This window comes from Pinus tabuliformis, chromosome 5_1 (genome assembly GCF_031772625.1).
Source record: "Pinus tabuliformis cultivar Carrire ecotype Pingquan chromosome 5_1, CPIR1, whole genome shotgun sequence".
NCBI lineage: Eukaryota > Viridiplantae > Streptophyta > Pinopsida > Pinales > Pinaceae > Pinus > Pinus tabuliformis.
In genome coordinates this window covers 573,003,915-573,076,003 of record NC_142305.1, presented here as the reverse complement: position 1 = coordinate 573,076,003, position 72,089 = coordinate 573,003,915, and the positions used below count along the sequence as shown (strand labels likewise).

General features: G+C 37.6%; 1 protein-coding gene and 1 long non-coding RNA gene across 6 annotated transcripts; both read right to left on the bottom strand.

Annotated features, from left to right (window-relative positions):
* Positions 1 to 15,746: 15,746 nt before the first annotated feature.
* Positions 15,747 to 69,774, bottom strand: LOC149166129 (putative anthocyanidin reductase). 3 transcript variants are annotated; one of them, XM_089431289.1, is made up of 7 exons: positions 69,472 to 69,774; positions 69,081 to 69,247; positions 58,077 to 58,289; positions 57,834 to 57,996; positions 57,538 to 57,733; positions 57,307 to 57,447; positions 15,747 to 15,998 (listed from the first exon to the last, which is right to left on the bottom strand). In XM_089431289.1, exons 1-7 carry the CDS (start codon positions 69,599 to 69,601, stop codon positions 15,929 to 15,931), a joined length of 1,080 nt encoding a protein of 359 aa, XP_089287415.1. In that variant the 5' UTR covers positions 69,602 to 69,774; the 3' UTR covers positions 15,747 to 15,928. The 3 variants fall into 3 exon arrangements, with proteins under 3 accessions (XP_089287415.1, XP_089287418.1, XP_089287417.1); XM_089431292.1 differs by having other exon boundaries at positions 15,750 to 15,946; positions 69,472 to 69,772; XM_089431291.1 differs by lacking the exon at positions 15,747 to 15,998 and adding an exon at positions 35,782 to 35,953 and having other exon boundaries at positions 69,472 to 69,773.
* LOC149166130 (uncharacterized) lies at positions 60,014 to 60,728 on the bottom strand. Of its 3 annotated transcripts, none has more exons than XR_016260399.1 (3): positions 60,578 to 60,728; positions 60,409 to 60,477; positions 60,014 to 60,148 (listed from the first exon to the last, which is right to left on the bottom strand). It is a non-coding gene; the product is annotated as an uncharacterized LOC149166130 (long non-coding RNA). The 3 variants fall into 3 exon arrangements; XR_016260397.1 differs by having other exon boundaries at positions 60,022 to 60,325; positions 60,409 to 60,486; XR_016260398.1 differs by having other exon boundaries at positions 60,022 to 60,325.
* Positions 69,775 to 72,089: the final 2,315 nt, after the last annotated feature.

The following is a 72,089-nucleotide window of genomic DNA, read 5'->3' as shown; positions in this document are numbered from 1 at the left end:
TCCTTAGCAAGGATAGTGATATTCCCTTTGATGTGTTCTAGAAGTTCATTCACCTTGAGAAGTAAATAAGTCCTCTTCTTCCATGCAAGGAAGTTAGTGGTCCCAACCAATTTATTGCTTTCCTTGCAAAAAGACATTGATGTATAATCAGAAGGGGACATATACTTGCTTGATAGAGTTTGAGATGTAGTGGACTTGATTTCTTCTTGAAGACTTGATGGTTTTCCTTAATTGGATCTTGATGTTCTTCAAGTTGCTTTCTTCAAATGGACTTGTTTGATTGCTTGATGACTTGGCTTGTAGTGATTTTCCTTTTGAAGATGGTGTGGCTTGATGCTGGTCCCTTCTTGATTTTCTCTTCTTTTAGGTGCCTTTATACAAAATGCTTCTCCTTTTTCTTTGTAGTCTTCTTGTTGTCCTTTCTTGTCCTTGATGAGATTGAGACTTCTTGGCTTGATGCTTCAACTTTTGTAGATGTTCTTCCTTGATGAGTGTTCTTGAGATGCCCTTTTCTTGATGTGTCACATAAGCTCTGAAACCATGTTGAAGAATCAAGGGCAGTTATATATAATAGGATTCTTCTAAACTTGATAACAATTTGTGAATCACTTTACAATTTATTTTAGCTTGATATTCTTCTTATTATTATTGTGTGTGTTTACTTCATCAAACTGCTACCAAAACATAAGAAACAAGAACACATGATAATGGCTCTCTGTCAGGGCAAAAACCTCTCTCTCTTAGAGAGGAAAACCCTTTCGTAAATTTATCTTATTGAAGATTCTTATTGATCAATTCTAAACCCTAGACCCTTGAATAGAATATCCTCCAAACACAAGTCAAGTCCTTCCTCCTTCCTGTACTTTGTTCCCCAACACTTAGTCCTCCTTCTAGCACTTTGTTCTCCTTCTTCCGACACTTTTCTCTTCTTACAATTGTTGGTAGTCCTTGTTGTACTTGCCCTAGAAGAGACACTTATCCTTGGTCTCTAGTGAAGCCCTTCACTAATGATGATTTATTCCTTCTTCTTGACCAACCAAGCTCCTTCTTCAATGTGTAGGTACAAACTTGATATGACAGTGTTGCAACCCTAAAATCAAGCATGCGTGGGAGGTTTAGTAGTGTATTTGGTTCCTTTCTCCTTCGTATGAGAGAGTCTCTTCTTCACTCTAGTGGGAGGCTTGTAGGCCTAAGTTTCAAGCCCAAAAAAAGATGAATATATGACTGTGATTTTGCTACTGATATAACCGCAGACTGCCCTCCTTTTTCTCACATGTGTGATTGTACTTCGCCCTAGAAACAATCCCAAAACTTCACTTTTCTTCCTTCTTTCTTCACTGCACTTGGAGATCCCTTAAACTTCGTCCTTCTTCACTTTTCCTTGACTTATCTTGCTTGTTGATTTTAGAGGTGAGTATTGGTCACTATGAGGGAGTGGACAACCTCTATATATAGAGGATTATTCCTCCTTTAGGCCAAATTGAGGCCAACTTGTTGGCTATAGGACGACTTGGTGTTTCTTCATCATTTTTGCTGCTAGGAGGATGTCATTGCATGGAGAGGATTTGACTTTGCTTGGAGATATCTCCTTTGACTCTTATACAATTTTATACATAGTGTAACATGCCCTTAAGAGTCTTCAATAAATACATTGACTCTTTGACTTCCTAGAAACACTTAAATATGTGCTTGACCTACTTTAATGAACAAAAACCTCATTGATAAATATAACAAAAATTATATTTATTTTCTTGAATAAATACAAATACCAAAAGTACATTTACGAAGACCTAACCTAGTTACACTTTCTTCAATAGTTTGTGGTGTGTCTGCCTTCTGTGACTCCTCTTGATGTCGCCTAAAAACCCAATGCAATAATTATTTCAGTATTCAATGATGTCATGTCCCTTCTCAAACACATTAGTAACAGGGTGCTGCTACACAATTTTGCACATTTTTGGCTAAGGAAGAGGGCCCACATTTTCGACTTAGGGACTTAGGGGCCAAATCGACTTTATTTCGCTGCTAGTGGAATGTGGGGGCCACCCACATGGGAGTTCGAATTAGCCATTCGATATGCTTGGAGAGAAAATCGAATGGGTGGATGGAGGGGCCCGCATGAGGCTAAGGGGGCCCAAAGAGTTATAAAGAGAGACCATCTCTCATTTTGTTTTCATTCTAAATATTTGACAAACAAACTCACTCTTGTATGCTCTGCTGCTTAGCAAGTCTACTGACTGTTTAGCCACGAGTCTTCCGCAGGGAAGATTCAGCCTCTACTTTGGGGGACCATCCGTGCCCACCCTAGGGAGGCTATTCCACAGAGATTGTAGGAGTGTTCAGCAACGATTCATAGCTCAGTTAGCCATGCAGAGGAAGGGACTGCGTGTTTTCTGGGGAGAGAGAAATACGCAAAGGTTGATTTAGCCACCTAAGAGGCCGAAAATCCAAAGTCAAAATCAGAGTAAGGAGTCTAAGGCTAAAATGACAGAAAATTCTAGCCAGTTTTTGGGGACTTTCCAGCAGGCCGAAAGTTAGCAGATGTAGTGGGAGAACAACTCCAAAAAGGCCGAAAATCCAAAGTCAAAATCAGATAAATTCCCTTCTGGGTTTTGTTGGGTTTTGTCCAAGGAGTCTAAGGCTAAGAGGGCATAATTTTCTAAGCAGTTTTTGGGCACTTTCTAGCAGGCCAAAAGTCAGCAGATGTAGCCGGAGAGCAGCTCCCAAGAGCCCGAAAATCCAAAGTCAAAATCAGAGAAATTCCCTTCTGGGTTTTTTCCAAGGAGTCTAAGGCTAAAAGGGAAGAATTTGTTGAGCAGTTTTTGGGCACTTTCCAGCAGGCCGAAGTCAACAAATCAATAGTTTACTAGGACAACGCAGAGCATAGTAGAGCATTAGCTGAACAACCATCTTTCCAACTATTCTACCACCTGGGTTTGGTCCAACTTGTCCTTGGGACAAGCCCATGTGCACTACTCCATTTATATATTGTACTCATGCTCTTATATTTCATAATATATGGTTCAACAGTTATAGTATTACAGTGTTCATGGGTGTTTGCTAAATGTTTTTAATTTTCTATTGTTACATTGTTTCTTTAATTGGTTTATCACTTAAATTCTTGTTTAGGAACATTACAAATGATTCAAAGAAAAGAAAAACAAGCATCACCAACCCAAAAATCTAAATCGAAAGACCCACCTGTCTCAACTCCAAGTGGTGCAAGGTCTCGATGAAATTTAATGATTTATGCTTCCAATAATAAGACTTTTCCAATATGAGCACAAATCGTAATATGCCTAAGAGTTTCATTAACAAATGGATACATTACCAAATACATAACACAATTATTATTCCCATTAAAATATAAATAAAATAAGCATAACACTCATTTCTTTCCCTCCATTGATTATCTTTTCCACTTATTATCTCTCATATTCATGCCATTTATACTCCACGTTGAATTCAAGGCAATATGTATGAAAACTCTTCCACCCATATCCATGTTGTAATTCAATTCCTCAATTCCCACTTGGTCTTTGTATCATATGGTGATGTCTCTACCATTCTCAGCGCAATCTCCTTCAAGAATTAAATTCATCCTCCAATTGATAGCAACGAGACTAACCTTAACTTTTCACGTCAGCTTGGTCTTGTAATTTTGTGGTCTACAATTTTTTTGGCTTAGCTGGAATCCCTGCAACCAATGTTACTCGGATAGATTAAATCTCCACTGATATAATCTCAACTCGGCGACTCGCTAATAAGAGAGTTTTTGGCCTTCAAACCCCATGGATTGTGACACCAATAAAATGTATTCGACCCTCACATAATTACCCTATAGTAGATCTCGATCACTTGGATGCACTCAACTTTCTCTTGTAAATGGTAGATCAATACCCCAAAGCCATTGACCCTCGAATAACATGGATTGTGACACCAAAAAGATGTATTCAACCCTCACATAATTACCCTATAGTAGATCTCGATCACTTGGATGCACTCAACTTTCTCTTGTAAATGGTAGATCAATACCGCAAAGCCATTGACCCTCGAACAACATACGTGTAGCCACAAATCTGAGCTAAACAAGCTCAATCTTGAGAAGATCAATTGATCTTAGAGTTTGGAATTGCAGAACAAACTCAATGTAAGAAAAAAATGATAGATCTTCAACTGCTTGAGTTAGGAATGGATTTGAACTCTGAGAAAAACATAAATCTCAATCTTTTTGAACTAAAATACACCTAATCCTTGAGAATATAAAATCTCGACCTTCTGGACAGAGTTAGACTCGACCTCTAATAAAAGAATAGATCTCAACTTCTGGAAAAATATTATGGATCTGTATGGAAAAATATTATGGGAGCAGATCCAGGCCTCCTTATTTGATAATGATTGAATTTGAAGTGATCTGGATCTTAGGGCTAAGATCCAAGAACCAAGAATGCCAAGAGAGGATGAGAGAACCCAGTAAGAGAATATTGATGAAATAATGCATGGACTGAATACATCTAACACAAAATATGAAAAGAGAAAGCAAGATATACTATAAAAGCCAATTATTTATTAAATGATAGGAAGAAAACTGCTACATCTACATTGTGTGGATCCATATGTACTCATACAAAAGAAGACTTGTTATTTATAGCCTTTTTTTTAGTTACATTACCATGGGTGAATTCCCATTCAGATTATTCCCCCCCCTTAGGAAGTAATGATCCCCATTGTGTGAGGTTCTCTCCAAAGAAACCTTTGTCGAATATGAGTTGTGGATGATCAAGTGTTGTTGAAGACAAAAGTTTTGTGTGGTTGACCATAACCGAGTGTTAGAGGATGACCCGTAAGATCTCAGGATAGAGATACCCTGTAATGCTTGTGAGCCAACTGTGATAGTGACAATGTGCGACCTAGCAAATGGACTTCGGTGGCAAACGTTTTATGGATTTGACCCACAATTATGGATTTGTGGATGACCAAGAACCCATGATAAAAAGAATCCAAAGATAAAAATACCATGTAATAATGGTGGCTAACTGTGATGTTGATAGTGTGTGACCTAGCAAATGGACTTCAATAACAAAAGTTGTGTGTGTTTGACCCTTCGCTTATATCAATGTCCATGGTGAAGCATGTCGATAGCTAATATATTTTTGTATCGTATCAATATATGCGTCATGATATATAGGTTTATATATCAAAAGATGAATGTTGATTATCGATTATGTGACTCTAACTGGAAGACACTTTTCAAACTTCACAAAGGGGAAAACAAGCGAGAGATCTGGTTCTGCCAATTCCCATCTATAGCTTACTATAGCTTAGTATGAGGCGATGGAGGAACACAAAAATCTCTAGTTTTGCAAGTTCTACTCCTGTGCACAACCTTGGCCCTCCTCCAAAAGGTGTTAAATATGTACTCACCACTTTTCGGCCATTTACAAGGGTTAAACATAAGAGGATTGTCATATACATCTGGATCTAAGAGAACAAAATAAATTACAGGAAGAAACTTCCATCCAACAGGAATGTCGTATCCTTTGAATTGGACATTTAGCGGGTCTTTCCTATGCACAAAACGCATCACGTTCACCATCTCCAGTTGCACAAACTCGTATCGTAGATAGGAGCGACAATCCTTGATTCTGTTGGGAAAGAAGGTGGTGCTGGACATCCTCATTCGCTTTGTAGATTTGGTGAACACGATGTTTGAGACACTGAAATTATCATCCCCCTGAGTATTGAACTAGGCTCAAGGAGAGAGTTTGCAGTGCTTGATGGCGATCTTGTTGGCATCACGGACTTCGGAGTCACATTTCATATAGAGAGTAGCTTCCTTTGCGCAACAAAACATAGATTACTCCATGCTCTGGCACGCGTCGCATTGAACTTTCATCTTTTTTCTAAATCCATAGAAAATTCAGGATCACTGAATCAACTTCCCCACAACAATATATTTCAGTATTATCTTTCTGGGGGTGTCGAATCTCCTTTGTACTTGTAGACCTCGATAACCCCAAAGTTGCGTAGTAACCACCTGCCATAAAAACAAACTGGTGTGCCCTTTTGTGTCTGTGATTGCAATTGAAATCATATGAAAGCTTTGCATTCCTCCATAAACGCTGACTGCCATTAAAGTGTTGAAATATTATTTTCAATTGCAGCGTTTTGTTTGGAAAACCGTCTGAGGATTCCCCGCACCGCTTTTATGGAACAGTGGTATTTTTCCGAGGGCAGCGAGCACACTAATCAGCTGACACGTGCCTGAGTGATTTTGCAAATACAACTTTCCCTGGCGGGTAAAATTTAGTAAGAAAGGGCCGTGCGATATTGCTGACAGCCGTACGATTAACGTGGAGTAAAATCTACGGCTAATAATAAAAAAAAAATATCGCCATGTGAAGTAATTAAGGTAATTCACTGCGGTTGTTGAATGATAAATGGGTTGTGTGCAGATTTTTGAGAAGAGTACAGAATGGGTCGCTGTGCGCTTCAGAATGTTCCCCATACCTGTAGTAATTTTGAGAATTAAAGATTATTGTACACATGCAACACCGACCTCTTAGCTTCACCTGAGGATAACTCGTTTTAGGGTTTGCTCGTTTTTTTTTAATGTTTAGATATACGCTCCGTTCATTGAAAAAGCCTAAGGCTCTTGATGTTAATATGCGACAACTCTGCGGCTTCAAGGATTAATGTTATATGTCAACTCGACTGTTCTACCTCGATGTATTCAATATCATCTTCTACTCTGTATTTGATAACTTGATCGTTTAAGCACATAGAATTTTTTTTAGAAAATGAAAAAAATGTAATACGTAGCAGCGCGTATGTAGGAAGTGAAAAAGATTTTTTTTTTACACACAACAGTGTCAATTTGCAAGTAGAGACAGAGTGAAATTTCTTTTGGAAATGCATCTGAAGCGTTCTTGTGGTAATCCCTCTATGAGAGGAAGAATTTTGTAACAGTGGTCTTGTTAATGAATACAAGTTTCCTTTTGTGTGTGTGAAAAACTCTGTTTCCCGTGTTAAAAATAGAGCATTTTTTCTCTGTTTATTTGTTTTGAAATTATCATAAATTCCCAACATGGTATCAGAGCTTGTCCAGGCTCTTTGAAGGTGTCAAAGAAGCTGAAGGAAGGATTTCTTATTGTAGCAGCTTCTCCAACAGAGTGAAGACTTAGTCAAGAAAGAATCCAAGGTATTTCTCAAGTTAGTTTTTTGTGTTACTATTGAGGACAGTCAGATATTTTAAATACACAGTCAAGTATTTTGAAGCATAGTTAAGAGTGCAAGAATCGTTGGAGCCAGCACTAGCATGGGTATCTGTAATACTCAACTCCCACAATTTAATGGGAAAAACTATGACTATTGGGCAATAACTATGAGAGCTTTGCTTGCTTCCCAAGACTTATGGGAATTTGTTGAGGATGGTTTTGAAGAACCAGCAGATGAAAATGAGTTTAATAATTTAACTTAGGCAGAGAAAGATCTGTTGAAGAGCAATAAGAAGAAGGATTCTAAAGCCCTCTACTTTTTGTATCAAGCAGTGCATGAGAGTGTGTTTCCAAGGATAGCAGCAGCCAAGAGATCCAAAGAAGCATGGCAAACTCTCAAGATAGCCTATCAAGGCATGGAGAAAGTGAAGACAACAAAACTACAGTTGCTGAGGAGAGATTTTGAGACTCTCTGCATGAAGGAGTCAGATAATATTGACTCATTCTTCACACATGTGATTGGTCTGGTCACACAGATAAGGTCTCATGGAGAGATTCTTGAAGAAAGGAGGATTGTGGAGAAACTATTGAGGATCCTACCCTCAAGGTTCGATGTGATTGTCACCACCATAGAAGAGACAAAGGATCTCACAAACTTCTTAGTTGATGAACTACATGCATCACTGATAACACATGAGCAGAGATTGAGTAGAAATGAAAACTCATCTCTAGAACATGCCTTCAAGACCTAGATGTTCTTTGTAAGAGGAAGAGGTCAAGGCAGAGGAAACAAGAGAGGAAGAGGCAGAAGCCAAAACAGAGGTGGAAGAAACAGTCCAGCAAATGCTCAAGGAAGAGGCAGCAATCCAAATCAGAACCAAGGCCAAGGCAGCAGCCAACAAAGTGGACAACATCATGCTCAAGGACAAAGGTATGATAAATCCAATGTCCAATGTCACTATTGTAAAAAATATGGGCATTATGCAAATGAATGTAGGAAGAAGTAGCATGATATGAGTAATAGAACTAGTGAAAATTTCACTAGAGAAAATATTAGCCAAGATAATTTGTTTTTAGCCTATAATATGGCTGAAGCAAAGAGTGAAGATGTATGGTTTCTAGACTCCGGTTGCAGTAACCATATGACAAGAAACATAGCCCTGTTTTCTATGTTAGATTAGAGTGTGAAGTCACAAGTCACACTAGGGACTGATAGTAAAGTTTCTGTTATGGGAAAAGGAGAAGTAAATGTCTTAACAAAGAAAGGTGAAAAGAAAACCATAGCAGATGTTTATTATGTTCCTGGAATGAAATGTAACCTCATAAGTATTGGACAACTTATTCAAAAGGGGTACAATGTTTTCTTTGTGAATGATGTATGCACCATCATGGATAAAACACCTAGCAAACAATGTATTGCTGAAGTGAAGATGACAAGGAACAGGATGTTCCCTCTCAGAATGAAAGCAGATTTAAAAAATGGAGAAGAAATAGTAGCAGTGACACAAGAGGCTTTCCAAAGCGAACCAAAAGATGAAAATTGGTTGTGGCACTTGAGATTTGGACATCTCAACTTTGGAGGTCTTAACTTGTTGAATAGAAAAGGAATGGTAAGAGGATTACCATTGATAGAGAAACCAGACAGCCTTTGTGAAGGTTGTATCTTGGGGAAACAACACAGAGAAAGTTTTCCATCTGGGAAAAGCATAAGGGCAAAAGCACCCTTAAAGATTGTCCACTCAGATTTATGTGGACCGATGCAAACTCCATCACTTGCAAGCAGCCACTATATTCTAACATTTATTGATGATTTTACTAGAAAAATTTGGGTTTATTTTCTGAAGAACAAAAGTGAAGTGTTTGAAAGATTTTGCAATTTCAAAGCACTTGTAGAAAACCAAAGTGGGCTGCATATCAAAGTTCTAAGAACTGATAGAGGAGGTGAGTATATCTCTAAATAATTTCTATGTTTTTGTAGAGAAAATGGAATTCATAAGCAGTTTACCACTAGGTACACTCCGCAGCAAAATGGAGTTGCCGAAAGGAAGAATAGGACAATCATGGATATGGCGAGGAGTATGTTAAAGGAAAAGCATTTGCCAAATGATTATTGGGATGAAGCTATACACTGTGCAACATACATTTTGAATAGATGCCCTACAAAAGTAGTCATGAACAGAGTGCCGGAAGAAGCATGGAATGGGACAAAGCAAGGAGTCACACACATGAAAGTTTTTGGATGTGTGGCTTATGCACACATTCCAGATCAACTAAGGAAGAAGTTGGACAACAAAGGGGAGAAATGTATTTTTATTGGATACAGTGAAGAATCCAAAGCTTATAGGTTGTATAACCCATCCACCAAGAAGCTTATTGTGAGTAGAGATGTTCAGTTCATTGAGGAGGAAGCTTGGGATGGAAGCATAGAGAAAACAGTGAATGTTAAAAACTCTTTGTCTCATGATGAAGATGATGAGGAAATGGCTGAAATACATCCCCAAACAGCAGCACCAACACAAGGGCAGCAAGAGACACCCTTGAGGAGAAATGAAAGTGCTTCTCCAAGCACACCACAAGGAGGAAATTCAAGTGCTTCTTCAAGCACTTGTACACCAAATGAAAGAGGTAAGAAGTTTAGAAATTTAAGTGACATTTATGAACAAGAGGCAACAAATGAAGGTATGAACTCTTTGTTTGCTTTATATTGTCATGTTGATGACCCTGTTCATTTCGAAGAAGCAATTAAGGATAGGAAATGGATAGAAGCTATGGATGAGGAGATCAATGCCATAGAAAGAAGCAAGGCATGGGGTTTAGTTGAACTACCAAAAGGAAAGGAAGTCATTGGAGTTAAATGGGTCTACAAGACCAAGAGTAATGCTGAAGGCAAAATAGAAAGACACAAGGCAAGACTTGTTGTCAAAGGATATAAGCAACAGTATGGGAGAGACTATGAGGAAACTTTCGCACCGGTTGCTAGAATGGAAACCGTGAGAGCAATGTTGTCCATAGCAGCACAAAACAAGTGGAAAGTTTACCAAATGGATGTGAAGTTAGCATTCCTAAATGGAGTGTTAATGGAAGAGGTTTACATTGAACAACCTCTAGGCTATGAAAAGAAAGGCCAAGAGCACAAAGTATGCAGATTGAAGAAATCTCTTTATGGGCTGAAGCAAGCACCAAGGGCGTGGTACAGTAGGATAGATTCATATCTACTGGAAAATGGATTTGAAAAATGTGAGGGAGAACCCACCCTCTACATCAAATAAAAGGATAGTAAAATACTAATTGTTGTGTTATATGTTGATGATGTTATTTTCACAGGTAATGATGATTATCTATTGAAAATTTCAAAACAGTCATGAAAGAAGAATTTGAAATGACTGACATGGGTTTGCTGAGATAATTCTTAGGAATAGAAGTAGAACAAAATGGAAATGGGATTTTTATTTCACAAGCGAAACATGTTAATGAAGTGTTGGAAAGATTTAATATGCAGGAGAGCAAAGCAGCAATCACTCCCACAGTGATGGGATTAAAACTCAGCAAAGAGGACAACAGCAAGGAATTTGATCCTAGTTTGTACAAGAGCATAGTTGGCAGCCTCATGTATTTGATTGCAACTAGGTCAGATATAATGCATGCTGTTAATTTGATTTCCAGATTCATGGAAAGGCCAAAAGAAGCACATTGGTAGGCAGAAAAAAGGATTCTGAGGTATGTTAAAGGTACTAAATGGTTTGGCATTTTATATACTGCTTCAGAATGTTCAGATTTAATTGGATACACTGATAGTGATTGGGCTGGAAGTGTAGATGATCAGAAAAGTACATCCGGTTATGTTTTTCACATGGGTTCAGGAGCCATTTCATGGGCTTCTAAAAAACAGCCTATTGTAGCATTGTCTACAACAGAAGCAGAATATGTGGCAGCTACAGCAGCAACGTGTCAAGCAATTTGGATGAAAAGGATGTTAAGGAGCTTATGCCAAGAGCAAGCAAAAGGAACTGTGATTTTTTGTGACAATATCTCAGCTATTGCATTATCCAAGAATTCTGTGTTTCATAAGAGAATGAAACACATTGACACAAAGTTTCATTACATCAGGGAATTGGTAAACAATGGAGAAATTGTTTTAGAACACTGTAGAACTTAGGAGCAGATTGCTGATATTCTGACCAAACCATTGGGGCATAAAAGTTTTGAGTTTTTGAGGAAATGTCTGGGTATGAATGATAACCCAGCAGTTGAAATTAAAGGGGAGTGTTGAAATATTATTTTCAACTACAACGTTTTGTTTGGAAAACCGTCTAAGGATTCCCTGCACCACTTTTACGGAATAGTGGTATTTTTCCGAGGGTAGCAAGCACACTAATCAAATGACACATGCCTGAGTGGTTTTGAAAATACAACTTTCCTCGGTGGGTAAAATTCAGTAAGAAAGGGCCGTGCGATATTGCTGACAGTCGTACGATTAACCTGGAGTAAAATCTACTGTTAATAATAAAAAAAAATATATCGCCATGTGAAGTAATTAAGGTAATTTACTGCGGTTGTTGAATGATAAATGGGTTGTGTGCAAATTTTTGAGAAGAGTACAGATGGGTCGCTGTGCGCTTCAGAATGTTCCCCATACCTGTAGTAATTTTGAGAATTAAAGATTATTGTACACATGCAGCGCCGACCTCTTAGCTCGCCTGAGGATAACTCGTTCTGGGGTTTGCTCGTTTTTTTTTTAATCTTTAGATATACGCTCCATTCATTGAAAAAGCCTAAGGCTCTTGATGTTAATATGCGGCAACTCTGTGGCTTCAGGGATTAATGTTATATGTCAACTCGGATGTATTCAATATCATCTCCTACTCTATATTTTGATAACTTGATCGTTTAAACATAGAGACTTTTTTTTTAGAAAATGAAAAAAATGTACTACGCAGCAGCGCGTATGTAAGAAGTGAAAAAGATTTTTTTTTACACACAGCGGTGTCAATTTGCAAGCATAGACAGAGTGAAATTTCTTTTGGAACTGCATCTGAAGTGTTCTTGTGGTAATCCATCTGTGAGAGGAAGAATTTTGTAACATCGGTCTTGTTAATGAATACAAGTTTCCTTTTGTGTGTGTGAAAAACTCTGTTTCCTATGTTAAAAACAGAGCATTTTTTTTCTCTATTTATTTGTTTTGGAATTATTAGAAATTCCCAACATAAAGAACTGAGAAGAATCTAACCCTAGGTTTGAAAACTCGAATTTCAATCCAAAAGTCGTTGAGCTGCTTTTCCCGATCATGATACCAGCATGGACATCGATGCATTGTTGTTGTAGGCCTAAAAAACCATGGCTAAAGACAGCGCGAAAGACATCACCATTGTTGTGCCGTGGATTGATTTTTCTGATACATATTTATTATTTTCATAGTGGGAAACCTGACTCGCTATTTCTCCCACTCCGTGGTTTTTTTGTTTTTGTTTTTCTTTTCGATAACATATTTTCTGGGCAACATTTTTTTTTGATGCCCACACTATCAATGAGTGGCCTGCAATGGAGATGCTAGAAATTATTAGTCGAATTGCGGAATATGAGCTGGTGGGTGCCATCCATAGCGAGAAGCAGCATGGTGAGGGAAATTTTGCTGAGAGAGGGTAAGATCTTCAACATGCCACAAAATCCATGTGTGGGATCCGTTGCATTCGAATTCTGGTGGCACTACACAAAAATGTAGAGGAAAAAAAAAACAATGTTTCATTTATCTCTCCGAGAATTGTGAGAGACTCCACACTCACAGAAAATAACCAATAAAACCCCTCTCACTATGGAATCGTCATCGTTCTGATATCACTGATATAGGAACCAAGAACTAACCGCTCTGATATCACTGATCTAGGAACCAAGAACTAACCGCTCTGATATCACTGATCTGATCTAGAACCAAGAAGAGAGAACCCTCCTCACCGCTCTGATATCACCGATATAGCAACCAAGAATGTTACGAGAGGAGGAGAGAACCCAGTGAGAGAACATTGATAAAATAATGCATGAATTGAATACATCCAACAAAAAATACTAAAAGAAAAAGCAAGATATACCATAAAACCCATAGAACCCAATACTTTATTATACTTTATTAAATGATAGGAAGAACACTGATGCATCTACATTGTGTGGATCCGTCTGTCTCATATAAAAGAGGCTTGTTATTTATATTTTTTTAGTTACATTATTATTGGTAAATATCATGGTAGTAAAATATCATGAGTGAATTTTTTAGTTACATTACCCTAAGTGAAAAAATATCATAAATAAATTATTTATAAACTTTAGTTACATTATCATAGTTAAACACCATGAGTGAATTACCATTCAAATCAGGAAAAAAGCAGCCCCAGGCTCTTACAGATCTAAGTTCATGGTCTTCTCTCTTAGACTTCTCCGACAATGGATTTTATGATCTTCGCCCTCCGATTACCAAATTTGTTCTCTGAAATATATCAAAAAACCTCGAACAGTAAATAACTTCCTAGATGAGACAATCAGTCTCTAGATCCGACAGATATTGAACTTCAAGAAAACATCCCTGCATACGAATCCTGGATCTTGCCCGCAATGAAGGCACCGACAAAATTAAGAATCAAATGATGCGCACAAGTTTTAATATAATATGGATTCTTCGGCGAAATGATATGAATATGATTGATGATCCCTTTGACCGCAACAGATCGGTGCGAACAATATATAATGAGAGCAATGGCCTTCCGGCCTTCACAACGAAAGATTTTGCTCACCCCTATAGATAAACCAGAGAAACCCATGCCCTCAAGCCCCAAAAAATTGTCAAGGGCAAAACCCAAAAAATTGATATCACCAATATAGATCAAGATTCGTTCTTCGAACTTGCAGTAGGAAAAACTTCAAAATTAACTGAAAGTAAGAGATCAACTAGTGTGATACCAGATATCACCTAAGATGGAGACTATTAATTAGGTTGAGAATAAATATAATTGAGGTTACGACAATTTTGCAAACAAAGCTTTCTCAGGCTGACATGATGCACAACTCTAATGGAACTGTGCGCTGACATGATGCACAACTCTATTACAAAATACCATTGTAAGATTCTAATCAAATATTTCAGTGTTTTAATAAAATATCTTCAGCAAAACACCAAACACACAAGGGATATAGAAAAAATGCAACCACTTATTTAATTAATTACTGCAAATAATACATTCTAAATTGATAACATAGAAACCCTTGCCAATGACATGCAAGGATGCCCATCAAATGAGAAATCAAGACACTCGAGCACAATCATGGACTTTAGATGGATCCATGACAAATCACACTCACAGGGTTTTAGTCCCTCGGATCAAACTTGGATAAACTCAGAATGATCCAAATGCCTAACTTCTACCCCCTTTTAACTGGCCACACCAAGTTCTCAAGGAAAACACAATAAAATAGATAAGCTCATAATGATCCAAATGGCTAGCTTCTATCCTCTTTTATAGGCTTGATGGACTCTCTAAAAAACTTATTTTATTAGTTTCCTTCGAAAATGAAGGCAAATACCATAGGTGGATACCATGGTAAATACCGTGTGCGTATTCCGTCCATTTTGACCATATCAAGAAAATAGAATATTACACTTGAACTAGTCCTAATGGTTTTGCTTTCACTCCAAGGGCTTTAATTGTCAAGAGTAATTTTGTTTCTCCAAATATTTATTTCTTTGATGGCTTCATGAAGAGGTTGTACATGTCTTTCTCTTCAGGGGGTCTTGTCCCTTGTCAAAGGTTTTTTTTCCCTTCGAATATCAATGCCTCTAGTTTCTTATTCAATATTTTTATGGACTATTGGAGCTAATGGTGGATATCAGTTCCTCGAAAATGTAACTATCTTTCATTAAGTTTTTTATTTTTTATTTTTCTTAAAGAAAAGTACAGCATGGCCCAAATTTTGCTATTTTTTTGCAAGCAAATATTAGAGCAAATTGATACCATAAATGGATAAATTTATTGATTATTATGCTGAGAGGCTAATTTAACAAATTAATAGAAGAGATTGTAACAATTCCATGTGTTTTTACAATCTCTTTCACTGAACTACAGGTGTAATAAAAAAACTACTAATATTAATGAAAGAGATTGTAACCATCCCATGTGTTTTTACAATCTCTTTCACTGGACTGCAGGTGTAATAAAAAAACTACTAATATTAATGAAAGAGATTGTAACCATCCCATGTGTTTTTACAATCTCTTTCACTGAACTGCAGGTGTAATAAAAAGATTACATATATTAGTATAGATTGATTTTACATGAGAGATATGAGATATATAAGTATGGAGATGAATCCCATCCTTGTAGTTTTTTCCTTGCACCTTCTAAATCTAGGGCAAAAAAAAATCTTCATACTTTGATAAATCTAAAATTCATTATAATATACACAAACCTGCACTAATTGATATTAAAGATCCACGAACTGCTAGAATTAAAATTTACTTTTTTTTACCAGAATTTATACTTATTAATATAAAAGGAAAGTATGTGGATCTCAAAGAGTGGCATTGATGGTGTAGCCTACGAGAATAAGTTTTCAAGAAAGAGAAACTTCCTTCACCCAAAAACAAAAGACTGATGGCTGATCCCTGATCAGTGCATTCATATCTTATCAGTCCGACCTGCACTGAGATCCCCCTCTTTGATAGCTAGTCCTCATATGAGTTCTGCTCCCTGTAGATATGGCAGAAAGAAATCGATGGATTCCTCATATGAGTTCTGCTCCCTGTAGATATGGCAGAAAGAAATCGATTGGAATCCATCGATTGGTTACAAATGTCTCTTTTCATTTGGAACTTGCATTTGAAAAGGATTTATCCAAAATTCAAATAAGCTATATATATATATATATATATATAAGAATAAAAGGACGTGAACTGTTGTTTATTTTGGTTAAAAGTCAAAGCGTTATTCAAAAATATTTGATTAAAAAACAAAAACAAACAAACAAGAACATGATTAGTTGATTATTCATTAAAAAACAAGGACATGATTAGTTGGTTAATAATTTATTCATTAGGTTATATAGACAATTTATTCTAGAAGCAAATGAAGCGAAGAAGTATATTTTGGGCCAAAAAAATGAGGATATATGTGTTAGTTATTTATTCATTAGGGTATATAAATAATTCATTCTAGAAGCAAATGAAGTGAAGTGAACTAGTTGTAGAAATTGTTGTAGCAGGGTGTGATTTAATTAAGAAATTCACTTTGTTGATCACTCATCATAATTATACCAAAGTAGGATAAGATTTCGAAAATGTGAATCGATTACATATATAATTAAAATCGATTATAATCAAGAATCAATACTCTCTTCCATGGACTGATAATATATTATATCAATTACAACATGTAAAATACTTCACCAAATTCACCTTAACTCTAGGTATAAATAAAAAAAGAAGACACCTAGAAGACTACCTTAAAAATAAGGAAAGGTTTGTATGAATTATTTTCATGTCATTTGGTTTATGCAATTTACCATCAAGCTTTATGAAACTCATGAATGATGTATGACATCCATATCTAGATCCATTTGTCATAGTATATTTGGATTATATATTAGTTTGTAGTGCTAAAATAGAGGAACATATCTCACATCTTATGTGAGTGATAGAAATTTTGAAGAAGCACTGACTAACCTCAAGAATGTGAGTTTGGCCAACAATTTGGTTTATTTGGGGTATTTGATATGTGGAGGGGAGGAGGCCATCATGAAGTGGTTAGTTCCTACAAATGTCTTTGAAGTTAGGAGATTTGTTGGGGTGACACAATATTCATGAAAGTTCAGAACTCCATTTTTAGTAGTAGTTATTGTTACACATCATTTTGTCACCATTAGGAAAATGACTGCCAATCTAAATCCCTCTCTATTCGATGAAGTGTTCCAAGCATCCCCCTACAATGTTGGAAGCAAAACAATCCCCAAAAAATAAGAATCCTAGATTACATTGCTCAAAAACCTATTTTTAAGCACTTGCGCAGTTTCCCTAGCCATTTTTGCGCAAGTGCAGTTTTGACCACTGTGGCATGCACAATCTTGCACTCTGTCTTCCACTAAAAATTGCGCAAATCTCTTAACAAAGGTAAAAATAAAAAGTGATTTCTAGAAATTTTGTTGGAGGAATATTTCCCAACTGAAGGCCTTGAGCCCCTACATACTTGGGCCTCATCCCTCTATTCATGGAGAAAACTCCCTCTCTTTATGGAAACCTAATCCCTCTCTTTATGGATCTCATCCCTTGAGAAGAGGATCTCAAACCTCCTCCTCTTGGCCTATAAATTCAACACAGACCAGAGGGTAAAGGGGGACTTGGGAATGTAAACTTATGCTATCGGATTAGGACTGGAAGCTTGTCACCTAAGGGGAGGATTGGAGACCATTGGGAGGAGGCTTACATCATCAAGGCTAAGGTTGTATTGCTCCTTCTTATTCAAGATTAATACAAGCAATTGTTTCTTTCCTATTTTCACTTGTTATGATGCTCTTTGCAAAGCTCCTTGATCTTTTGCATAGTTTATAACTGAATACTAGATTAACATGGTAATCTATGCTATGTTGCAATTTCCATTCACTTTGTGTTTCACTCTTTATCTATGTTATGCTTTTATTCCTTGTTTGTTTCTGTTTATGCATATATTCTTTTGAAGCAGAGAGGAAAGGATTTTGAAATCATTGAAATAATATCCACAAGCATTTCGTAGAAAAGGTAAGAGGCTCTTGCACATTTCATACATCATATTTTAGTTATAGATTAAGGAAAGGTAGCAGTTACTTGTCTGTTTGTTTCTAGATTTTTCTTTGAATCTAGGGAGATCACTCTTGTATGAAAGAGTGATTTGTCTGCCATAACAAATTGGCGACTATACTGGGAAAATCCGGGTTGTGCACACCTGATGAAGAGCGACCATGCAAGAGCATGAGTGCCCCCTAAATTCATAAATGTGCTCAGAAACTTTAAAACTACCATGAAATTGTGAAATAAAAACCGTTAATGTTAAGAGCAAATATTAATCTTTTACCTAGAGAAGACGACATGTGAAATGGTTCACCGGTTTGAACACGATCTGTTGTTGAAGATTTGGGTGAAAATGTAATCTCAAGAGCTCCCCAATGGTAAAATAAAAATGGTAATTGTTTTTTTTTTACTTTTTGACTTTTTATAAGCAAAATAGGCCTATTAAAATAATATTGTTTTCCTATAGCTTCTAAATTTCAAAATATTTTAATGTTTTTACTATTTTTCGAGTAGTTATGATAATGTTAGAGTTTGAGTGTTTAGTTTATAGGATTATTTATGAAAACATATAATTTTGGCGATGAGTAAACTTTTATTACTTTTTTCAGGCTCTTAAAATTTACAAAAAAGCGAAACCCTAGAGTTAACTTTAAGCTCTTTTTTGACTCCCAAAATATGAAAAGATTGTAGAGTTTTCTTTTTTATTTCGAACTCGTTAAAGTAAATGAAAAATGTCTACTTGGTATAAGTTTACCCCTTTTACAAACCACATAGATTATTTACGAAAAATGTATTCTTTGACTAATCATGGTCAAAAGAGTTCTCTCTTGCATGATTTTACCCTTTTCCAGACATGGGAGACTAAATCTACAAAAAAGGACATTTTAGAGTTTACTTATGTTTTTCTCCTGATGACCTAAATATGAAAAACTTCGAGCTTTACTTTCTCTGGGATCGTTAAAATTTTACAATGAAAGAACTATATGAGTTTCCTTTTGTGTCTTTTTCAAACTCTTTAAATATGAAAATGACATCGAGTTACCGGGCCTTCACTGGACTGGTAAAATGTAAATAATGTAGAACTTGTCAATCATGATGAGATCGAACCACTCCTTCCTAGGTTTCATTAAAAACACTCCAAAGGACTCATACAAAGGATGAGCTTACATGACAAATACATTTTATCCTCCTCAATATTGCATAAAAATAAAGAGGTACTTGCTAGTTATGGTGGGGGGGGAATTGGAAAGAAATATCTATTCTTGTATTGTAAAAAGGCAGTATGTCACTCTTGAACATGACACTCCGTCACCTTTGTGTCTGGGTTGGAAAATCCATTTACCTCTCAGTTGATCACACCTTATTGAAAGTCTCAAACTAATTTTTGGTCTTATTTATGATTCAAATGCTGCTAAGTCGAAATGTCGTGTTGCTGATATGTTCAAGAGAATTTTAACCTCAATCAAAATTACTTTGCAATTCATAGCTCTCAATCACGTTGGCCATCTTGAGTTAGCCTTGAATCACTCCAAATTTGTTCTTCAAAACTTGACATGAGTTTTGTGTCGTAAGCACTCTTGTAATGGGCTGCTTCCTATCGACTTCAACTCATTGTCTAGAAATTTGATCTAGAAACCTCCTTTAGTACCTTGAAACTCGCATACCTCAATGGTAGGTTTCTCGGCTTCGACGACGGGTTCTCAGCATTTTCCTTCGATCAAGTGATTCTATAAGTATTCAACTTCAAGACATTTAATCAGACTTCATAGATTGTACTGGGGTACCTTGAGAACCATTTCCATTATTGGTGGTTTCTCTCGAACTTGTTAATGATTCACATCATTGGTCGATAATCAGGTGGTTTCTACCATGTTCGACTTTGAGACATTCACCCACATGGCTAGATTCATACTACAGATCGATAGAGATGAAAACCAAGACCCTGGATCTAGTTTCATCCATCCAAGCTGCATGAAATTTCAAGATATTCATGATTGTAAAGATGGATCCATATTTAGTGGTTGCATCCATACTGTGTCTACTATTGACATGGACTTAGTATATTTCCATACTGATTTTCGAGATATTTTTACTCTGACTATGGGATGCCTACCTCAGTGATGATTATATAAATATATTTTAATTGTAACCCTTGATTGTTTGTCTCGGGTATCCAAGCATGGTATCTAATCAAAACTTTGGTATGATAAATTGCTTACATCCTCAAACATATTTTTTGACTTTGCACTTTAGGGAGAATTTTGTTACACGCCATTTTTTCATCATTAGGAAAATGACCACCAATCCAGATCTCTCGCTATCTGATGAAGTGTTCCAAGAATTCCCTTAAAATGTTGGAAGTAAAACAATCCCAAAGACAACAAGAATCCTATATTACATTGCTCAAAAACCTATTTTTAAGCACTTGCACAGTTTCCCTAGCCATTTCCTGTGCAAGTGCGGTTTTGACCATTGTGGCATGCACAATTTTACACTCTATCTTCCACTAAAAAATGCGCAAATTTCTTAATGAAGGTAAAAAATAAAAGTGATTTCTAGAAGGCATTTTTGAAGGAATATTTCCCAACTGAAGGCCTCGAGCCCCTACATGCTTGGGCCTCATCCCTCTGTTCATGGAGAGAATTACCTGTCGTTGTGGAACCCTAACCCCTCTCTTTATGGATCTCATCCTTTAAGAAGAAGATCTCAAACCTCCTCCTCTTGGCCTATAAATTCAACACATACCAGAGGGTAAAGGGGGACTTGGGAATATAAACTTATGTTGTCGGATTAGAGATGGAAACTTGTCACCTAAGGGGAGGATTGCAGACTGTAACAACCCTGGTAAAAATTGCATGTAATAAAGTTAATAAAGGAAAAATAATAACCATGGTCATGGGACACTTATTCCAAGTTGAATATTGGACAAGGCATCCCAGTGTGGGTGTTCATTTGGTTTATTATGGATAAGGAAATTGGAAAAGGAAATGGAAAAGGATTTGGAAGGGCATGTGGCATTAATTGGTGGTGAGCTCCAGTATTGTAGCAATAATGCTACAACTCCTGGGGCTTTCTTCTTTACTTTTATCAACCCGGTAGTTCGTAACAAACTTCGAAGCGACGGTGTTGTATGTACAAGTACTATCTCTTACTGCAGGCTGTCACTTGATGAGTTGACACAAATTCACTAGGAGCTTAAGCCAACTTCTATGAGTTCTTAGAAGAAGCTCTAACTATCACGAAAGTAAACTAACTCTACAGGGGCTATTCTACTTGCAGAAAGAGAAGGAAAACTGAAATGAAACGCAAACCCTAATTGTGCAAGAGAAGAGATGGAAACTACTGAAATGGGTGCCATTGACTATTGAAAAGGTAAATTGCATTTATTCAAGCTACTTCTGAAGAGAAATGAGAAGAAATCATCTTTTTGTACTTTTGAGTATTTTTATGTGGAATTATTATGCTTATGGTTTGATTGGTTGTGACTGTGTAGAGGTTTGGTGGCCAAGGAAGATGGAGTTGGCTTTTACAGAAGGTGAGGAAGGTGTGGAGAGGTCCTAAGAAGTCCCTAGTACCCTTTTGGAGAATTCCATTGCTATCAGACTTTGAAAAATCACTCGCATGAACTTCTACAGGAGGCTGCAGGGGATCTACTGGAGGTTCTACAGGAGAATCTACAGGAGGAGGCCGAAAGTGGTTTTTGGAGGTTTGAAGGTGGAAAAATGATGGGAAAGGGGAAATTAAGGCTAGATGAAGGTGTTGAGGGGTCTAGAACTTTGTCAATAAATATCAGGAACGAATGAGATGGTTGGATTTGTTCAAAGGGCAAGAAATCAATTCTATGGAAAATGCAAAAATTAGGGCAGATTGGTGAAATGTGGTGAATGAGTGGGGAAATCTTGAGAGATGAACTGGTACAGGCTATGTTATGGAGGAATGATAAGCTAGAATGTTCTACAAGACAACTACACACTTACTTCTCAAACTGACCAAAGCAAGAACCGAAAAACAGAGTTTTGTCTATTTTAACCTAAATTTTGACCTAAAACTAGAAAAATGCTGAACAAAACTTTAACAGAAGATCATGTGAGAAAACCATGGTAAATGAACATGAAATGATCTAAGCATGTGAATCCAAACTAATATCAACTTCTCCAACTCGAAATATCACACTAGCAATTGCATTGGAGGAGCAAAAACTGTGTTTTTGGTGGCAACAGTAGTGCCTTGACCTCAATTCATGGTCCCAAGGTGGGATAAAGGAGATCAAGACCTATTGGTGGCCTTTTTGGATCTTTTTCTACTACTGCAGCAAATTACTTAAGCAACTTGAAGCAAAAACAACGATTCTAACCATCAAAAGCAACCTATTTTAACAAAGCAAGATTAACCTAAACAACAGAAATTATCTCATGAATGCAAGTAAAAGCATATAAATACACAAAGGAGGTGCTGGGAAACTTGGGTTGGGCCCTAACCCAAGAGCTTCAGCCCTCTAGAAAAGATCAGTGCTAGTTCAAAACTGGATTCATCTTCATTGATAAAAAATAGCAGTTACATCACAAAACTATCTTCAAAAAGAGCTGGGTACAAAGCTGCACAAAAGTGTGAAAATATACTATGAAATGGCTAACCTACTGAGGCTTGAAGCCTTCTTATTTATACAAGTGGGGACTCCCAACAGTCCTCCTAAACTTAAGGAACTCGGCTGCCTAGAACTGAAGATAACAGCAACCCTACTTGACTTGCTTGGCTGCCCCTTGGAATCGTTAATGTGGGCCTTTGTACTTCGAGCTGTTGATGAAGAATTCGAGGAAGGGGGTCATTAATGAAGGAGACACCCCTCCTATAAGTCCTCATCCTTGTTTCCTCGAGTTTGGTTATCATTTTTCTCAGAAATTCCTGATCCTTGTCCAAAATTGTCCACAAAATCTGCAATAAACACTCATTAAACTACATGGCAAAGTGACAATCCCCATTCACTCTATTGACATAAATATATTCAAAAACATGCACAAAACTATTGAGAATGGTGGATTAAATGAAAATAATACGCAAAATGAGCCCATGTTACCCATTTCTGGGGCTCATCATCACCCCCCTGCTGAATGGGTTACTCATCCTCTGAGCAACTAATCCAGTTCTTCATCTTTAATAGCTTTAATAGCTTCCCTAACATCCCAAGCCTCTGATGTGATGTCTTCCTCTCTGTCATGGAAACCTGCTTTCCTGTCCACTTCCTCCCATTGTTTCTGTTCTTCCTCCTCCTTAACCCCTTCCAACAGTCCTAGCAGCAGTGGAGGACTGAATTTAAGACCAATCCAGTTGGCTTTCAAGTTTTGCATTGATTGCTTATATAGGGGCACTCTCATCATAGCTTCCCTCATTCTGGTTGGGGAGTGATACTCCCTGATCTTTAGGCTATGTGACAATGTATTCCACCTTCTCATGCAAGCATGAAGGCAGTCATCGCCAAATAATCTCTCCATATCTTCAAAATGAGCGATAGCCTGTGCTTGCTTGTCAACATAGTCAGGAAGAACTTGAGGATTGGTTGCTAGGTGTTGGTGGGCATAAATGATAGCTAATGGTTCTACTAGTTCTGCCCTTATCATGAGGGGCTCACTTAGCTCCTTTGCCATGATTTTTTGAATTTCCAATGCTCTCTTTTCTTCATGGCTCAACCAAGAAGCCATAGCCATGAGCTATAGGTCTCCCAATGCAACATTTGGATCCCATAAATTCATGTCAGGAAGTGCCATATTGTGTAGGTAAAATTCTGCTAGCTTGGCTTTATCCTTGGCTGAACTATTATCATATAAATGCATAAATTTGCCATAATCTTGAAATGGGATTGTGCCCCTCTGGGCCAATGTTTTAATCTGGAATTGGAGCCACTAGTCTTTGAGATACAATGCATAGGATCTAGCTGGCTGTCTACACTGCAAGGCCTCCATTGCCCAGCTGGCCATGTAGGCCATTTGGGCTTCCTTTTCCTGCAACTGCTTTTTCAAAATCAACACTTCAGTTGCTGTCTGAGATTCTTTTTCTTGCTGTTGTTTCATCAGCGTTTCAACATCGGTCTATGGTTCTTCTTCTTGCTGCTGTTTCTCTGCTGCTTCATTATCTGCTAGGGGTCCTTCTTGTTGTTGCTGCCCTTCCAAGATTGGCAACTTGTCTCCCCCTTGAGGTTCCCGTTCCTGTAACTGCTTTTTTAACAGTTCATTTTCTTCCTGTAGTTGGGCTCTTCTAATGCTCTCTGTGTGCCTTACCATGCCCAACTCCCTGCTCAACTCTCTCAACTTGTTTTCCATGTGCCCTATATCTTCAACTCCTTTAGATTTAGCAATCTGCATCCAGGTGTGGGTCCTGACTCTTTCTTTTTCTAATTCGAAGAAAAGAGGTACTGCGAATTTTTGTGGGATGATCTTCCCACCTTCTAGAAGATTGTAATAGGAGCCTAAATTAGGTTGAGGGCTTGGCTCAACTATTTCTTTTGCCTTACCTTCCTCTTGTGACTGTTCTTCTGCCTTCTTTTCCAATTTTTTCATTTTCTTTAAGCTTGGCCAGTGTCTCCTGTAGAGAGGTTTGTGCCTCCTGTAGGACTGCTTTGGAGTCCATCAATTTGATTCTTTCCTTCCAGGTGGAGGTTTTGGAACTCCTTCTCTCGTAGGTGATAGAGATTTTGGAGGGAGATTCCTCCTTTTTCACAGTAGGTGCATCCTCAATGATAATGGGTTCTTTTGATGGTGGTTGGGGCTTTCCCACCTTAATCCTGGTGCTCCTTCGGGCTTTGAAATGCATAGATGTCTGTCTTTTTCTTTTTCCCTTTTGCTTAGCTAGAGTGCTCAATGCAGCAAGCACAACTGCTGCTTCCCTTGCCAGTGTCTTAGGGGACACTTCTTTTTGCTGGTCTTCTTCTTCATCCTCTGCAATTTTTCCTGTGTCTGCTATTTCTGTTTTTGTCTCTGCTATCTCTGGTGGTGTTTTCTCCTTTTCTTGTTGAGTCTCTTCCTTTCCTGTGGTAGTCTTTTTCTGAGCTTTCTTGGGCTTCTTCTTCTCAGCTTTTATCCTCTTCCTCTTCTTTGCTTTTGATGCTGTTTTCATTTCTGCCTTACGTTCAACTGTGGTTTTGTCAAATTTCTCCTCTTCTTTTTGTTTCTCCTCTGTTTCTCCTTTTGTCTAAATATTTTGTGCCTCCTCATGAGTTTCCTTCTCAAGTTCCTCTTTCTGCTCCTCCTCTTCATTGCTGGATGGGCTAAGGTCATTAGTTAGAGTTTTGATGTCATCTTCTCTAGACATGTTCCTGAAAATTTCCCAAGCTATGGGGATGGTGTATGTGTGTAGGGCATATTCCACCAATAATTTAATGAGGCCATGGTGGGCCAGCTAGTCTGGGACCCTTGCATTCAACTTGGTGCCACATTCTATCAAATATTGGAGGAGGAAATATGGGAGACTGAGTTTTCTAGCTGCAGGTAGGTCCATCCCATATCTCAATTCATGTAATAACCTGAAGTGATAACCATAAACTATATTGAATCTTCCTTCACAAGTGATATATTTCATGATCTGGTAGCTGACCTCACCCCATGGATGAGGTAAACTTGTCCTTCTGACCCCATTCTTATCCTCTACAGGATGTTCATCAGGCTGAAAAAATGTCTTTTTAGCAACCTGTCCTAATGGTTTTTCTTCTTTGCTCCAAGGGAGCCCAAGTGGAAGACCTGTGATTCTACTGATAAAATCTGGTGTAAGCTCTAGGGTCAGACCCCTGAAACTGACTGTAGCATGTGTTTTGGAATGGGGTCTTAAGGACAGTAAAAATTCCTCAGTCACCTCCTCATCATATCCATGAATTCTCTCAAAGAAAGACATCCAGTTTGCCCTAGTGAAGAGGGCCACCACTTCAGGGTGCTCATGCAATTTGTTGGAATTCAAAGGCTCCTTTATCATAAAACCTCATGGCATGGTGTTTAGTGACTTCTGAAAATGCTCAGGTGAGGAAGAAGGCAACAATTTTCAAAACCGGAAACAGAGGAATAGCTGATGTTTGTCTTTCTGAAACCAAAGAGGGAATTTCTTATGTTCTTCTTTTTTCACAACATCAAATTGTAATTTCCCCCCCTTCAAAGCATTTTCAACCTGAATTTACTTCTCGGGCTTTTGGAGGAACTCAATATTTTAATAGAACAAAGAATATATAAAACAATGTTTTTTCTTCTCACAGAGTAAACAGACTTGCAAATTCGTTTCTTTCCCAGGCTTGATTTTCTATGGTTGCATCTCTTTTTTTACAGAAGAATGCGAGGAATAAAAAGACAGATTTTGAATGCAGAGAAGAAAATGGAGAGACTGTGTAGAACTCAGAAAAACACAGGTAGACTTTTGAGCTTCTCTTTCCTTTCTTTTTCAACCCAATACTTTACTTTTAACCCACCACCTTGTATAGATATATCGTATGCAGAGTGGGTTTCTGAGCCTACCTCATTTCAAGCTCGAATTTGACAAAAATTCCGAATTTTTCTTCTGCAGAGCTGCTCTCTGGCCTTCCTGTAGAAAGCCTCCTGTAGACGGTGTTCCTGCTCTTGTAGAATGCAGTAGTGCTCCTATAGAGCCTGATAAGTGGGAGGGTTTTGAAAAACTGGCAGAAAATGACTGGTTCGTTGTTCTGAAGGTGGTAGGTGAGTGCTGCAGTCGAGAACTCGTCGACTCAAATGAAACAAAAGGTGGTGGAGGCTTAGACTGCACTGTACTTAAGCTGATGGCGTAATCTGCGGTGACGAGGTGAGGTGGCCGGATGGGTATGTTATCCCCATCCAGACCGTTGGTCCTATGCTAGTGTCATTATGGTTTTTCATGTTGCCTGACCGCCATCACCTCCCTTATTCCCGTTATATGCTGCCACCACTACCGGTTCTGAGTTTTTTCTTCCCGAGTTGACGGGCCACACGTGCTGACTACGTATCTGAACTGCGGTTTGAATTGGACGAGGCTCATTTGAACTCCATAAGGGTGTTTTGAACTGAACGAGGGTGGCCAGTTAGCTGGCCACCAATTCCATTTAATCATGACCATTCCAATAGTTCATGCAGTTCCTAAATAATATTCATGCAATCGAGGAATAGGTTTAGCCACTTACCTGTTAGTCGCTGCTGTGCTCTGCATGCTCGGACTTTGGCACTTCATTTCCTCATTGTTGTTGCTGCTGGTGCTTTGCATGCTCGGCCTTTGGCTTATGCTGGTGATTTTTTGATCAGGCTCTGCTCCTTGCATGTTGCATACATCCTGGCTACGCTGACCCTGCCTCTAGAGTTTGTTTTTCAAAGGGATTAGCTGCTACAAGAATCCTGCAGGATTTCCTGTAGCTGCTTCTCCTTCTGAAATTTCAGGCTGATGCTTTAGCAGGGACTGAAAAGACAGCTGAAGAAGGTTATGAATGAAAGGAATAACAACTAGAAGGCATTAGGTAATAATAAGTAAAGAACGCTGCTGCTTTATTTATCATCATTTTTTGTGTTTAAAGAATGAAAGAAACAGAGTTTCTTTATTTGTCTATGCAGGGAAAGAAAAGCAAGTGGAAATATGGGTGTGCAGGGATGGAATGGAGAGTTAGGCGGATTGATGGTGGCAGGGAGGTCCACAAGCCTTCTAGACAAATTTCCAGCTCTCGGGTTCATCTCTGAAGTTGATTTTGGGCTTTCTGTAGTTTCTACATGAGCCTCCTGTAGAATACATAGAGTTTCTTGTAGGATGCGAAATTTTCAGAACAAATGAGACCAAGGCTTGGGAAAGGATAATGGTGATGGAGGGATGGACTATGAAGGTTGTATGCAGCCTGGCCATGTCTTTTTCTCTTGTGTGACCCTCCTGCAACCTGCAATTCATTCAAAAGAAGTTAGGTTTTTTTTTTTTTTTTTTTTTTTTTTTTTTTATGAGATAGTTGGGGCGCCTCCAGGAGGTTTTCACCCTCACTGCCTGCCCTGGGCGCCTCCAAGAGGTTTTCACCAAGAGATCTTTTTTTTTTTTAGGGTGTGGGTGGAGTGGAGACAGGGACCTACTCCACTACCAACACTGTTTCACCCAGATTCTCAATGAATTCCTGCTTGGAAAGGGGCTTCCTATAGATCTTCAACCTATGCCCATTGACGAGCATGGGGATGACTTCTTCATCAATGGTCCGGATCAGGACTGAACCATTGTCATTGCATATTTCTACTGTGTGTGGTCCCAACCATCTTGTCCTCAGTTTGCCCTTGAAGTCTTTATATCTTGAATCATACAGCAGCGCCCAATCTCCTTGCTGGAATTGTTTTTATTTGAGGTGTCTGTCATGCCATATTTTTCTTTGAAGTTGGACTACCTCTGAGTGGAGAAGGGCCTGAAATCTCTGTTCATCCAATCCATTTAACTGAAGCAATCTTTCCTTTATGCATGGCTGAGATCTAGGTCCAGCTGAGCTGCCATCCTTAATGTGTTATATTCAAATTCTATTAAAAGCAGAGCCTTGTTCCCATAGAGCAGCTCATAGGGTGTAAACCCTGTGGTGGTTTTCCAAGTGGTGTTATAGGCCCAGGTGGCCTCAACCAATCGATCTGCCCAATCTTTTCTGTTGTTGTTCACTACCTTAGTCAAAATCCCTTCCAAAGCTTTGTTAGTGACTTCCACCTGTCCATTTGCTTGCGGATGATAAGGGGTGGAAGTTCTGTGCTTAATCTTATGGTGTGTGAGCAGGTCTTCAACCAAATTGGAGGTAAACTGACTCCCTTGATCTGTGACTAACTCTCTTGGATAGCCAAACTTGTAGAAGATATTTTCCCTCAAAAACTCAGCTACTTTTTCTTCTGTTGCTGCCTTGATCGCCTTTGTTTCTGCCCATTTTGTCAGATAATCAGTACACACAATGATGTAAGATTTTTGTTTTGAAGGAGGGTTGATAGGACCCACAAAGTCCATGCCCCACTTCTCAAATGGCTCAAAAGTCACTTGAGGTTGCAGGGGCATCTCATCCCTTGGAGTAGGTTTCCCCATCCTTTGACATCGATCACATTGGCTGATATATCTCTTGACATCTTGATGAAGAGTGGGCCAATAGTAACCTGCTTGTAGAATTTTGAAGGCTATCCTCTTTGCTGCAAAGTGGCCCCGACAGGGCCCATCATGATAGGTTAGGAGGATGTCAAAAACTTCCTCCTCCCTGACACATCGCCTCAAAATATGATCTGGGCGAAGTTTAAAAATATTTCCCCCAATCCAAGTGAATGGGGCACTTTTCCTCACGATCTTGCTCTTCTCTTTTGAGGACAGGTGTGGCGGAAACAATGCTAAAACCAAATAATTTTCTATATCAGCAAACCATGGAGAGAGTACTAAAACAACAAATAGGTGTTCATCTGGCATTTGGTTATCCACCATTCCTTCTTCACCTGCAGGCAGATCTAGTATAGACAGAAAATTAGCAACGACATTTTCCTTACCTGGCTTATCAACAATGGTCAAATCAAATTGTTGCAATAAAAGTAACCATCTAATGATACGAGCATTTACATCTGGTTTATTTATCAAATACCTAATTGCAGCATGATCAGTGTGTATGAATGTTTGATAGTTGGTGATGTAGTGTCTGAACTTGTTTAGGGAATGGACTACAACTAGGAGCTTCTTTTCGGTTACAGTGTAGTTTAATTCTGCCTTGGATAGGTTTTTACTGACAAAGTATATGGCATAAGATAGCTTCTCATCAACTTGACCTAAGGATGCTCCTATTGCTTTGTTCGAGGCATCTGTGTGAATGTGGAAAGGTAGGGCCCAGTTTGGACCTCTCAAGATTGGGGCAATTACCAGCTTACCTTTCAAGGCATCCAGAGCCTCTTGATAGTTGTCAATCCATATGAATTCAACATCTTTTCCCAAGACCAAACAATGGAGAGACTAGCTTACTAAAATCCTTAATAAATCTTCTATAATACCCTGCTAAGCCTAGAAAACTCCGAACATCTCTTACTTTTGAGGAGGTGGGACCCTTTGGATGATAGTAATCTTGTTGGGATCCACCTGTAATCCTTGCTGAGAAATTGTATGACCTAGCACAGTCCCTTCAGTCATCAGTAATTCACATTTTTCGGGACTGAGGGATAGGTTCATTTCAATACACTTGGCTAAAAATTTTCCCAGGTTAGTCAAAGCTTCCTGGAAGTTAGAACCATAAGAGGTAAAGTCATCCATATAGATTTCCACTGAATCATGAACCAGTTTAGCAAATATGCTCAGTACTGCTCTTTGGAAAGTGGCGGGAGCATTGCACAACCCAAAAGGAAGGACCTGGTAGGCAAAAGTACCCCAAGGACAAGTGAAAGTGGTCTTATCTTGGTCTTTCGGGTTGATTTGGATCTGGTTGTACCCACTAAACCCATCTAGGAAGGAGAAGAACTTCTTCCTGCCAGGCCATCTAACACTTGATCTATGAAAGGCAAAGGGAAATGGTCCTTCTTGGTAGCTTTGTTTAGTTCCTGATAATCTACACAGATTCTCCACTTCCCGTTTTTCTTTGGCACTAGCACCAAAGGAGAAACTCATTCACTGTCAGAGATGGGATAGATGAATCCTGCATCCAGCAACTTTTGCAGTTCTTCTTTGACAATGTCCTTAAGGGCTGGATTCATTCTCCTTTGAGGCTGCCTGACTGGTTTACAATCTTCTTTAACGTAAATGTGATAGTACAGATTGAAGGGTGGACACCCTTCATCTCCTTATAGCTCTAAGCAAAAACATCCAAGTGATTTTTCAATAAGCTACACAGTTCTTTCTCCTGAGAGGTGGATAGGGATGAGTTGATTTTCAAGGTTTTTTCTGGGCCAAATTCCACATTCTTAACTCGGAGAGAGGTCAGATCAGCCACATAGAGATCAACTACAGGATTGGCCTAGGTTTCTTCCACCAACTCTTCTAATGGCAACACACTGGGGGGTGGATTCTGAATCAAGTTTTCAATAAGATCATCCTCAGTTTGTGGACCCCCCATGGTAGCCTCTTTTGTACATAATGGTGCAGAATAGACTTCATCCTCATCTTCCTCCTCCAACCATAGAGGTAAATCATGTTCTAGCAGAGGTTGGGCAGGAGGATAGAGGACTAGCTGTTTGGACATATGCCCGTTCTTGATTTTCATGTTCCCAGCTTGACAACTGATGTAGGCATCTGCAGTAGCCAACCAAGGTATTCCCAGGATGAGAGGATACCCAGTGAGCTTTGCCTTTGGTTGGAGAACCAGGAAATCAGCAGGGTACTCCTAGGAATCAATAGAGACCATTACATCTTCCACAATCCCCTCAGGGGTCACGGGGGAGCGGTTTGCTAACTGCAGTACTGTTGAGGTCTTTCTCAGGGAACCCTAAAGGTTGAGTTTGAGCATAGTGTCCTTGGTCATCACATTAATGGCAGCCCCTAGATCAATCAATGTATAGGGGATTATGGTGCCATTGATGTGGACATCGACTACAGGACTCCTAGGATCTAGATATTTTGCACAGATTACCTACCCCAACATCAGGTCAGACAGTTTTCCTATGACATTGATAGTTGGGGCATCTCTCTTGCGCTTGTCTGGGTGCCTAAAGCACTTCTCCTTTATCATCTTGTTGTATATAGGCACATCCTTTATGGCTTGGAGAAGTGGTATCTTTACACATAACTGTTTCAATTCTCCCCAAATTTCAGTTTCTTCTGGCGTCGGTTGTGTGGTTCCAGTTAGTCTCTCAGGAAAGAGTGGAGTGACTTTTGGTTCACCTTCCTGTTTTTCTTCCTCATCCTCCTTAGGAGGAGGTTGGCTATTTGGGAGAACCCTCCCAGATCATAGGTTAATCTCCTGAATCTCCACAGCATAGGTCGAGCATGATGTTTCTCCACTATATACCTGCTGGGCCTATCTGTTGTTGGGGTTCGGGTTCCATTGAGCAGGTATTTGAGGTTGTCTTAGAGGAGTAGGAGGTAATGGTTGTGGTTGAGTAGGTGGTGGATGCAAAAGAGCAGGAGGAGAGTTATACTAGGGCCTCCACCCCTGATGAGGTGCATTCCATTGAGGCTGTGGCTGAGCATAAGGGTGAAATGAATGAGCAACTGGAGGAGCCTAGTATTGAGAAGGATACGACTAAGGAGGGGGTGTGGACCAGGAAGGATGAGCAGGGGGACCCCAAGAAGGCATGGAAGAGGGTTGATTTGGGTTGTAATAGCTCTAGGATGTCCTTTGCATTCCCTGCTGGTAAGGTCTCGGTCCATGTGGCCTCTTTTGGTTCATGAAATAGAGTGGTTCAATGGCTCCTTCAGCCCCCTGATATGCAGCTTTGATTCTGGGCAAGGAAGGGCACTGATTTGTAGGATGGTCTTCTTCACAGACTAAACACACTTCTATAGAGTGTAATGGACATTCGTTCCTAGGATGCTTTCTAGTGCACCTGGGACAAAAGATCGCCAAAACCCTCTCGACTTCCTCTTGTTTCCTTTTGATATGCAAGGTATCCATTTGCATGGCAAGAGTCTGCCTCACCTCGCTCTTGAAATCTTCCAGTGAATTCTCAAGTTTGTTTCTAAGGGATGAACTAGATGAGGATGTACTGGCTAAAGGTTGACTTCCCCTACCTCTCTTTCTAGCTGACCTAGAATGGTTTCTAAACACAGTCTTTATGTCATCATAAGGCAGTTGGTAGATGTCTCCCCCAGCCAGCAAATGGAGGGTATCTAGAAGGTCTTCAGGGACTCCTCTAAGCAGAACCAACTTTAGAGATTCGGGGTCAAGTGTGCACCTGGCCCTTTTATAACTGAGTTGAAACCTTTCTTCGTAGTCTTCTAAAGATTCATCACTTCCCATGGTCATTCGGAAGATTTCTTCCTTGGTATCCTTTGACCTATAGTAGTCCCGATATTTGTTGTTAAAGGCTTGCTGCATCTGAGCCCAAGTTGTGATATTGTTCCTAGGTAACCCCATGAACCAGCACAATGCTGCATCCTTGAGGGTAGAAGGAAACAATTTCAACTTCTGGTCATCTTCTACATAGTCATAGGTCCGACAGAGAACAACAAATTCAAACAAGAAGGTATCAGGATCTTCGGTAGTCAATCCATGGAAGTGAGGTAAGGCTGAAGGGCTTATGTTTTTCCTTTTTGTGTCCCCATTGGTTTCTCGGATAGGAAAGGTGCCTTCTATTCTTTCCCCATTTCCTCTAATGTTTCTGTTTTCAGCCATGGTCTCAGGAGGAATGGTTTCTTGTTCTTGTTCTGTTATATGATCTTCGTATATCTCTGGAGGTTCACCTATAGGTTCTTCTGGATCACTGCCACCAAAGAAGAGAGAAGGGTGACTCAGTGATGTGGTGGGGGTGTTGGGTAGGAATTTTCCTGAATTTTCTTTGTTCCTACGAGGCATGAAAGGAAATCTCTTTTTTTGGGTGATTTTTTTTTTTGTTTTTTGTTTTTTTGTTTTGTTTTTTGTTTTGTTTTTTGTTTTTTGTTTTTTTTTTTGTCTTTTGTTTTTGTTTTTGTTTTTTTTTTTTTTGTTTTTTTTTTTTTCTTGTTTTTTTTGTTTTTTTTTCTTGTTTTTTTCTTGTTTTTTTTTCTTGTTTTTGTTTTTGTTTGTTTGTTTTTTTTTTTGCTTGTACTTGCAAAAACTAAAATGGATTGAACAAAAAATCGCAGCTAATTGAATACCTTGCTGAAATGAAAATTGCAGAATTGAAATGAAAGCAAGAAATGCCTAATCTATGCTTGCTGAAATGAAATTGCAAAATTGAAATGAAAGCAGGAAATGTCTAATCTACGCTTGCTGAAATGAAATTGCAGAATTGAAATGAAAGCAAGAAATGTCTAATCTACTTTTGCAGACTTGAAATTGCAGAATGGAAATGAAACAACTACTCTACTTTTGCTAAAATAAACTACTTAGCAGAATGTTATAATAGAAAATAGAAGAAAAGCAGTAATCACAAAATACTCTGACGCTTCCCCGGCAACGGCGCCAAAAAGAGTGGTGAGCTCCAGTGTTGCAGCAATAATGCTGCAACTCTTGGGGCTTCCTTCATTACTTTTATCAACCTGGTAGTTTGTAACAAACTTGGAAGCGACGACGTTGTATGCACAAGTACTAGCTCTTACTGCAGGCTATCACTTGATCAGCTGGCGCAAGTTCGCTAGGAGCTTAAGCCAACTTCTATGAGTTCTCAGAAGAAGCTTTAACTGTGATGAAAGGAAACTAACTCTATAGGGGCTATTCTACTTGCAGAAAGAGAAGGAAAACTGAAATGAAACACAAACCCTAGCAAACCCTAGTTGTGCAAGAAAAGAGATGGAAACTACTGAAATGGGTGCCATTGACTACTGAAAAGGTAAATTGCATTTATTCAAGCTACTTCTAAAGAGAAATGAGAAGAAATCATCTTTTTGTACTTTTGAGTATTTTTATGTGGAATTATTATGCTTATGGTTTGACTGGTTGTGACTGTGCAGAGGTTTGGTGGCAAAGGAAGATGGAGTTGGCTTTTGTAGAAGGTGAGGAAGGTGTGGAGAGGTCCTAAGAAGTCCCTAGTACCCTTCTAGAGACTTCCATTGCGATCAGACTTCGAAAAATCACTCGCATGAACTTCTACAAGAGGCTGCAGGGGATCTACAGGAGGTTCTACAGGAGGAGGCCGAAAGTGGTTTTTGGAGGTTTGAAGGTGGAAAAATGATGGGAAAAGGGAAATGAAGGCTGGATGAAGGTGTTGATGGGTCTAGAACTTTGTCAATGAAGATCAGGAACGAAGGAGATGGTTGGATTTGTTCAAAGGGCAAGAAATCAATTCTATGGAAAAATGCAGAAATTAGGGAAAATTGGCAAAATGTGGTGAATGAGTGGGGAAATATTGAGAGATGAACTGGTACAGGCTGTGTTATGGAGGAATGATAAGTTGGAATGTTCTACAAGAGAGCTGCACACTTACTTCTCAAAATTGACCAAAGCAAGAACTGAAAAACAAAGTTTTGTCTATTTTAACCTAAATTCTGACCTAAAACTAGAAAAATGCTGAACATAACTTTATGAACAGAATATTATGCGAGAAAACCATGGTAAATGAACATGAAATGATCTAAGCATGTGAATCCAAACTAATATCAACTTCTCCAACTCGAAATATCACACTAACAATTGCATTGGAGGAGCAAAAACTGTGTTTTTGGTGGCAACAGTAGTGCTTTGACCTTAATTCATGGTCCCAAGGAGGGAGAAAGGAGATCAAGACCTGTTGGTGGCCTTTCTGGATCTTTTTCTATTACTGCAGCAAACTACTTAAGCAACTTGAAGCAAAAACAACTATTCTAACTGTCAAAAGCAACCTATTTTAACAAAGCAAGATTAACCTAAACAACAGAAATTATCTCATGAATGCAAGTAAAAGCATATAAATACATAGAGGAGGTGCTAGACAACTTGGGTTGGGCCCTAACCCAAGAGCTTCAGCCCTCTAGAAAAGATCAGTGCTGGTTCAAAACTGGATTCATCTTCATTGATCAAAAATCGCAGTTACATCACAAAACTATCTTCAAAAAGAGCTCGAAAATGAGCTGGTTACAAAGGTGCACAAAAGTGTGAAAATATACTATGAAATGGCTAACCTACTGAGGCTTGAAGTATTCTTATTTATACAAGTGGGGACTCCCAACAGTCCTCCTAAACTTAAGGAACTCAGCTGCCTAGAATTGAAGATAACAACAGCCCTACTTGACTTGCTCGGCTGCCCCTTGGAATCATCAATGTGGGCCTTTGTACTCTGAGATGTTAATGAAGAATTCGAGGAAGGGGGTCATTAATGAAGGAGACACCCCTCCTATAAGTCCTCATCCCTGTTTCCTCGAGTTTGGCTATCATTTTGCTCATAAATTCTTGGTCCTTGTCCAAAATTGTCCAAAAAATCTGCAATAAACACTCATTAGACTACATGGCAAAGTGACCATCCCCATTCACTCTATTGACATACATATATTCAAAAACATGCACAAAAATATTGAGAATGGTGGATTAAATGAAAATAATAGGTAGAATGAACCCATTAGTTACCCATTTCTGGGGCTCATCAATTGGCATTTTCTTTATGAAAGTAATGGAAATTAGGAGAAAATGAAGGTGAAAGGTCACAGGTTGCAAGTGAGGAGGAAAATTAAGGAAAATAATGGAAAATTGAATAAAATAGAGGCCTCATTAATAAAAAGGCTTCCGAGGATGAGTTGGTACCTTTTGTTAGTTCCGTTTTGGAGCTCTCTCTCTATTCTCTCTCTCACACTCTTGGACACTTAGAGTTTTCTTGGAGCACTTCAGCTTTGGATCAATGAAAGTAAAGAAGGCAAAGATGAAGTAAGGATCAAGCAAGGAAGAGCAGGATCAAGTATCTACAACTAGATTATTTTCAGGTATCGATTTGCATGTGTGAATTCCTTGCTAGATTTGTAATCCATGGTACATGCATGTGTGTGTTTAGTTCTCTTGCTGTCATTGGCATGGGTTTTTCCAGGTGCGACAATGTTCTTTATCTTTTCCTTTGCCATTTCAAGATAGCCATGGCGTGATGGGTACTATTGTATTTGGTTGAGTTTGATTGCCGGATGGTTTCAAAACTGAGTGAGGTGGCGTCTGAAAGAAAGAACACGTGGCCTAGGAATCCTTGAACTAGAATGGGATTGTGGCAAAGCCGTATTTTTTGTGCCTTGGTGGGCCTAGGAATCCCATACCATTGTATGGCAGTATATACGGTAAAGCCTAGAGATTTGTGCCCTTGATCAGGCCTAAGAATCCTTGACTGGTGAATGGCGAGATATACGATAGAGCCCAGAGGGTGGAGTCTTGATTAGGCCTATGAATCCTGGGTTGTTGTATGGCGGGATATATAGTAAAGCTTAGAGACTAGGAGACAAGCAAATTCCTCACGATGTAGGTAGATAAATATGGTGGTATCCATGTTTTTTTAGGGCCTAGTGATCCGGTGGGGATTGCAGTAAAGCCCGAGGAAACTTGGTTTGGTTCGGTTTAGAGTCCTACATTCATGCTTGGAATATGGCATGGGGTGATTGGTTGAAAGAAAGATTTGGTTCAGCCAATATATGGTCGGGTGGTTCGTGGAAGTCCCATACTTGGTTGGCTTTTGCATTCCTTAATAAGATCTCTTTCTCTTTGGTATTTCATTAGTAAATATACACTTATATGTGGATTTTATGGATGTTATATCCTTTTCATTTAAGTTGGTTATATGATGATTATGAGTATGTTTTATGACGAACTTGATGTATGGATTTTATCATGTTTTGATTTGAAAATGAATGTATAATGAATATATAACCTAATAAATGATAATGCAACTATTGTGATATGGAAATACTGCTTCTTTACGAATCTCAGATAAGTAAGGCCACTATGCTCAGATATGTTGTTATGACCTGTAGATTGCATATTTGTGACATGTTTGATGAAATGCTTGCCATGGTTAGTAGGGTTCCATTCAAGTCATTGATCAAGTGTTTGCATTATTACTTTTATTCCAATGTCATTTATCATTTCTAAAGGTTTCATGAAGGTCTGGGTAGTGGCCTCAGTCATTTCCCTAAAAAAGTGGCACATAATATGGGGTCATTGGCTCAGAACTAGCTGAAAAAGTCCACAGTCGCTAGAATTACCTTGCTGTGGGAGCAACTAGAAGGCCTCAGTCACATGCATTGCTTGTCATGGGAGCGGCTAGGGGTCCAGATTAGTGAAATGTCAATTTGCCAGATTGGTTTGGTTTTTTCCGCTCCACTTCTTTAAATGTAATTTGGGAGTTGAATCACGTCATAATGGCCTCTCATCACATATTTACCCCAACAGACTGGTTAAATCGGGTAAATATGGGAGGAGGGTTTTACATAGACCATTGGGAGGAGGCTTACACAATCAAGGATAAGGTTGTATTTCTCCTTCTTATTCAAGGTTAATACAAGCAGTTGTTTCTTTCCTATTTTCACTTGTTATGATGCTCTTTTCAAAGATCCTTGATCTTTTGCATAGTTTATAACTGAATACTAGATTAACATGGTATTCTATGCTATGTTTCAATTTCCATTCACTTTGTATTTTACTCTTTATCTTTGTTGTGCTTTTATTCCTTGTTCATTTATGTTTATGCATATATTTTTTTGAAGCAATGAGGAAAGGATTTTGAAAGCATCAAAAGGAAATCCACAAACATTCTGCAGAAAAGGTAAGAGGCTCTTACACATTTCATACATCATATTTCAGTTATAGATTAAGGAAATGTAGTAGTTATTTGTTTCTAGATTTGTCTTTGAATATATGGAGATCACTCTTGTCCGCAAGAGAGATTTATCCACCATAACAATTACACCACTCCATGCGATGATAGTGAGTAGTAAGATTTTCCAATGGGGGGAGAATTAGTAGAAGTATTTTGATGAGTTGAAAATAAATATCAGTTAGGCACCTACTCTCACCTTACCAAACTTGTAGAATCCTTTCAAAATAGAGACAGATGCAAGTGGGTATACCATGGGAGCAATTTTAATGCAAGGAGGAAGGCCTACATATTGTTTTTATGAAATATTTCATTGGGTATTTCTAAACTATCCTACTTATGACAAGGATCTCTATTCCTTGTTATAATTTGTTAAAAAGTGGAAACATTATTTGATGGGCATGGAGGACCATCACCCACATAGATCACCGACTACTACAGTAGTTGCAAGCCCAAAGTAGGCTATAAAAAAGAAACATTACAAGTGGATGGGGGTTTTATAATAATTTCATGTAGTCATTAAGAAAAAGTTGGGTATCACAAATAGGTTGGAAGACATGCTTTCAAGGCCATGCAAATAAAAAAATTATAGTTTTGGGATGTCTGATGCACATGGATCCTTTCATAGATGATGCATTTAAAGAGACATACATAGAATAAGTATACTTAAAGGAGGTGTTTTAGTCGCTATAACACCATATTCATGTAGAAGATGGTGACAACAAGCTTTGTGTTCTTAAAGGTAAGCTACAACAACTTATAAGAGAGGCCCACACCTATACGGTTGTAGGACATTTTGGAGTTAGAAAGACAATTGGAAACTTAGAGAAGTATGGGTACTTATCTAGAATGCAATAAGATGTAGTAGAATATATTGAAGGATATGTGCTTTATTGTACCAACAAGCCCAACAATAAGAAGCAAGGTATATATCATGTCTTATTGGTATCGACTAGACATTGGGAAAGAATTTCCATGGATTTTATGGATTTTTTTCCAATAACAAGGAAGGGACATGCCTATCTATTTGTGGTACTTAAAATTTTCAACTAGATGTGCATTCTCGTGCCATGTAAAATGACCATTAAAAGACAAGAAGTAGAAAACATGTTCTTTGAATGGGTTTAGGTGCACTTTGGGATACCAAGGAGCATACTTAGAAAGAGATAATAGATTTCTCAATGCATTTTGGAATACAATGTAGGAGAATATGGACACCAAATTAAAGAGAACGGTACAACATTTCATACACATATAGGTGGGTATATAGAAGTAGAAAAAAGAATTTGGTGTAGCTTTTGAGGTGTTTAATCAAAATTGGATCATTATGTTGTTTATCATCCATCTCAATGCATTTGGAGTGGAAAAAGTGGAGGAATCAGTTCACGGGACCGTTTTTATTGGTGGGACCCAGTTTGGTGAAACGAGGTTTGGAACCTTCCAAGAGCGTTGAGGCATCAAACGACGTTTTTTGTGGGGTAAAACTTTGTTGCTTAAGTTTCACACCTTTTCATGTTATTCTACACACAATGACTTCCAACGGCGCAAGAATCACATCAACCGGAGTCCGTATGCAAAAGGTATGCCACTTAGAAGTTGACCTTCATGTTTTCAAACCTATAGTTCTGGAGGATGCTGCGTCAGCGCCCGTTATTAATGGAAAAGGGGCTAGCCATGTGTTTGTAATGTAAAAGACTCTATAAGAGTTTATTTTTTAACTCTAGTTAAGAGTTGATGTAGTTAAACTTAACCACTAGTAGGTTATTGGGTTGTGTTATAATCGGGCCACTAGGAGGAAGAGGCATTCCATTCTTTCGAGAGCATTTTGTTCCATAGTTGAGCAAAGATAGCCAGGAGAGATAGGAGGTAGAGAAAAAAGAGAGGATCTATGCTCTGTAGCAGCCCATGGGCCATAGACATTACTTCTTTATATCTGCAGCCATATTTCCAGACAGAGAAAGGGAGTGAAGCGGCCTCACCTTGCAGTCGGGTTTTCTCCCGAAAGGATTCCCAAAGAGCATATCTTGTGTATTGTGTGTGTGAAAGATTATTTTGTTGTTCTCTAATTTTCTGCTTGATTTACTTTTACATTCATGCACTAATTACAATTAATTTTATAGATCTAGAAATTAAATAAAACTGTAATAGTGTAGAATCTCATATTTTTAATATAATATTATTAGATCTGTTGTGACGAGCTGTCCAGTGGAATATCCATGGTAGTTTACAGATCATTTGGTATCAAAGCACATTTATTTGGGTATTTTGTGGAGATTGCAGGGATCTATATCAGCGAGGCCGAAAATCGTAAAACCCTAATCATGGGCGATGAATATGTAAATGAACCTCGTGATCCTGCAGAGTTGAGGTTTTCACGGCTCAAAGAACAAGTCGTGGATATAAAATACAATGTAAACCTCCTCATAGTGGACCTAAGCAATAAGTTGGGCATATTTGGATAAGAAGGGGGTTCAAATGTGGAGGAAAAATCAGAAGTGGGATTGGGATATCAGGAAGATGTAGAGAACCAGCCAAAGAAATAACCCAAAAACATATCAACCCAGTTCGAGTGTTGTGAACCAATCCTTGTTTAAAGTGGAAGGAGAAGTCGATATCAAGGCATACCATGATGTGATAGACGCTCTGAAGCTAAACCACTGGTTGCATCAACTGGAAGTTTATTTCAGTGTCCAAAAGATCGAGGAAGGGAAAAAGATCTCATTCGCGTGGCTGAAATTGGAGGGCCATGCACTGACTTGGTGGGAGAGCCACACAAAAACCTTGAGGTTGGAGGGAGAACCTCCAATGATTAAGTGGGAGGATTTCAAAACCCTCATTAAGTCACAATTTTATCACATTGGGTACGTGGAAGACCAATGGATCCGGTGGCATTACTTAAGGAAAAAACCAAGCCAAAGCGTGCAGGAGTACACCACAAAATTCAGAAAGATGGCTATAATGTTGGGTATCTCTCCAAAGAACCCAGATGTACTCCTCAAGTATTTGGGGGGTCTGCACCGCCATATGCGTGTGCAAGTGATGTTGTTCAAGCCCAAAACGGTGGACGAGGCTTGTATACAGGCACAATACTTGGAGAACATAGGCCTAAAAAGAGCGCAATCAAGTGGATGGAATAAAAAGGAGAATCAAGATGCTTCTAAGGAGGGGATGAAGAAGAAAAAAGGGGGAAAGATAAAAATATGATAGCCACAACAAACCAGTGCAAAGATCCTAGCAACCACTGCAATCGCTGCAACATTGATGGCCATACAGTGGAGAAGGGCTGGAAGTTGCATGCAAAGCTAAACCCAAAGCACCTGAAGAAAGATAATAAGAAGAAGAATCGCATGGCCACTGATTTGAGCAACCAAGTTGAAATAAAATTAGACTTGGAAGAGAAGATCATATGTACATCAGTGCAAAAGGAGGTGAACCTGAGTAGCCTTCAACAATAAGAAGAGAAAGAAATGACCAGACTCTTCCTTGTAAAGATACTGGTCAAGAAGATGAAGATTGATGCTCTATTTGACTCAGGGTCATAGGAAAATATCATTGAAGTAGATCTAGTCAAGAAGTTGGGGCTAGAAGTTTGTGATTATCCAAACCCATATCAACTGGGATGGGTACATAAGGATGCAGAGTTGAAGGTAAAAACATAGTGTAAAATTAGATTTGTTATTAGTGTTGATTTGATTGATGAAGTAGATATGGATATGGTTTCCCTTGATGTATGTGGAGTCGTGTTTGGGAGTCCATACATGTACATGCATGATTTAATATTCATGAAGAGAACTAACTAGTACCGACTCATCAAGGATGGAAAATCACTCATCATCAACAAGCACAAAGGTAAGTCAAAAATTTCACTAGTAAGTGCCAACCAAGCCAAGAAATTGATCAGTTCCAGCAAGAAGTATATTTTATTTTTTTTAAGAGAAAATCAGTCTATACAGGAGTCAATAAGAGGCAAGGCATCCCTAGAGGGGTGTACTAAGAAACAATTTTTTTTTGTAGGAGTTGTTACAGGCATACAAAGACGTGTTTCGAAAGCCTAAAGGGCTACCCCCTAAGAGAGAAGTGGAGCACGAGATCCAACTATTTCCAGACTCCCCATTGCCAAATATTGGGTTGTACAGGCAGTCTGTTATAAAAGCAAGTGCGGTGAAGAAACAGTTGCAACAACTCCTAGAACAGGGTATCATTCGACCGAGTACATAACCGTGTGGGTCACCCATCATCATTGTGCCAAAGAAGGATGGGACTTGGTGGATGTGTATAGATTACATGGTGTTCAATAAAATCACGCTCAAGAACAGATACCCCTTGCCTAGCATGGAAAATTTTAAGGGCTAATATTCGCAAGTGGGCTAATTTTCCATGGTTTTTCCAAAAAAAGATTCGCCAATTTCCATTTTTTTCTAAAGATGATTTGCCCAAATTTTATAGTATAAAAATATTTTACCTTAATATTGGAAAAATTGTATAAAGGCTATATATAAAACTATTATAAATTTGCATGTTTTTACAAAGATATAAAACAATATTTTATATTTTTCAATTTGGGGACTACTAATATTCGTCAAAGTTTCTAAACTTGAAGAAAGATTTTCATCCTTAAAATTTTCCTTGCTGCCTAGGATAGACGATCTGCTAGATCAGTTACAGCAAGCAAGGTATTTCACCAAGATGGACTTGAAGTATGGATATCACCAGGTTCGAGTCAAAGAAGAAGATACATGGAAGACTGCCTTCAAAACCAGGAAAGGTTTGTATGAGTGGTTAGTTATGCCATTTGGCCTATGTAATGCACCAACTACATTTATGAGATTAATGAATGATGTACTATGCCCTTTTATAGATTCATTTGTTATTGTCTATTTGGATGATATACTAGTATATAGTGCTACCTGGGAGGAGCATATTTCACATTTGACGCAGGTCCTGGAAACATTGAAGAAGCACCAGTTGCTAGAAAATCTCAAGAAGTTTGAGTTTGCGCAATAGTCCTTGGTGTATTTGGGATATGTGATTGGTGGAGGAGAATTGAAGATAGATCCTTCCAAGATGGAGGCCATCATGAAATGGTCGGTGCCTACTAATGTTACTGAGGTTAGGAGTTTCATTGGAGCATCATGGTACCTGAGGAAATTCATAGCCTCGTTTTTAGTGGTAGCAGCATCGCTCCATGCCATAACAAAAAGTGACAAGAGTTTCCAGTGGGGAAAAGGGCAACAAAAGGTTTTCGATGAGCTAAAGAACAAGATCAGTGAAGCACCAGTTTTGGCGTTACCAAACTTGCAAAAACCCTTTGAAGTGGATATAGATGCGAGTGGGTATGCTATGGGAGTTATCTTGATGCAAGGAGGAAGGCATGTTTTCTACCATTCTGAAGTATTTGTTGGGGCAGTTCTTAACTACCCTATCTACAATAAGGAGCTCTATGCCATGGTGCAAGCTATGAAGAAGTGGAAGCACTATTTGATGGGAAAGGAGAAAATAATCCACACGTATCACTAGCCGTTACAGTACTTGCAGGCCCAGAATAAGCTACAACAGACTAGGCATTACAAGTGGATGGGGCTTTTACTGCGGTTTCATTTGGTGATCAAGTATACGAAGGGCAACACAAACAAGTTGGCTGATATGCTTTCAAGGCCACCCACATTAAATATTACAACTTTGGGGACTCTTATGCACATGGATCCATTTACTCATGATGCATACAGAGAGGCATATTCAAAAGATGAGGAATTCAAGGAGGTGTATCAGTAGTTTCAAAGTCAGAGTCATGTGCATGATGGCGACAACACCATTGACTACCATCTCTAGGATGGGTTACTCTACATGCTAGATAAGCTATGTGTTCCTAAAGGTGAGCGTTTGCAGCTAATTAGAGAGGCTCACACCTCCAAGGTCGCAAGGCACTTCGGTGTAGGGAAGACTGTGGCTAACTTGCAGAGGTATCTATATTGGCCCAAGATGCAAGAACAAGTATCCAGGTTCAGAAGAGGATGCATGCTTTGTTGTACTAGCAAGCCTAGAAATAGGAAACAATGTTTTTATCATCCCTTACCTATACCTACTCGTCTTTGGGAAAGCATTTCCATGGACTCTATGGGAGGTTTACCGCCAACCAAGAAGGGACATGACTACCTATTCGTGGTAGTTCATAGGTTCAACAAGATGTGTGTTCTGATGCCCTATAAAAAGACCATCAACAGACAAGAAGAAACAAACTTTTTCTTTGGACAGGTTTGGGTATACTTTGGGATACCAAGGAGCATCATTTTAGACAGGGATACAAGATTTATCAGTGCATTCTGACTACATTGTGGGAGAAGATAGACATGAAGTTGAAGAGATCTACAACATTCCATCCACATACAGATGTGTAGATAGAAGTAGACAATAGGGCTTTGGTGTAGCTTCTAAGGGGTTACAACCATAAGCATCCGAGGACTTGGGATGAAAATATGGTACACATACAAAATTCTTATAACATAGCAGTCCACACTTCTGCAGGAAAGTCCCCATTTGAAACTTGTTTTGGATATTTTCCACCTTCACCTTTGGATATTGCATAGGGGCAACAAGGAGGAGTGAAGGAAAACATTACAAGAAACTCTTTGAGGGATGAAAAAGTTATAGAGAATATCAGGCAGCTCCATCTACAGGTACAGGAAACACTGCAGAAGTCGCAGGTGAAGTATAAGACCAAGCATAATCAACACAGAACAGAGAAATCATTCAAGATGGGAAACAAAGTATGGCTATAGTTGAACAAGGAGAGGCTACAGGGGTCTAGTAAGAAAATTAAGGTTCTAAGTTATGGTCCTTTTGAGATACTAGAAAAGGTGGGTGATATTGCCTATCGACTCAGTTTACCACCATATATGCACATTTAATCAGTTGTAAATGTAGAGAATTTGAAACTCTATGAGCCTTACATGCTAGATCAGGAAGAGGAACATGTCCTACCTTCTATGGAGGATTTGGCACTTAGGAAGAGTTGACAGAAGATACGGTTTTGCAGAAGAGGTCCAGAACTACAAGACAAGGGCAAAAAGATCTTTGGCAGATTGGGTTGAAGGGACAACTTCCAAGAAAAGATAAATGGTACACCAGAGAGAAGGTGGAGGAAAATTTTACTCACCTCATTTAATAAAATATTTTGGGGAACAAAATCCTCCCAAAATGGGGAGGTGTGATCTAAATTGGATCATTATATTTCTTTTCATCTTCCTCGATGCATTTAGAGTGGAAAAAGTCGAGGAATCATCTCACGGGACCATTTTCATTGGCGGGACCCAAGTTGGTGAAATGAGGTTTGAAACCTTCCGGGAGCGTTTTGAGGCATCAAACGACGTTTTTTGGGGGTAAAACTTTGCCCCTTAAGAAAAATACCTTTTCATGTTATTCTACACACAGAAAGATTTTCAACGACGCAATAATCACGTCAATTGGAGTATATATGCAACAATTATGTAGAATTTTGTAGAATTTTTTCTACAAATCAGCTAGCTCTGATACCATGTAGAAATTCCTACCTGTAGAACACCTAATAATGCAATGTACTAAAGCAAAAAACTTGATCTACTTCTACAAGAATTGAGCGGAAGCTTAATCGAACATGAGAAACATCAATAAGAACACATATAACTGATAAGAAGGAATCAATCACACATAACATAGAAGATATAACCTGGGGAAAGCCCCAGCCTAAAACCCCAACTTTGTATTATCATACAAGTGGAAATATAGTGAGTATTACAAAAAGAATCAACTCAAAAGCTATCCTGCTCTCTCTGCAATACCTCTGATGCTCATAGACAGTCAAAGGTTTCTCACAAACCTTCTTCTCTTCCCTCCAAGCCTCCTATTTCTATGCACAGTTTTTCCTGGGTCCTCCAGCTGCAACCTGTGTGATTCTCACCTCACACACAACACTGACCTTTGAAATAACTGCACAAACCTGAAGGAGATAAATACTCATCATGGATGAGCTTCCTTTACAGGAAAAATATTCATCCAATTGATAGTACACTGTCCCTTCTCTAATCTCAACTGGGTCTCTGACAAAACTGACATGCATCAGTTATCCATGAGTGAAAAAACATTTATGTGAAAATAATAGTTGTCACATGCATGCAAGCATCAACAAACTATATCTCATTAATTTAACAACTTGTTAAATTAATCTAACTGAACTTGATCCTCTCAATATAGAACTCACCCTTAATTCCTCAATCCGTGGAGCAAATCAAGGACACATTCCCTAATTAGTGGATAAATTATTGCATGTTCTCATAAACACTTCAAGTTTAATTTTCCATAACTAATTAACTCATGGAGATTAATTAATTAATTAATATTTTAAACTACCTGTAAGACCAAATCTGAATTTACTTCCTATAGATATACCAGGGGCTGCTATAAATAGGAAGGGACCCAGAAATGCTATTTTTAGAACATGTTATTTTTAGCAGTTTCACCTGTCACCCAAGGTGGCCAAAATTATCATTGGCCAAACTGCTATTTTTAGAAGTGCTCTTTTTAGCAGTTCTATTTTTAGCGCTTTCTAAATTTAGCATTTACTGTTGCACATTTTTCAACAAGTTATGCCACTCAGAAGTTGACCTTCATGTTTTCACACCTATAGTTCGGGAGGATGTCGCGTCATCCCCCATTATTCATGGAAATGAGGCTATTCACGTGTTTGTGATGTAAAAGACTCTAGAAGAGTTTATTTCGTAACTCTAGTTAAGAGTTTATTTAGTCAAACTTAACCACTAGTAGGCTATCGTGCTATGTTATAATCAGCCCACTAGGAGGAGGAGGAATTCCATTCTTTCGAGAGAATTTATTCCATAGATGAGAAAAGATAGCAAGGAGAGATAGGAGTTTGAGCACACAGGGAGGATTTGTGCACTGTAGCAACCTACGGGCCACCTACATTACTTTTTTATATCTGCAACCATATTTCTAGACAGAGAAAGAGAGCGAAGCGACCTCACCTTCTAGCTGTGTTTTTTCCTGAAAGGGTTTCCCAGAGAGCATATCTTAGGTATTGTGTGTGTGAGATTATTTTGTCGTTCTCTACTTTTCTTCTTCATTTACTTTTACATGCATGCACTAATTACAATTAATTTTATAGCTCTAGAAATTAAATAAAACTGTAATAGTGTGGAATCACATATTTTTAATATAATATTATCATATCTGTTGTAACGAGCTGTCTAGTGGAATATCCACAGCAGTATACAGATCAATATTACAATAAAAATAATTTGAAGACCTGTGATGAAAGTACAATCCGTATACAACCCGTTGATGTTGCAATCAACACCCTCCAAAATTTTGCCTACACTTGAATTTGGAGCCTATTGAGGATCTTACAATCTGCCACCTCATGGTTACTTAATGGTTAATTGACGTTATGCTACATGTTTAAGTCTTCTTCTCGGATTCTAATTGTAAAAGTTTCTTTCTCACACATGCTCTGTCCTTGATAAATGCATGAGCGCACCTTTCTTATGCAAGCCTAGATAGTTGACAATTAGTGCACACTTTCATTTGACAATTTCCTTCTCACTTTGGTTGTGATTGTACTTCTATTCTAGTTAGTTTTCCTGACTATTTCTCTTTCGTACCTTCGCTTTTATAAGTGTTACTTTCATGTTCATAACTGTCATGTTTGCTTTCTTTCACTTTTACAAGTGTCATTCTCATGTTATATTCACTCTGACATGTATCACTTTCAATTTCTTTAACTTTTCCAAGTGTCATTTTCATGCTTTCTTAATGTCACAACTGTCGCTTCCAACCATTTTCACTCCTATTTGTGTCACACATTTGCAAATAACTAGAGGAAGTTCTATCACACTCTTATGTATTATATGGTCTTATATATCATAAGAATATGTGCTAGACACATGCCTACAACTTAGTGCACTTTCTGGTCACAGTCAACACCTTAGTTGCAACTTGTGTTCTAAGTGTCATACTGTGGCATTTCGACTGTCACACTTAGAAATAAGTGTCACTTTTTTTTCATCCCAAGGTGACTAATATTCATGAGTCTTGTGTATTCCTTTTGATTGTATTGATGTAATTCATGTGTGTGATCCATGTTTGAGTTGTTTTTAGATGCTTTTTCCTCTCTTACTCTACTGGTCCCACACTTGGTCATTTTGGAGCTCTTCTTGGTCCTCCTACCTAGTGCGAGTTCTGAAGGCATTAAGCCTCTTACCAGTTGATGAGCACAACCTATTCATGAGTCTCACTTATGCAACCTTTCCCACCAAGTCTTGTGTACTAAGTCCTTCTCAAGGCCATCTCCAATGACTACACATTAAGAAATATTCTAGGTATGGCCACCTAACCTTTCTTGCTTGTATTAACTCACTACATTGATTTTTGATCACCTCTTCCTTGCATAGCACATAGAGAACTCCTGGTTGACAAAAAGGACCTCTTCCATCCCCTTGCAAAAATCAATTACATAATACAAAGGCCCTCCTACCGCCACAATGCATTGAGAACCTTCTTGGGAAAAGTGACTTCTTTTTTTGCCTCTGTTAGTGAACTACGCAATCTCCTTCGACAATCATTGTTATGAAACCAGCTCAAGAAAAGATAGAAAAGATAGATCAACGCCTTAGAATTCAGCCTCTTCGAGGGGGCAACCTCCTTTACATTACATAAATGAACAATTTGTGGATGATACAAATGAAAAGACCTCCTTTCTATATATAGGAGTCTAAGGGGTCATAACATAATCAAAGCCGACATAACAATAATAATGTAAGGGCACAATAATAACAATAATGGGCTTCTATGGGGCACAATAGTAACAATATTGGCACTACATGGGTACATCAATATAATAAGTGGGTTGTACTAATAACAATAAGGGGTTACACTAGTAGTATAGGGGCCTAACATGCCCCTCTCCTTCAAAAAGTGTTGTCCTCAACGCTTGAGTAGTTCTTGATGTTTCTGTATAAAATTCTTGTCCTCCCATGTGGAATCTTCAGTGGGTAAGTTCTTCCACTTGATGAGATACTCTGAAATTGATTGATTTCGTAGCTTTCGGGTTCTTGTTTCTATGACTGCTCCAGGTTCCAATATGATTTTCCGTTCCTCTTCAATTTCTGGCAATATTGTTTGAATTGGGATCTTTTGCAACTTTTGAATAGGTGGCCATACTTCTTTGTCCTTCTTCCATTCATCCCTTGCTTTGTTTATCCAATCTGGTTGGATAATAGAAATAGCACAAAACAATGCTTCCACATCCTCATCCTTGAAGAGTCTTCCCATTCGGTAAGGTTGCCATTTTTAAGTGCATGTAGTATTGCCAACATTTCCTTCTCATAAATAGCTTGCTTGAGATGTAGCGGTAAAAATAACCAATCACCTACATCAAAACATTTTTCACTACGATGTTGATCTACCTGTTGTTTCGTTTGATTTTGCACCGAAGTGGCGTTATCCTTTAAAAGTTGGAGAACTTGTTGTTGATGCTCGATGTGATCTTTCACTGCTTGAACCTTTTTCTTCTTGATATGTCCTTCTATCTCTAGAGGTTGAGGAGTGGTAATTTCTTCCAATCCTTTACAAGATATGGTCGGATTCATTTCTTGATGCTCGATGAGATCTTTCACTTCTTGAACATTTTTCTTCTTGATGTGTCCTTCTATCTTGATAGTTTGAGGAGTGGTAATTTCGAACAATGAATTACAAGATATGGTTGGATTCATTTCTTCTTTCTCGATGTGATCTTTCACTTCTTGCACCTTTTTCTTCTTGATATGTCCTTCTATCTTGAGAGTTTGAGGAATGGTAATTCTTGCCAATGCTTTACAAGATATGGTCTGATTTGTTTCTTCTTTCTCTGGGGTGGGGTCCTGGCTTATATCTTCTTCTTTTGATGTTTCTTGATCCTTTTCTTCCTCATCTTCATATTCTATGTAAAATAATTTCTTCTCAGCACACTTATGACCTTTAGTGCATTTTCTATCACAATTATAACAAAGCCCTTTTTCTCTTTTTTCTTCCAATTGTCGTGGTGTTACCCTTATAGGTTGTGGAAGGCTAGGAGAAACAACACTTCCATCTTTATAGTTGTGAGGGGTACGCTTCCTGGTTTCCATAATTTTGCTTTCCACTATGTCACAAAGCCCTTTTACTCTTTCCAATTGTTGTGGTGTTGCTCTAAAGAAGGTGTTTCTCTTTGTATCCTCATAATGTGCTATCATTTCCTCCGTGAAAATTGACCACGTAACAAGTTGTTTACGAGAACAGAGCCCTTTGTACCATAAAAATTGATCTAGTTCTAAATATGAAGATGCAATACATACCTTTTGTAACAATTGTACACCATGTAGATCAAAATATTGCTCCATCTGAAGTATCCAATTTACTGGATCCTTGCCATCAAACTTCCTCATCTTTCTTTTTCTTGATTTTAGGAGCTCAACCTTGAAACGACTGTAACTCTGTACTTTTCGATCTTTAAGTTCTGAAATTGCAACCTGTAGTAGCCTTCTGTGTCCTCTTTCCAATGCCACTAGTCTAATCCAAATTGGATTCTCCAAGAAAGAGTTATGCACAATCTCCCGCAGTGACCTGATTGTAGACTAGTTCAGTAGAGCGAACTTGTATGAAGTGCCACGTGTCACTGTTTCAAGATTTGACTCTAAAAAATATATAAAAGAAAACTACAGTCCGTCCTCTTTCTGTACCTTCTTGCGAAATTTCAATCCGATGCTCAGAAAGAAAGTTATGACGATTTTCCCCAGGTCACCTGTTTGGAATGTAATTCAGGAGTCTGCAAAAAGACCAACTTCCTCAGATCATATCTCTTCAAATATCGCGCGAAAAGATCTGAAATTCGGACCCAAGGTTCAGCACAAGTTCTTCTCAAATGGGTTTTTTTTGTGACTTCTGAAACATCACAGAAAAAAAGTTATAGCGAAAATTCCACGATGACCTGTTTAGAGCAGCGAAACCCTAGAATCCAAAGCTCTGATACCAAATGTTATGAAACCAGCTCAAGAAAAGATAGAAAAGATAGATCAACGCCTTAGAATTCAGCCTCTTTGAGGGGGCAACCTCCTTTACATTACATAAATGAACAATTCGTGGATGATACAAATGAAAAGACCTCCTTTCTATATATAGGAGTCTAAGGGGTCATAACATAATCAGAGCTGACATAACAATAATAATGTAAGGGCACAATAATAACAATAATGGGCTTCTATGGGGCACAATAGTAACAATATGGGCACTACATGGGTACATCAATATAATAAGTGGGTTGTACTAATAACAATAAGGGGTTACACTAGTAGTATAGGGGCCTAACAATCATCCACTATTGTGCCAAACTATGCTAGCATAGGAGGCAGAGCATATTCCTAATGAAAAAATAGTCACCATTGAGAAAAACTACGTTGGTGTAGAGGCCTCCCCTTAATCCTAGTGTAAGGGGCAGTGACAAGGATTAGTATTGCTTCCATAGTTGACTATGATCCCTCTCTGCACCCAAGTCTTGTCCTGTCTAGCTTCTCTTAGTGCAGCGTGTAGTTTCAACAAACAATGAGCCTCTATTGAAACAACTTGTGATGTCCTTTAAGCCTCCTCTTCCTTCCAGCACATAACACAGTCTCAAGCAACAAGCCTTAAACCCTTGTTCACTAAGCTTCCCCCCTGTGTTGAACATTGACTCAAGTATCTCTCTCTTATCACATGGCATAGTCCTAGAGCTTAGTAAGGCCTCCTTTTAGTCCTTGTCAAGTCAAACCATGCTTTCACTATCTCATATTCCTTTGAGCCTATCACATGGCGTAGTATTAATCAACAAACTCATCAACCTTGTTCCTTGTGGTTGCCCATTGTGATGGAACTTTAAGAACTCCTCCTCAGAGTGCATGGCACAGTCTTAGTGAAAAATGGTGTTTTCCTAATCCATTATTGAGATCAACTATGCCTTCCTCATCAAGCCCTTCCTTCTTAGTCCTTTCACAATCCTATCATAAGCAAGTTCTTTCATGAGCAAGGTACATATACAATAGGTGATTTTAGGACTGATTTTTCCTTGTCATGAGTCATATTCATGGGTATATGTACTTTCTAAGCATGACAAGATAATGCTTAAGAAATATTTCAAGGAGAAGAGACAAAGAAGCAGTTGCAGAGAAGATGCACAAAGAGAAACCATAATGAAGGCATGAAACAAATCCTCAACCATGAAAGAAAGGAAACATTGCATGATAAATCAGAAGGCCTTGATGCTGATGCAAGACCCTTTGGAGAGTTAAGATGAAAAACAAAGTATATCCTTCATGAAAATGAAGTGTTGATCGAATCTATCATGAAGAAGTCAAAGACATAGCGACAAAGAAAACAACTTGGCATTGCCACAACATCATGAAATTCAAGTCATGGCTTGTACAAGTGTCATCACAATGTCATATGTGTCCATGTGTCTTTCTATATTACTTATGGATATGATGATGTAATTATCAAAATGGAAATAACAAAATGTAATGTGTAGAAGTCCCAGAGTCATATGTGGAATATGAAAAGTCACATATGGACAAAAGAGTTATTAGGAAAAGTCCAAAGGTCACATTAGAAGTCCAAGAGTCATGAGTTTAGTTCAAGAGTCTTAGGGGATATGAAAGTTCATTCCTATTGTTATAAAAAACCTCATAACTCAAGCAAAGGGATTTTGGAGGCTTAGGCTTTGGAGAGCTAGTCTCAGCTTCTCTAACTTGACATAGGAGAGAAATCTATTCTTTGGAGAAGTAAGAAGTGACTTAATGTTGCACTATTGGAGCTAGTGGCTCATCATTGTAATTGTGTACTTGGATATTTCACCTAATAATTGAAGCTCAATGAGCCAACACATTTTCGTGTATGTATCATGAATATTGTAGGATTATTCCTTGGATGTTTGTGGTATTTGCTATATTCATATGTACTAAGGCAATTGAAGTACTTCATTGGCTTTGGTACTTATCTTGTTGAATGCATGTTGTATTCACTTTAATGATCGTGGTTCCTATGTGAACTAATTCACTAGATAATTACCGAAGCTTTTCTTGCTCTCGTCTGCCTCTCTTAGGATATTACTATTAATTTCATTCTAGAGACTCACTCATGTCTCCCGCTCATGAAAGTCTCCTTTTACACATTGCAATTGGTGTTTCATAATGTCCACTTACTTGGTTATTCAAAGGTTATGTGTATAATCTCTTATGCTATCCATTGAAACCAAGGAAAACCTTAATTTATGGTGGCCAGGCTGATACTTCAGATGGGGCTCCTACTCCAAACGGTGCGAGATCTAATTGAGAATTCACATCGGGGAGACCCCTTGTATATTGGCAGTATCTAGCACCATGAATACAACCCTAGTATAATATAGAAATCCATGCTTCCACTATTGAGTCACCTTTTGAAACTATATTTGGATATTTTTCACCTACAACCTTGGATTTTGTATATGGATAACAAGGAGGAGTGATGTAGGACCCCATAGGAAATGCATTGAGAGTTAATAAATTTGTTTAGAATATTAGGAAAATCCATTTACAAGTGCAAGAGATGTCAAACAAGTCATAGGAGAAATACAAGTCCAGACATGATCAACACAGAATAGACCAAACATTGAAAGTAGGAGATAAATTTTGGTTATAGCTGAACAAGAAAGACTACAATGCTCTAGTAAGAAGATCAAGGCTCTATAGTATGGTCCTTTCAAGATATTGGAAAAGGTGGAAGATAATGCCTACATATCTATTCTACCTCCATTCATGCACATATACTTAATAATTAATGTGGAGAATCTAAAACTCCATGAACCTTCCATGTTGGATCAAGAAGTGGAGTAGGTTCTACATTTCATAAAAGCCTTAGCACCAAATGCTTTAGAAAAGTTGGTAGAGCACACAATTTTGTAGAAGATGTCCAAAACTATAAGATAGGGGTAGCAAGACGTTTGGAAGATTTGGTTGAAAGGAAAAATTCTAGGCAAAGCACATTGATACTTAGGGAGAAGGTAGAGGAGAATTTTCATCACCTTATTTAATAAATAATTTGGGGACTAAAGTCCACACTAAATGTGAAGGTATGATATGGTTTGAATCATTATATTATTTCTCATCTGTCTCAATGCTTATAGAGTGGGAAAAATTTGATAGAATAAACTTGTAGGTTCATTTTAATGACAGGTCTCAGCTTCGAAAATGAGGGTTTGAAACCTTTTAGAGTTGTTTTGACACATAAATAGGCATTTTTTGGGATGAAAACTTTCCTGACTTATGTTGGGACTCCTTGATACTAATCTACACTCATAGACTTTTCCAACAACATAGATATAATGTCAATTAGAGCTCCTATGCAAAAAATTATGCCTCCCACGACCTACCATGTTGACCACCATGGTATGATAAAGATGCCACATCAATCCCCATTACTTACTCGTATAGGGATATCCATGTGTGGAATTTCAAGAAAAATTTAGAAGGTCCAAAATTATAACTCTAATTGACAGTCGAGGAAGTCAAAAACCTGTTTGTATATTATGACTATTGGGAAATGTTAAATATCGAAGAAATGTTAAATATCGAACAACTAAGAGGGGAAATATTAAATATCGAAAAACTAAGAGGAGAAGGGGTTCTGTTCTATTTCATTATATTGTTTTATAGTTAGATAGAGGACCTAGGAGTGGGAATTTAGTTAGTAGAAAAGAGGAGGATAAGATTCTGTAGCAGCTTTCCAAGCCACATCTATAAGGTATTTCCACAAGGAGTACCTCTTTCTTTATATTTACATATTATCCATATTAAAGAAAAGTGAACAAAGTGGCCTCATCTTATGTTTATTTGTGAATGGTGTATGTGTATTTTTATATTTATAATTTTCACATTTCTACTATTTTTATGAACTAAGCATAAAATCAATACTTAAAAGAATGTGAGATATAAAGGAAATAAACCTTCATAATAAAATTTCAATATTTTATCAAATCTGTTGTGATGAATTAATCCAGTGAAATATACACAATAGTTTAGATACTATGTATACTCTAACAACAAAACACAATTCATTAATAACAAATATATAAGATACAAAACATCATATAAAATTACTTTTCAAAATCTCTTTCTCTTCCTTTTTTTTTAATTCAATTATTTTTATTAAGCATAAAATATGTGAAACACCTCAATTTTTTATATATAAATAATAAATTCTTTTTAAAAATGATAAAAAAAATTCAATCACATTAATATATATCTTTTAAAGCTTTTAACACAATTTACAAATATTTTCCATTCATCCCTTCATAATTATATGTTTTTGAAATAATATAATATAGATATTTTTATCATTACATATAGTACTTTTCTTAAGCCTTTAATACAAATTGTGTTTTTGCTATTATAAATTGCATTAAAATACATTGTTACAAAATATTTACTCACATTTACTCAAACTATAGTGCAAAATTTTATAATTGAATTTTTCATTTAGTGTTTTTTAAAATTTTATAATTGAAATTTTCATTTATTGTGTGTTTTTTTTTTAATTTTACTATAATTTTGATGAAAAATGCTTATACATAAAATTATATATTAATAATTATAAAATATTCATTAATTATTTTAGAAAAATAAAAATATTATTAAATATTTAAAAGACGTAGAAACATTATTTTAATATTTTTAAAATAGATCTCACACTACTGATTAAGTATGACCACAATTAATAACAAAACATGTATTGAATCAAATAATCTCAATTTTAAAATATTTTTTTCTTTTGAGTCCTAAGCACTTTTAAAAAATTCTGAAACTTTATGTAAAAGTTTGAAAAATATACATGCAAATTCCTAACACCAATACACATTACAATCATCTTATATTAAAATGTATTTAACTAGTCTTTTCAATCTCATTTTATGATATGGAAAAAATCACAATCATTTTATATTATATTAAAATTTATGTAACTTGTTGTCTTTTCAATACCATTTTATGATATGAAAGAACTCTTTCGCATCTTATTAATATGTCCATAAACTAACTTTAAATTACTAAAGCACTATCTAGATTTATTGAGAATGAGAAGACACCATTTATATAAAATATAATCAATAGTTAATTTAGTAATTCCCTTGTACATATAAGTAAATCAAACTATTTAGTAATTCTCTTGTACATTCAAGTAAAGCAATGACATGTATTCATTGTAATTTTTATTTGTACATTACAAAATTTATACGATGAGAATACTATTAAATCAATAATAAAATTATTTATGTTTTTCATTATTAAAAATAATGTTTTTCAATATTTTTAATCAACACTTCATATTTAAAAGAAAATCTAAATAATTTTAAGAAAAACATAAAATTGTTTTTATATTTCTATTTCTTTCACATAAAACATAAAACATTAAATATTTAATTTAATAGAAATATGAAACAATTATCTCTTCTTTTCAAAAAGATTTACTTCCACTTCACAATATAAACTCTTGCTACTAATTACCCATTCAATTTTTTTTAGATATTTCTGACAAAAATACTTACTAATAAAATCATTCTTTAAAAATTAAATCAAATATTATAACATTTCAAACAATTATCCCCTCTTCTTAATATTCATCTTACCATTAAACTTTAAATACTATTTTCCCTTTCAAATTTCTTTACTTACCAATAAAACTAATCTTTGAAATTTATCAAAAATATTGTCATTTAAAAAATTATAAAATATACTTTTTACATATATTTTTTAACAAAATAAGTTTGAAAAAATAACTTAATAATAAATTTTTGGGATTTCAAATATCGAAAAAATATGGTTATTACTCTAAAATACAACTTAACATAAATTAACCACACAACTCAAAAATCAAGAATTTGAAATTCTTATTTTAATAAAACTTTACCACATGAGTTTGAAATTCTTACTTTAATAATCCAAACGCTTTAGCTGATTTCACGGTGTCATTGATCATGTCTTCTAAACCGTATTTGTAGGAAAAACCCATGTCCAAAAGCTTTTTAGACGAAGTTGGCAAATAAACACTACCATTCTCTTCATCACTACCTCTGCAAAAATAAACCAATTAACTGAACTTATTAGTCAATGCAAATATATAAAAATATGTCTTAAAAAGGTGGGAAGGGCAGATTGCCTACTTGAATGGTAGGCTGAATTCTGGATGAAGTTTATGAATTATATCTGCTAGCTCAGACACAGTGAGGGAGAACGCCGAGCAAATATGTCGCCCTTCTACATGGGGTTGCTCCATCAAAAATATGTGAGCCTCACATACGTCATCTATATGAACTAATGGAATGTATCCCAAAAGGGACTGTGGATGCTCGGAATTACCTGTGGGTTTTAAACCAAACTTGTCATTTCAGATTTTTACGGGCCCAAATAAATGGAACCCTGTCTTCAAAAGCAAAACTAAGCGTGAAAAATCGAATACCTAATCCTGCCATTTCTATGAGAAATCGGCATGAAAACGGAAGTGTAGAAGTAAGGCAAGGCCCACACACTGTACTCGGTCCAATTGTCACAACCTCCATTTCGCTCGTTGACCCATACTCAATTGCTGCTTGCTCCGCCAAAGTCTTGGCCACGAAATAAAACTGCACATTTCTAAATAATAATGAGTATTCTTATTTCGATTTGCATTGTTGGTTTTGGGAAGAAATGGAATTATACCCACCCCAAGAGGATGCTGGTGTTTCCTCCTCATGAAATCTACAGGAGTCCATCTAGATTCATCCAGACTGCAGCCGCTGAGAAATTCTCCCTCCTCGTTAAACGGACAAGCTGCTGCTATCGACGAAGTATAAACCACGCGCCTCACCGATTTAGCTCGTGAGCAGGCATTCAACACATTCATTACTCCCTTCACAGCAGGCCCAACGAAATCATCCTACACCACAATTTACAGAAAACTGTAAGATGTTCTGCGCCATCTCAGTGCAACTTTGTAATATACCTATTGTGATTTACCCCAGGTAAAGTAATTTTAAATTACCAATCAGTTATTCAAACCTGCGTAAAAGTAAATTTAAATTACATTTCAGTTACAACTAATTCTTGGCATTGGTTAAAGGGATCAGCGAGCACCCTAACTGGGGGGAGAGAGAACTGAAGGAAAAAACAGAGAGAGAGAAATTCCATGAGAGAACAGAGGCAGAAAGGAGGTTAAGTCTGGTAGAGACCAGATAACCTGAGAAAGAGGTTAAGTCTGGTAGAGACCAGATAACCCAGCACAGGAGTGCATGTGTCTTGTTGAGGGCTGTAGGCCTGCAAGACTGCTCGGGGGGAGAATCCAGTGTGAAGTGGATCTCAAGGTTGGGAGGATAAGAGCAAAACTATTGCAGGTGACTTCTACAAGTAAGGACATCGATAACGGAATAATCAGGTACGGTCCGAAACTAGTAGTTCCTGATATAATAAAGTAATGTGCATGGAAATTACTGTAATTTAATTAGGAAAGACTGTTTGTTTCCTAAATACTGTTGTGATGGATAGCATAATGTGCATTTGGAAAACTTAAAAACTGTCAGTTAATGGACCCGGTCTGAGTTAGTACCCAGACAGAAATAACAGTACGGAAATGTTGAAACAAGGTTATATATGGGTATAAAGAAGTCTTACTCAAGGACTGGTTACTGGGTAGCAGTCTCGACCTAACCCTATTAGCAAAGGGTTATTAATCAAAACTATTAGACATTGAAGCAGTTAAACAATAGTAAACTCTATAACCTGTGGTCTGAAGTGAATGCTGTGGAACGGCATTCGAATGAGGGTATAAACCTCTGCGGTAGAAGAAGACACCGACTGTAGGCGGTAGTAACTCCGCAACGGAGAAATGGTGAGCCAATAGATAACTTAGGTTATTAAAAAACCGTGTGTGTCCAACAAATGGCTCTGCACAGAGAGCGTTGGTGGACGGTGGAATAAAGAACCATACATTACATTAAAGAGATGCCATCGAGTCTCAGTGCTTGTGGTATAAACCCAAAAACAAATCTGTGTTACAGAACTATATCTGAGTACAGAAAGAATATATTTCTACGTTCTGTGTAATATAGTGACAAGAACAATAACAGATATGAATAACCAAGGTTCGACGTATTATAGCAACAGAATGGAAGACATTTATTTCAAACCCGAGACGGGAGCATGTAACTGGTAATGAATCATAACCTTATTAATTCAGAAAAAACCTGTGCATGCGAATAAAAAAGAAATATAACTCTATTAAAACAGCGAGCCTGTGCATGCAAACTGTAACGACAGATAATCATAATAATCAGAAAGACTGTGCGAAAGAACAGAAATCGTGCATGAAGGGTAGCCCTTTCCACAAGGAAAAGGGGTTATTTGTCTAACAATTAATCATTCGCCCAAGTTGTATTAAATCGACTGGTGAAACAAGAGTATTTAGAAATACAGAGATTATACCAAAGATTATCATTATAACTTGACAAAGCCGAGGCGAAAGCCGTTTGGAAATAGATAAAACCGGTACAAAATATAAACCCTAAGTCTCTGTTCATGAACATTGGACATTCGAACTGGAACAAGTCAATACATTAATGAAAATGCCCTGAGGGCTGAAGAGTTCATAACAGCACCGAACGGTGAAGTAATAACGTAAACATAACAATACATTTGAACAAGGGAACAAGCCCAATATACTCAGGTCTATATCTGCGCGTGAAGGCCAGATCTGAAACCATGCAACCACATCGAATAAACCAAGTTTGCCGCTAGACGGTTCTGTAATCCAAGTGAAAGAAAATGTGACTGGTATAATAAACCCAGAACCTCTCTGCAATCAATAACATATGACCGGACAGCACAGTCATAACCTATCTACGCAACGAGATAACTGTAAGGGTTCTCCACAGAGAATACCCGGTAGCGAAATAAGAAGACCATATTGAAAACAGAGATCTGCATCAGACCATACGGGGTAATTCATAACTGTATCCATTAACCATTCCTAGTAAATATGCTTCGAATGCCGAGAATCATACCTGGAGTCGATGGAGGATTGTTTGCAGAGCCAGTCACCATGGGATTCGGCCGAAGCACAGCAAGAGCGACTGCACAAACTTGGTAGAGGAAATGTAAAAACTGTAAGTGATAATCCAGTGATAACTGAGCCGTAAAACATATACAAGACTGAGAGAACATTGTTAATACCTGTAAGGAGTGTTTATGAGCGGTATGCAGCCCCGGAGCATTGCAGGTTGAAGGAATGAGTTTGATGGAGTCGAGCTCGGAAAGGGACATTGAACCAGTCCGCAAAGGCCGCGGACTCCAAATAACTCTAACATGATAAAGAGACGCTTAAATAACACCGATAAACCCTGAAAGATTTCCAGCCCTCCGATCTCTGGAAGAGATCCGGGCCGTTGAAGTATGGCGGGAGTCGCTGGCGGTGAGACCGAAATTGGTATTACCAAGGTGTCACATGGCTGGAGAAACCAGGCCATGCCACCTGCCCCGGAAGGACGGACCATAGTAAAGGCAAGTATGAGCTGTCACCGGATGAGTACTGCGGCGGAACCATAAAAGCCCACGCCCATTAATACAGTGCCTTGAAATATCTATGGTAGGTGCTAATATGTACAGTGTATAAACTTAAACCATAGTGCTAATAGTTGTGATGCCGCGTGGTGAATACAACAGAGATCCATAGCATAGAACTCAGCCACGATATACATGGATATGGGTTTATATAACTTTAATTAATGCATGCCAACTGTTTATTGTTTAATTTATTCCAACTAACGCATGCCAAGGTTACATAGGTGTATGATATACCTGTAATTTATAGTTATAAAGTGTAAGGTGCGTAAATAAGGCTGAATCATCATAGGGTGAGCCTTAAGTTAAAAGGGTTGACATGTATATATATATTTAAAAAAAAAAATTTGTATATGTAATAATGGGTGTGTGACAAATTGGTATCAGAGCCAAAGGTTGCAATACTGGCGCCTTTGGGAATTGGTAAGTGGAAAGGATATTGGGGTACGCCATCAGTGCATTAGGTGTGACTCACGTTCATAACGTTAAAATTCCTGATGAGGATAAAAGACAATGACACTTTTGTCACACCGAAGAACCATATTGAACACTCATTGAGGAAATGACAATCAACTACCAACTTCTTATTTGCACATATGGCAATAACAACAATGCATATATTGAACTAGATTGAAATTACAACGAACAAAACTTAATGAGCCAATGCATGAATATAAAATTAGGGGGAACATCCTTGAATAGGATGGAAAAAAAAAATGTTTTAAAAAGGACATTAGAAGAACCCCTTTAGATATTGAAAACATGCAATGAGTCAAGCAGCGAGATTTGATTGTCATAACTAACTTTAATTCAGTCTTGTCATGGATGCATGAAGACGATTGGTGGTTGAGATCGGTTAGTGTTGTATGACTAACCCATAGAACTTATATGCATTAATTCAATTGAGCTAAGATTGTTACAGTTCATAACCAAGTGAAGGTTGATTGATGTCGCATGCATGAAATGTGTGTATGAAGATTTTATTTTTGTTACTCTCGCGGTGCTATAGTCCAGTTGTGCACGAGAAGAGTTCTTAATTTTATTCACCATGAGAATGCATGAAGAATAGTATATGCTTATGTCCTAATAGTTTTAATGATGATACCCTCTAATTGAGGGAAATCCATTAGCATGGTATGTGCTGATGTTAATCATTACTTGTTGGGAGACAAAAAAAAACCATTGGAGTCTCGATTAAATGATGGTTGAATTTATCTACACTATGGGAATGATGGATTCCTGCATTCCAGTGTGAAGTTAAGGGTAGAGGCATGTTCAGTGGGTAACATTTCTAAGACCCATTCATGGTATAATTACATGTGATAATTATTCATAAATAGACTACCTGTGTTAACACAGTCGTCGGTAAACTCTAACTACCTTCCCCAGCTATAGATGCTTCCAAAGGAAAAGGAAGCAAGGAGAAGGAAGAAGACCGTGCTGTAGGGACAGACGGAGATGGGAAAAGAAATTGCTAAGCCTGGTGATGACCAGATAGAGCAAAGCTTGGGTATCAGAATCTTGCAGAAAACTCTAAGTCTGGAAATGACCAGATAGTGCTTGATGTGCATGTGAGTATTCTCTTGACCATGCTTAAGGAGTTGGAAAATGATAACTATAGTGTATTGATATAGTGTATTGATGTTAATGATTTTCGTAATGCTTCCTTGAAGTCATTGTTCTGAAATGGACACATAGTACTGTTATGATAGTTGTTGCATCTAGCATCAAGTGGTAACTCTGGTGCGTGTGTGACACTTAGGAGATTATGCTTCTAATCGCATAAAGTAGAGCCATTGCTTTCGGTAAGGGTGGTTTAACTTGTTAGTTATGCATGTTGATCCAAGGATAAGATAAGTGTCTTGTCCACTTTCTTGAAGAACCCATATGAATGTCTTATATGATTTCTTAGTAGAGAAAGTATTTGAATGCATGCAATAAAAGAATGGTTCTTTTATAGATTTTCTTGGTAAAGAAAATGAGACAAGGCATGCAGTTAAAGATTGACTGTTTATATGTTTTCTTATGATAATACTTGCAGTAAAAGAATTGGTTATTTTATATGCTTCTTAGTAAAAAGAATTGATAGTTCCTCCTAGTCGGACTACATGTGAGTCTTGTGAGAGTCTTGTGAGAGAAATGTTTGTCTCTCGTTGTTTTCTTGGAATAAAATCCTTGCTAAATATAGCCAAAGTATCTTCTTGAGAGAAGAGGATGAGGCATATAAATGTCCCGAGGACATAGCATGGAAGGTGGTCAAGTGTTCTTGAATTAAAATATGTATCTTTATTTGATAAAAGCTTCTTGGGAAATATATATATATATATATATATATATGCTAATTGCATTATGATTCCAGTTAGTCTCTAAGTTCTAGTGAAATGATTATGCATCACATGCATGATAAAAGATAACTAAGGATGTGCTTCTAGGCACATAGATATTTATCCCTAACTTCTTGAGGAAAGAGTATATTACCTATATACATAAATATAGTCTCATCCTAAGAGTATGCATACTTCATGTATGAAGATAAAGGATTTTAAGAGAGTTCTTGAAAATGGAAATAAAGGTTCTGTCCTTTAAGAACACATTAGAATAGTGTTCATACAAGAACCAAAAAGTCTTACTTGTTTCGTGAAAGGAACTATGTGCATTAAAGTAAAATAATTGTGTTAGGAGCACACATGTTGCATATTGGTAGCTATTTTGACCTTGGAATTATGAGTCTGTGTGTACTTAGAGAAAGTGGTCATGCTAGCTTCCTTGAAAATGATAAATCTCTTGGAGAGATTGTCTTGTTGGATGAGCTGTGTTGATTGCTTGATTTTGATACATAAAGGATAATTAATCCTTGTTTTTGTATCCTGATTTTTATGCCTAAAGATAGATACCTTTCATAATTTCTGGAAAGGGAATCTTGAGAAACCCTCACATCTGAAGATAGAGAAATGAGGATTAAAATGACTTCCTTTAAGAAAGAGGTATGTGGTTTGTCGTATGAAATGATGGTGGTCTTCTAGTGAAGGGAATAAGTGTTGCATACATTAAAGAAGGGCTTATACGATAAGCAATAGTATGCACAAAGATTAGCCATTATGATATGGAGTTATGACCTTTATTAGAGAGATTATGTTTAATTACATTAACAATGCATGACTAAAGCTAGACATAGTAAACGTAAGCTAATACTCCATTAATGATGATTTGAATTGGAACAACAAACTATGGCAAAATTGGAAATGTTTAGATTATTAACTCAACTGTTGTTGACAATTATACATTAATGAGTATTTGCATATGCTTTTATACATGACAATATTGTATGCAGGAACATTCTTGGAAATGGAATACGTGTTAACTGATGCATATTTATAACTAACGTTGCTGATGGGATTAAGTGGTGGTAGCTTAATGGCAACAAGAAAACTCACTACGTAAATTGCTGCAATGTGAAATGCAATTATTAATGAGAAAGAATGATGTTATATGATATGCATGAATTATGTTATTTGGAAAATTTGCATGCATACAACGTGTATGATGGATATGTTTCCCATTGTGGACCCATGTTGGGGTTAAGTGTAAATGCATGGTATACATGCATGTTTGTTGTGCTAATGATAATGTTCATATGGTTCATTGTGTAAATTACTTTGAGGAAGAGTATTAAAAGAGAAAATATTCATGCTATGTCTGGTTGGGATCAGATGGCATAAGAGGAAAGAATTTCCTGTGTACGCTACGTCTGGTTAGGATCAGATAGCGTTTACTGGCGAGACCAGTGTGATTGCGGTCGAGTAGGACCTGCGTTTACTGGCGAGACCAGTGTAATTGCGGTCGAGTAGGACCTGCAAGTGCTTGGGTTGATGGCAATACCTGCCCGGAGGGGTTGATGGTACTTGTCTGCCCGGAGTTGGGTTGATGGCAGCTACCTGCCCGGAAGGGTTGATGGTACTTGTCTGCCCAGATCTCCTCTCCTTAGAATTCTTGAGCTGGTTGGCCAGTGGGATTCTATGTTAGACCTGGTAAGGTCTTTATCAAAGAAACTGTCTGGATGTGAAAAGGACTCAATTTGGTTGTGAGAACCAGTTTCCATGGATTGGGAATTCTTTAGTCCATTGTGGTCTCATGGCTAAAGGAATTAACTAATCAGATATATGTTATGTTAAAAAGGAATTTTACATATAGATGTGCAAAGTATGTTATGCACATTTAATAAGAAATGAGCTTAGTGCTCAATAAAGAATAAATGGAAATTTTAATTCCTTTATTGTGTTATTAATGTTGTGAACATCTTAGTGGGAGCTAAGACAATTCTTGCTTGATGCAGTGATTGACTGTTTCGATGATTAGAGAGCTAGGTGCTCTTTTGGTACTTCTCGAAGTACTTTACGAATGTCTTTAGTGAGAATTCGTTCAGTGTGCACGTGAGCAGTGATTCATCATTTGATGATTAGTGTTAATGCTCTTTAAGTACTTGTAAAAGTACTGTGATTTAGGAAGCATCTAATATTCCACAATTGATTGATAGTCAAAAATGTCTCATTTGACTCAAAATATAGTGACTAATCTGGTTGAATTTGTTAGTCATATATTGCAGGAACTACTTACCATGGAAGGGTGAAGAATTGTCCAATCTTTATTAACAGGCTTACATGGAAATATTCATGATTTTCAAGCATAAGATGGTAAGTTATGGTAAGTTGACACAGAGAATTGTTTATTATGAATGAATAAGGGCCAGGTGGTGGCGATTAGAAGTTGCATATTTTTGCAATTACGAATGATTATGACTATTGATGCTTATAACTAATGATATTTCTTATGACTATATCATTACTATGTTGTTTGTCGGAATGAAATCGTTGATTTCAAAGAGAAAGGATCACATTTTGTGTGGATTAGATGGTAATACCACGAGTAAATATCAAAGTTCCGACGAAAGATGAACACCGAGGACGGTGTTCCTGTTAAGGGGGGGAGTATGTAATATACCTATTGTGATTTACCCCACGTAAAGTAATTTTAAATTACCAATCAGTTATTCAAACCTGCGTAAAAGTAATTTTAAATTACATTTCAGTTACAACTAATTCTTGGCATTGGTTAAAGGGATCAGCGAGCACCCTAACAGGGGGGAGAGAGAACTGAAGAAAGAAACAGAGAGAGAGAAATTCCATGAGAGAACAGAGGCAGAAAGGAGGTTAAGTCTGGTAGAGACCAGATAACCTGAGAAAGAGGTTAAGTCTGGTAGAGACCAGATAACCCAGCACAGGAGTGCATGTGTCTTGTTGAGGGCTGTAGGCCTGCAAGACTGCTCGGGGGGAGAATCCAGTGTGAAGTGGATCTCAAGGTTGGGAGGATAAGAGCAAAACTATTGCAGGTGACTTCTGCAAGTAAGGACATCGATAACGGAATAATCAGGTACGGTTCCAAACTAGTAGTCCCTGATATGAAAAAGTAATGTGCATGGAAATTACAGTAATTTAATTAGGAAAGACTGTTTGTTTCCTAAATACTGTTGTGATGGATAGCATAATGTGCATTTGGAAAACTTAAAAACCGTCAGTTAATGGACCCGGTCTGAGTTAGTACTCAGACAGAAATAACAGTACGGAAATGTTGAAACAAGGTTATATATGGGTATAAAGAAGTCTTACTCAAGGACTGGTTACTGGGTAGCAGTCTCGACCTAACCCTATTAGCAAAGGGTTATTAATCAAAACTATTAGACATTGAAGCAGTTAAACAATAGTAAACTCTATAACCTGTGGACTGAAGTGAATGCTGTGGAACGGCATTCGAATGAGGGTATAAACCTCTGCGGTAGAAGAAGACACCGACTGTAGGCGGTAGTAACTCCGCCACGGAGAAATGGTGAGCCAATAGATAACTTAGGTTATTAAAAAAACCGTGTGTGTCCAACAAATGGCTCTGCACAGAGAGCGTGGGTGGACGGTGGAATAAAGAACCATACAATACATTAAAGAGATGCCATCGAGTCTCAGTGCTTGTGGTATAAACTCAAAAACAAATCTGTGTTACAGAACTATATCTGAGTACAGAAAGAATATATTTCTACGTTCTGTGTAATATAGTGACAAGAACAATAACAGATATGAATAACCAAGGTTCGACGTATTATAGCAACAGAATGGAAGACATTTATTTCAAACCCGAGACGGGAGCATGTAACTGGTAATGAATCATAACCTTATTAATTCAGGAAAAACCTGTGCATGCGAATAAAAAATGAAATATAACTCTATTAAAACAGCGAGCCTGTGCATGCAAACTGAAACGGCGGATAATCATAATAATCAGAAAGACTGTGCGAAAGAACAGAAATCGTGCATGAAGGGTAGCCCTTTCCACAAGGAAAAGGGGTTATTTGTCCAACAATTAATCATTCGCCCAAGTTGTATTAATCGACTGGTGAAACAAAAGTATTTAGAAATGCAGAGATTATACCAAAGATTATCATTATAGCTTGACAAAGCCGAGGTGGAAGCCGTTTGGAAATAGATAAAAACCGGTACAAAATATAAACCCTAAGTCTCTGTTCATGAACATTGGACTTTCGAACTGGAACAAGTCAATACAATAATGAAAATGCCCTGAGGGCTGAAGAGTTCATAAAAGCACCGAACGGTGAGTAATAACGTAAATATAACAATACATTTGAACAAGGGAACAAGCCCAATATACTCAGGTCTATATCTGCGCGTGAAGGCCAGATCTGAAACCATGCAACCACATCGAATAAACCAAGTTTGCCGCTAGACGGTTCTGTAATCCAAACGAAAGAAAACGTGACTGGTATAATAAACCCAGAACCTCTCTGCAATCAATAACATTTAACCGGACAGCACAGTCATAACCTATCTATGCAACGAGATAACTGTAAGGGTTCTCCACAGAGAATACCCGGTAGCGAAATGAGAAGACCATATTGAAAACAGAGATCTGCACCAGACCATACAGGGTAATTCATAACTGTATCCATTAACCATACCAAGTAAATAGGCTTCGAATGCCGAGAATCATACCTGGAGTCGCTGGAGGATTGTTTGCAGAGCAAGTCACCATGGGATTCGGCCGAAGCATAGCAAGAGCGGCTGCACAAAACTTGGTAGGGAAATGTAAAGACTGTAAGTGATAATCCAGTGATAACTAAGCCGTTAAAACATATACAAGACTGAGAGAAACATCGTTAATACCTGCGAGGATTGTTTATGAGCGGAATGCAGCCCGGAGCATTGCAGGTTGAAGGAATGAGTCTGATGGAGTCGAGCTCGAGGAGGGACATTGAACCAGTCCGCAAAGGCCGCAGACACCAAATAACTCTAACACGGTGAAGAGACGCTTAAATATCACCGATAATCCTTGAAAGATCTCCAGCCCTCCGATCTCCGGAAGAGATCCGGGCCGTTGAAGTATGGCGGGAGTCGCTGGCGGTGAGACCAAAATTGGCATTACCAAGGTGTCACATGGCTGGAGAAACCAGGCCATGCCACCTGCCCCGGAAGGACGGACCGTCGTAAAGGCAAGTATGACCTGTCACCGGATGAGTACTGCGGCGGGACCATAAAAGCCCACGCCCATTAATACAGTGCCTTGGAATATCTATGGTAGGTGCTAATATGAACAGTGCATAAACTTAAACCATAGTGCTAATAGTTGTGATGCCGCGTGGTGAATACAACAGAGATCCATAGCATAGAACTCAAGCCACGATATACATGGATATGGGTTCACATAACTTTAATTAATGCATGCCAAATGTTTATTGTTTTATATATTCCAATTAACGCATGCCAAGGATACATAGGTGTATGATATACCTGTAATTTATAGTTATAAAGTGTAAGGTGCGTATATAAGGCTGAATCATCATAGGGTGAGCCTTAAGTTAAAAGGGTTGACATGTATATATATATTTAAAAAAAAAAATTTGTATATGTAATAATGGGTGTGTGACAAACTTCTAGGATATCTTATGCACAGTAATTAGATTTAATATTTCAAAAATCTACAATCAAAATAAATATATCAGCTCCCATCAATCATGATAAAGCTTATGACCAGAAAAATAAAATTAACAATAATTTACCTCTGTGAGTTTGGAGAAGTCCATAGGACTGGCCACGTGGAACACCCCTTGACAGCCCTCCACTGCGGAATCGAAGGCGTGCTCTTCGCTTAAATCTGCTTGGAAGAGCTTCAGTCTCTCTGCAGCACCAGGCAGCGACAGCAGAGGCCCAGTTTTTGCCTCATTTTCTGCATGCAAATATCATACCGGAGGAGGTACTGTAAACGGGAAATTCATTGATAACTGTGTTGATATATATATATATATATATATATATATATAAAATCCCTTTATACACTTTGATAAATCTCAAATTAACGAAATCTATGCAAACCTACACTAGTTGATACAAAAATCTAACCAGAACTAGCATTAAAATTTACGCTTTAGACGAATGTAAAGAAAATAGTACGTGGATCTCTGAGAGTGGCGTTGACAGTGTAGCCTCTTTGGAGAAGATTCTTGACGAGCCATGATCCGATGTATCCCCCTGCTCCTGTAACGCACACCTTCACACCACCTTTCCCTTCTTGGATTTCCATTTTTTTTTATGGTGGGAACAGGGAAGAATGAATACGCGATGAAAAATAATATTGCAGATAGATATGAATATGCAGGCTCCAGATGTGTATTTGCAGCTGGAACTTGCTTTTGAAAGCAAGTTGGCGTTATCCAAAATCCAAGAAAATATGAGGACGTGAAGTGTTGCTTCTTTTGGCTAAAATCTAGGGGCTTATCCAAACAAAGCCGAGGCTATGGCTTCTTAAAAGAATACCTTCTTTAAGTCGTTTGATAATAATAGTCAGAGTCTTAAAACAATACCTTTTTAAGGCGGTCGTTATAATCAATCTTCTTTTTTTAAGGTTGAAGTTTAAGTTATTTAATTTCAGTTTTTTTCGTCTAAATTATTTAATTTATATAATTTTAATATCCACAGTTTTTTTTAAAGTTTGAGTTTAAATTATTTAATTTATATAATTTTAATATGGGTATTTTAAGATGTAAATTTTATTTATATTTTCAAAAATATATTTTAAATAATAAAAAATCACTTTTTTATTTAAAATAATAATAATAATAATAATAATTTATTTTTATTCTATTTTGATAATTAATGAAGATGATAATAACGACAACAACAAAATACTAATTATTTATATTTATTTTATTTTTAATAACTTTTAAATAAAGTTGTGTTGAGAGGGATCTACCAAATCTCTCACCGCTTAATAGATCATGTGTTTAATTCCCCCCTTTAAATAGGCTATATTCCACATGAATACCATGAGTCAATACCATGGGTTCTCATAAACTTGGAGCTCAAAAACCACCGGTAACTTGAGCAAGTCAAGTGTAACTTGACTACCTAAGAAAAAATAATAATAATTAATAATAATAATATTTTTTTATTTATTTAATTTTAGATTGGGAGTTAAGATTGATCTAAGCTGGTTATTTTCTCCTTTAAAGAGCCTATATTCCACATGAATACCATGGGTTCTCATAAACATAGAACTCAAACACCACTAGTAACTTGACCAAATAATTTAATTTTTTTTATAAAAAAAGATTATTTTAATTCTAGGTATGGCCACCTAACCGTTCTTGCTTGTATTAACTCACTACATTGATTTTTGATCACCTATTCCTTGCATAGCACATAGAAAACTCCTGGTTGACAACAAGGACCTCTTCCATCCCCTTGCAAAAATCAATTACATAATACAAAGGTCCTCCTACCGCCACAATGCATTGAGAACCTGTTGATGCCTCGAAAATCGCTGCAACAACATTGGGGGATAACCACCCGGTCCGGACCTTAAAGCAGCTCCTTTTCCGTTTGGTGTGGTGGCTCCCACTGGTTTAACTAGGTCCAGTTACCTTTTCCCTATTGCTATTGGTTTATGATGTATCTTTACATATCGATAGACAGGGATATCAGATCACTCCTTCTTGCTGATCAAGCAAGAGAATGACCCTTAAGCTGATTTGGGTTCAGCCAAGCCACAACTAAAGTTTTGCCTCTTTGAAGAGAAGACTTAAAAGAATGTAAAATTTACTCTAAATGCAAGCTTATTCTATGATGCAAGTAAAAGAAATTAATCTAAATCCTATCTTAATTAGGCAGATATAGATCTAACCCAACTAAGAGCAAGATAATTAAAGTATTGAGATTTAAATATGTCTTGTTTATAATAAATATCAAGTTAATGAAGTAGTTCAATTAACTGATATTATAGCTACCAAAACACATCCCATTGAGACCTCTTAACTGAAATAATAAACCAACAACATTCAAGAAGTAGTTCATAAAAATGATATTAATTATCAAATCAGTAAATCCAATAATTGAATAATGATATGTGGAAATAGTTCACAACACATTACCATTCAATAAATCAGTTTTATAAGACAGATTTCTGAGTAAATAGTTATTCAGAAATCAGATATTAATTCATAAGAACAGAGATACCTAATAACAAGATTGAGACAAATTACCTATATTGACAATAATGCACAAACATGAATAAAATGAGACATTCCTGTTACCATAAAAATGAAACTGATATTTGAAACAGTAGTATTAAAAATACCAATTTATTGCATCCATTTCTCTGATCTTGGTCTCCAACAGTCCTTTACATTGCTTGAACTTCTGCCTTTAAAGCTAAAGCCACAATAGTGAAAACTCTGCCCCTTATACCTAATTCAAGATACAAAGGAAAAATCCTCAATAATCCCCAGATTGAGATTTTCTCTCCTCTCTCCTACAACTCTAAATTCCTATTATAGTAGTGCTTTTAGAAGTCTAGCATTGCAGAGGAGAGCAGCCCTGATTCCATTTTGCAATCTATTACTTATACTATTTGTGAAGGAATTCTTGAGAGAAGAGTTTGTTGAAGAGAAATCTGCGAAATCCAATTTTACTTGCTCAAAATTCTGATTTTCAATTGCTGGAGCATTCTCATTGATTGAGATCTTTTTCTCCATATTTCTTCCACTGTTTTCCTGCAAAAAGAAATCAAAATA

Bases quoted from the DNA above. Each gene is read 5' to 3' on its own strand.
- LOC149166129 (XM_089431289.1), bottom strand. From the start codon at position 69,601: ATGGAAATCCAAGAAGGGAAAGGTGGTGTGAAGGTGTGCGTTACAGGA. The intron at 58,290-69,080 runs GTAAATTATTGT...ATTGTGGTGTAG, and splicing joins ACTTCTCCAAACTCACAGAG to GATGATTTCGTTGGGCCTGC. The intron at 57,997-58,076 runs GTGGGTATAATT...AGAAATGTGCAG, and splicing joins AACACCAGCATCCTCTTGGG to TTTTATTTCGTGGCCAAGAC.